At 41.3% G+C, this 72,089-nt stretch overlaps 1 protein-coding gene across 1 annotated transcript; it reads right to left on the minus strand.

Annotated features, from left to right (window-relative positions):
• Positions 1-1,585: 1,585 nt before the first annotated feature.
• tmtopsa (teleost multiple tissue opsin a) lies at positions 1,586-57,475 on the minus strand (the record flags this gene model as incomplete). The annotated part of the gene is made up of 4 exons (XM_084546863.1): positions 1,586-2,057; positions 17,036-17,269; positions 49,444-49,772; positions 57,103-57,475. The coding sequence occupies 4 exons, from the start codon at positions 57,473-57,475 to the stop codon at positions 1,776-1,778; spliced, it is 1,218 nt and encodes a 405-aa protein (XP_084402989.1). The 3' UTR covers positions 1,586-1,775.
• Positions 57,476-72,089: the final 14,614 nt, after the last annotated feature.

Raw genomic sequence — 72,089 nt, forward strand, 5'->3', positions numbered from 1 at the left:
AACTGAACATTTCATAAAAAAAAACAACAACTCTGCCTCACCAGAAACGGCACACAAATTAGATGTAGCATAAGAAGGTCATCTGCCATAAACTTGCGATGTATGTACCGAGATACCCGGCCCCAAACAGAGACTGACAAATCAGAGCTTAGCATATGTCACTCTTTAACCACTCCTCTCTTCAAACAAATAAAATGAAAACACTGCACACAAATTCAGATTTTTAAAAATTTTTTTATTGAAGAGCACCCCTCCAAAACTATTAAATGTCTTTTGCTTTGGTATCATGTACTCGTGTACATCAGGCGTATACAAGTCCTTGAAAGCACAAATAGAGAATGCTTTTGGTGCTAAAAGGGAATTGCAAAAGCAGACACTGCATGTTGTATGCAGTAGTGAAAAGTACCATGCCACTTACACCTTAGACATTCACTGACAACACGGCATCGGTGCACTGCTTTCACTAACTGTTGTCTTTGAGTTGTAAGAGGGGAGAAAGATCCAAATCAGTTATCAAAAAATTTGACAAGATGTTAACAAGTACATGGCAAATATATTTATATACATACCAAACTCATTCCGTCTAACAGATATTTGTCTTATGTGGAGACCTTTGTTATATTTTGGGAGACACAGAAGAGGAAGTCACTTTACTTAGCTTAGCTTACTATCAGATTCTCTAACATGATGTCTAAAGACTGTAAAACACTGGACTGACACAGAGAGCTAGTGAAGCAGTTGCTCACTGAGCAAAAATTTAGAATAGCATGTAAATAATGAGTACAAGTTCTGCCCACACAGCTGACAACATGTCATGGACAAGACGCTAGAACCATAAGACATTACATTTAAGGGCTACCTGCACCTTGGTTACATGAGTACACATAGAAGTGTCCAATAAACAAAATAAATTAATAAATTAAATAAATAAATAAATTCAGGATTTTTGCCACAATTAAGATCCTTTATCTTGATACGCTGTCTACTGTCTAATTTCTCCAAACCCATTACATTAAACCTAATGTTCCACATGCTTATTCGCTATTCGAGGACCTATACTGTGACTCTCCAACATGCACTTATTTCTGTGACTCTAAAGTCACTATTCCTGAAACGACTTGAATGTCGCTAGCATGCTAGCAGTGCGGTGTACAATAAACCACAAGTGAATCAAAGTGGTAGGGGATGAATTACTGAAATAAAAATGACTTGAAACTTTAAACTACAGTTACAGTTTCATTACTCTGCGCCCACTCTTTTTTTCTTTCTTTCTTTTTTATCTCATCTACTCGAAGAAAGACTTCAGTATTCTTGGAATAGTAACTTGTGTTCAGATTTAGTTTGTAACAAATCAATACAAAAATGCATCGGATCCTTCTTAACTTTAAACACATTTCTGTGAATTTATGAGGAGGAGTACTCTACCAAACCTGCACAAAAAAATCATCCCTACAATTCCTCTTTATTTCAATCACATTCCAACACTGCTTTCTTTGAAAATTTTGGACAACATCCCTTAAATGTTCTTTGCAGAGAAACACTCCCAGCTTCCTCAGATTTACTCCTGATTTTTCAGATTGTCCAGAGGCCGTCCGAGGATTCCCTTTCCTAATGGCCCATCATCTGTTCTAGCCAGGGCAGAGCTGATGCAAGAGCTGTGTTAAATCCACCTGGACAGGTAGGCTGCTGCTATCCAAGCCTTAGTAACACCACCACTCTTATTATTAATGACTTCCCTGCTGGAGACTTTGGGATTTTAGAGTTATAGCCAATCATCAGCCGTCAAAGTGGGCCACTAGTGACACTACAACAGGTTTGTTGTCTGAAGAAGGGGCTTTGGTGATGTCCATGGTGGGCTCACGGGAGGGTCCCAGCTGGGGCACTGTGGCAGCAGGTTCACCCAATGAGGCTACCATAAATAGGAAATCATTGCTGCGGCGGACACCGGTAACTGGTGCACCCCTCATTGCCTTGGTTGCAACCTTGGAGGAGCTCTTCATGCTGGAGCCCCGTCGAGGAGTATCACAGCGCAGCAGGGCATGGAAACATCTGTAAAACTGGGGCAAGCATATGACATGAACACATGATCAGAAATGTACTGAGCTGCAAAGTTACACAAGAGACCACGGAGGATGAGACTGGTAAGTAGCCATGGAGGGTCATATATTTTTATAAGTTTCTCTCTCTGAGATATCTGAGTTTTTGTTTTTTTGCTGAAAACTTTTGTATATTTATTTTCTCAATGCATTGCACAGATTTCGGGTCTAATATGAATATGATATATTTTGTGCAACATTGCTTCTTTTACCAACTTGCCTCATAATTATTTCCGTTTCTCTCCATGTGTGGTGAAAACTAATGCAAATGCCATTTAATTATCAATGATCAGACCCTTTCACTTTTTCCCCTACCCTCCTCTGCATCCCTGCATACTGCAGTGCTGCTCTGTCACTGGAGTTAACGTGTCGCTTGCCTTCTCTTACGGAACAATACACCAAGGGACACAAAATATCTATAAAGTTTCTAATCTGGCAAGGAAGTACAGCCTAACCTTTTTATTTTCTCATAATTTTGGGAAAACAAATATATTCATAGTCGATTGTGTATGTGTTTTGCGAGGCTAGGTTTAAAATCTTACCCTAATATATAGCAGTACAGTGTATAGGCTGCTGAATGTTGTAAAAGGCAGGAAGAGAAAACTAGCTCATTTGGCATGGTGCTTATCTGTGGTTATTTTCAATTTTCCCCATTAAAATATCCAAGTGTGTGGCGCAGGGCCACAATTCACTTCTTGCTAATAAGGTGTCAATCAAAACAGGAAGTGGACTACATGCCCGAATTGAAGCTGCTGAATTGCAGATAATGAAACCATTGAAAAAGAAAAAAAAAAGACACAATTTATTACACCAAAGCAGAGAAAGCAAGAAGTGTGAAAAGAATCCAAAGTTTTCGGGTAGACCGAAGATGTCCAACATTGTTCTCTGTCTCATCAAACTCGGCTGAGAAAAAATTTGTCGAAAGGTTGGAAAGTATACCTTGGAAATCTGTAGCTGGGTGTAAGGATTATTAAGTACGCACATACACACACACATTGGTTCAGATTCACACCTGGAAGTTGCCTAATGCACCTACAGTCACTTAGAGAACACACTTGGAGCTACTGCATTAATGAACCATTAGGTACAGTAGGGATTTAGGTTCTTAAAATAACCATATTTTAACTAGAGGAAAGTTTTCGGGGCCTTGCTTGAGGTGTTTTTTGTTTCTTTTTTGTCTCCATATCAGTGGTTAAGAAATTAAACCTGCCGACACCGGCCCTTTATGCTACCCTCACTCCAGCATCGGGCTCTGCTCTCAAGACACAGGCAAGGCAATTTAACTGGCACAACAGTGTTGATTCAGTGAGGACGTAATGCCAACAGGGACCACAGTGAAATTTTTAATCAAATTGGAATCATGTCATGAAAATAAACAAACTTGCTGTGAGGTTGACTTGAATTATTTACGTGATGCATTTACTTCATTTACGTTGGGAGTACATTCCCAGTTGTTAGTTGTAAGGCAGCAGTAGTAGGAGCTATCAAAGTCCCCATTGTTCTTCATGTTGGTAGGAGGCAGCTTTGGATAAACCTAAGAACTATTTGGAGAGGAGAATTGAGTCTCTGTATCACCAAAGAGGCAACAAAGGAAGAGAACAGTCCCACCCTGTCACTCTGGACTTTAATTATATTAACCTAATGAAACAAAAACAAAGACAGAGGCTCCTGCTGGATTTTAGCCAATCAAAGTGGGCCACTGGGGGGCTGCTGCACTTTAGTTTCAGGCTGAAGGCTGACTTGGGAGTAAGAATGCACAGTGCTTAGCAAACCGAGGTAATTTCTCACTGTTTGCAGCTTTAACAAAACAAAGACTTGGCCAAGCATTCCTTGTATCCAAACCCTCCTTGTACTTTCATACCAAAACACATACCCACCAATGGATTTCAGCTGTAGTAAAGGGTGTCGTGTTACACATTAAGCAGCAACAAAAGCAATACTTAAAAGCTGCAATTAAAAAAAATAAATAAAATAAATTCTAACAGACAATGTTTTGATCTAACTCTTTGGTCAAAATGTTTGCTCCTCAGCACTGTACACCAACTCTGTATATATGTACACTCAGGTACTTTTAGAGTAGATGTATATGTACACTAAATGGGAATGGGACTTCCTTGACCAGCCCAGCACTTCTGGCTAGCACTGTAAACAAATAAATGCAGATGCCTTGCATTAGTCAGCCACTTAGGGTTGTGGTCTGTGACATGTGTGCTCTGTCCACCAGGACACAGCTTCCTCACTGACCTGCTCATCGGTGTGACTGCTAGTTTCTGTTTGTTCATGTTCGCCTGAGAGATTTCTTCCTCCCATGAGTACACATCAGCACTATACTCCTCAATGTTTCATTCCACAGTCATTTCTCTTAAGTACTTGATTTTGTGTATTATTACTGCGCGTACTATATTGTTAGGCATTACCAGTTTTATTTATGATTCTGTGCTGACAGTTTTAGCTTATCTATAACCGTTATTTATGTGCCATAACCACCATCTCCCCTCACAGTTGTGTAGTCAGTTCAAAAACTCCATAAGAAATAATCCTCGGTTTTGTGGAATTGCCCGGTATTAACAATTGTGTTCTTTACAAGTCTACACCTGAGCTCACAGAACCAGGCTCCTGAGTTATCATCAATGTGTAATCCTTCAGCTTTCTGGCATCATTTACGCAGCTGAATCACTCCAGTACTTCTATCCTCCTGCTACCCTTGCACCACTGAGTTATAGTGGCTATTAACTATAGTTTGTACATATCCTGCTGTAGTATAGTTTCTGTTACCCATAGTTTCATACTTTTAATATCCTGCTGTAATATGTCCATCCGTTTTAATTTAATTTAGTTCCATATGTATATCTCTACATATGTGCATAACCTGCTTCTGGACTTCTGGTGAGAAACTAACTGCATTTTGTTGCCTTGTACTCAAAAATGCACAATGACGATAAAGTTGAATCTAATCTAATTTGAAATGAAGATGACAACCACTGCAGTGTGACAAGATGGATTTCTACACCTTTTATTATTAATGTGCTTCACAAGCTAAAAAGCAGTCATAAACTGGATTGCTTTCCACTCTCAATGAAAACATAAAAGGCTTAAAAAAAACATTTTAAAAAAAAAAGAGGCTTGTTGCTTTTGTGTGCACTGTGTTCATGTGAAGACAGTTAGAAATGGCTCTCTCACAAGCTTCTAAGTGGAAATTTTCAGTGATGCCCATATGGATGAGTTATATGTTTGCTGACGTTTTCAGGAATAGTTGAGATGGATGGTAATGTTGGAATTTAGTCACATTGACTTTTTCTTCATAATGTATATAATATGTTTATTGTCTTTTATTTTACCTTTGCATTTCCTACATTCATTTACCCAGCTTTCCAGGCCAACCAATGCCTAACAGCAGTGTTCCCTGTACAAAATCCCACAAGCTTGTTTGCATTCAGCATCGGTCTTTAAATGTTACTACCACTCATTTCATTTATTGTGTCCTCTTCATCAACAATAACATTTATCAAGTGAAAGGTCATCAAGTAAAATTTTGGATTATTCACAGGATCAATGATTAAAAACAAAAACAAAGGTTTCTTGTTAGAAATTGTCCAATGCTTCATGTTGGCAACAAACAAGAGATATTACCATAAACATATTGCCTCAAACACAAACTGTTACAGGTTTACCCCTCCAGAAATACTTTTTTCTAACCTGCATCAAGGTTCGGAACACAAGAAAATATTTCATCTAATGACTGTCTCAGAGGTACAGAGAAAGCCATTGAAATGTATACACTGTCCGTCAGAGTATAATAAATAATGAATGTACCCCTGGATGCATTTTCAATCCAGGGAATGGATCTGGAAGTCTCCAGATTATCATTTCATGCAGATTTTCTTGTTTCACACCAATCTTTACACTAAAGCGGCACAGCCCCTGTGTAACCCAGCTCAAATCCAGCTATCTTTGGCTGATGGACAGATAGGGAGATTATGAATAATTGAGGATCTCAGTAGCATGTTGAAAGCATAACAATGCATTCAGGATATTTGGCAATACTTAAAATTCTAGGCATTTCGATCCACACCCGTGACATATGCTCAATGCTGTGGCTTGCACTAAACCACAATATTTTTTAGTCCTCTTCCTGAGTTGCTGTTAATGTCAAGAAGCTTCTCTTGAGTAAACGTAGTATACTTAGTATACTTTCTGAGTTTCATGTATACTTATAGTCTACTACATTTTCTCATGAGTGCAAAACGTAATGGAACTCTCTCACACCATCTGCTTACATTGGAGATACTGAAGAAGTTCAGTACCCACAACTGGAAAAATTTCAGCTATGAACATAATGTATTATATATTGACAGATATTAATATATAAAGAAAAATGGTTGAAACTAGTTACTTAGTTCAAAGGGCATTTATTAAATTAGATGAATAAAGTAATAACTGTAAAATTTTTCAAAAGTGTTTCAAAGTAAATTACAGATCAAGATAAAAAGTACACATACTCAATGTAAAACATTTAAGAAAAGAAAGGGTGAGACCATAAAACAAGTAAAAATACAAACAAAAATACACTAGTAAAAGGTGATGCCATGTAGCGCTTCAAAATAATTAGTACATTTAAAATAAATTGTACGCCAAACAGCTAGCCAGTCTAGAGTAGCAGGGGCTGGACAGAGGATGGCATTATACTGTGGCCAGTAGTTCAAGCCTGATGAGATAAATGCATGGAGCTAAGAGCTAAAAGCTCAGTTTTTCTGCCCCCAGAATGCTTGACATAGGAGGACATGTTCCCAAGATTCTTATTCAAATTACAGGTATGGCATCCAGCATTTTATGTCAGAAAAATAAACCATTACATGAGAACATTTTCCTAAATCACTACTAAACACATTAAGTTGTGTGTCGTCAGCGTAATAGTAAAGATTGAGCTATGTCAGGAGATTATCTGACCCAATGGAAGCATATAAACAGAAAGTAAAACAGGACCCATAATTGGTCCCTGGAGAACACCAAAATCAAAGAGGGGCTGATGAAAATTACATACTGTTTATAAGTTGGCATGGGCTTTTGTCAGTGCTTAAAATGTTTGTCAAATAGAAAGATGAGGTTCAGAAAGTTTTTTTTAAAATCAAAATAATCTCTGCCTTTGTTATAGTCTAAGTATGACATAATGTAAATTAAGTCTGTTGGCCAACTTGTGATGAGTTGGAATGAAGATCATGAAAATGGTGTAATACAATTTGATAATTTTAACTTCATGCTCTCTAAACAGTCAAGTCAGGCTGGGTCAGTTCTGATGCAGAGGTACAAAATCATATCAGGATTAAAGATGATATTCTATTTTTTTCATAACATAAAATAAGCCCATTAAAGAAAGAAAACAGCTTGTAACAAGTTTTACTTGTGTATCCAAAGCTTGATAGCTTATTTCTCTGAGCTCTAGACCTTTACTGTTGTCAATGATTTAAAAGAACATAAATGAGCCATACTGTTGTACTCGGTTGCATATTTCTTCATCACTGTGAACATGAGCACAATGGTTTATTTATAATAAGTTTGTACCCCTTTCTGTTATGTTGAATTTGCTAACAACTATGCCGCTCAGTAGTTTTATGAGATTTTTTAAGAAATAAAAGTATACTTGTGATCTGGTATTATGGATCCTGGTAATTTAGAATCACCAATGAACCTAACGAGCATGTCTTTGGACGGTGGGAGGAAGCCGGAACCTTCTTGCTGTGAGGCATCAGCGCTAACCACCACCCCACTGTGCCACCTCAATTTCTACAATTTTGAGTTTAAAACATATCTCAGACAAAAAAGGTTCTACCACACGATGAGCTCATCTTTTGAGAATTTATCATTTGACACGACATTGAACTTCTGCTTCAAAAAACTGTAAGGGAGGGAAAGAGAGAAACGCCCAGGGATATAACCAAAAATTCTACTTGCACCATATCTATAAGCAACACACTAGTCCCTCTTGTGAGTCAGTTCATAACCTTCAGGTCAACTAAGAGTGAAGGCTGACGAGGAGATGTAAAGAAACAAGATGATCAGCTCCTCTCTGTGGTGTTGATGCTCTCTCTTCGCTTCCCTTAGCTGTCCAAACATCACAGTGAAGAGGGCTAGACAGATGGAAGAAAGAGGGCTGGAGACAACAGACAAATGGCAGAGGATGAAGTTAGTTAAGAACCATAGGCATCAAGTCTAAGGTCAAGAGAAAGGTGAACGCAATGACATGTAAATAGATAAAGCGTGACAGGAAGATGGAAGGAACGACATGCGCTGACAAGAGTATTTTGGAGGGAGAGGGTTGTAGATGACTCGTCATCTTTGGACTTAAGTCATCTCTTAGTGGTCACATCAGGTTTGGATGATGCTTTCTGTGAACTGGGCTGATGTAGAGGATGACAACTTACGGGGTCAAATGTCAGGCGCCATCTCAGACGTTGAGGAGTTCATCTATTTTTCAAAGCGTGTGACCCTACTTCTTTATGCAAGTTCTATGTGACACCTACCAAGGTCTGAGGAGCGTTCAAGTGCAGTCACTTCACTACTTTACGATAAATGCAGTTTAAGGATTCTAAATGAAATGGGGCAATGCCAAGAAGTGCTTAGCTTTGTGTATAGGCAGCAGCAGAGAACTCACTACTGCCTTTGACAATTGCACGACTTAATTTGATCTCATAAAGTCCCCTGTGTTACAAAGTTTTATGCTGATCATAGAATGTGACGAAAAAAGAATTAATAGATCTGAGGGCTCTGGCTTGAAAAATGATTGTCACACAGCAATGTGTGAAGAGAATAACAACCATCTGATTTTCTCTTGGGATTTCCAAGCACATTCTCAATTTAGCATAGGCGGCACAGTGTTTATATTGTAAATCAATCATTTCCTTGCACCAGAGTGTCTGGCTGGAACGAGTCTCACATTGTGGTTTTCCTGCATATTCTCATTTCTGTGATGGAAGAGCCACAGACTAACTAACAGATGGCTGGCTTGCCTTAAACATTTCTTTGCAAACAGATCTGTCTAATGTCGTGTACTTTTACTCAAAGGACACAAAGTTTTGACTCAAAACTGGATCTTGGTCTTGATCTTGAAAAATTGTTTATCTGAAGATGTGCCAACATGGGCCTAAAACTCTTAGGTAATAATAATAATAATGATAATAAAAATCACTAAATAAACATGGAGGATCCAGCAGTGTAGCTTGTGTGATTGTGGGGCTAAGATAAGCTGTTACATTTTATGTAAAAATCCCGCTTTTCCTTTTTTACAGTTATCTATGCTACGAGTTGTTTTTGGATAAAGATGGTTATGGACTGGATCAAACATTGCAGCTATAAAACTTTAGCAGTTGGCTCAGTTTGAGTTCATTTTGTTTCTTTTAAGTCAAAAATATATGCATCTGGCTGGAGAATGCTTACAAGTATGACGTGAAAATAGTGTGGCAGTGCAGGCAATAGTGCACACATGGCAATGGGTATGATGCCAAGAGGATAATTTAAGAATAGTTCTATTGAAATTTTTCAATTAAAAAGTTGATCATACTTTATAAAGAGAATGTATGGCATTAGAGCTTGGAGGTACGTCAGCCTAAAGGCTCTGAAAACAATCACAAATACATTTCTCATTTAGCTCAAAATGAGACTTAAGTTCTGAAAACTAGTTCTGCAGTTAAATCAGCATCTCTGTCATTAGTTTGCCACAAACACAAACTAGAAAGCGGTCATTCCTCTCAGAAGAGTAACAGTTCTCTGTGAAAGAATAGATATGTGATCTGTAAGACCTCATTTCATCTTACTTAGAAATCTGTTCACTCTCTAATCTTGAAATTGGAATATAATGAAGTAATAGCATAACAATGCAAAACAAATCGTGTTATGGATCCTCAATTCAGACTTAAATCTTGTTAGAGTATTAGTCAGGTAACAAAGTATTTGGATTTCATTATGGGTCATGTTTCAACTGATACACACTGGATAGTCCTAAAACTAATCAGACCCGGTTTGGCATAAAGGTGTTGACTTGGGCCCGTATTCCTAAAGATTCTGAGAATCCTCTCAGAGAGCTCCTAACTTAGCCTAAAAATTACTAGCAAGGAGTCTTAGCTTAGGAGTGATTCCAGAAAATTCTCAGAGAATTCTGAGCAAGGAATGGACAGAAACTCTTATCTTAGTGAAGAGGTGTGGTTGACCCCGTTGCTAGGTATGAGTCATCATTTCAAGAGGTGTGATTGGTTGATCCTAAAAGCTAGATAAAAATACACTTTTGGTGGTAATTGGCCTAGAATGGACCGTCAAATCAATAGACTTAATAATAGAATCTAATCTCTATGAAGACTGTGGAATTATAAATAATATTTTACATAAAAATAAATAAGTAGTAAGCTATACTTTAAAAATTATCCCACAAAATGTGTGAAAACTCCCACATGCATAGTATTCACACGCTGATGGTTCTATTTATTCGCTTCCATTCATTTACCATGCTGGTAATTTTTGCCCTTCATCCATTTGGTATTAACTAGGGTAAAGTGGCTCAGCTTTCATCCATTTCTGTGATTGCTAACCGGCCTAGAAGAAGCAGTGTTGGTTGGCGTTCAGATCTTCCACAAACCGAACAGCAATGGAGAAGAAAAGAAGTAGGAAACCCAACTGTACAGAGAAACAGTGTTTGCTTCTGGCTCAACTGGTCAATGAGAATAAAAGTGTTTAGAGACGTAGATTTGGCCCCAAGTCATCGCTGCTGCATTGTTGCATTTTTGCATTTTTCCTGTTGCTAAATACCTCAGTGTTGTGATGACTTTCATTTCCGGAGATATTGCGATTGTAACAAGCTTGGTTGTCATTCAGTGGAGAATATCTCTCCTGCCTCTTCTTTCAGCCATTTTCTCCTCTGCTTAAGAAACTCCTAAGCCTCCTAAAAGTCCTCCTCCCTGCTCTTAACAGATCTCACCTTAAGAGCTAAGATTCTTTAGGAATACCTTTTATCTTTACTAGGATCTACTCTTAACTTTGAGGGGAAATTCTTAGAAAACATCATGATTCTAAGAATTTTCTTGAATCTTTAGGAATACTGCCCCTGGCCTCCAAATTCACTAGATCCCAAACTGATCAAGTATCTGTGGAATGATCCACAGAGGCCCCTCCTCTCAACCCATAGGACCCAAAGGCCCCCACTAACAACACTCTGTTGCCAGACACCACAGGACACCCTCAGAAGGACCATGTCCATTCTCTGATGAGTCACAACTGTCTTGGAGGCACAAGGGCAACCTACACAATATTAGGGAAGGTGCTCATAATGTTATGTCTGATCGGTGTATATACAAGTTCAATATGTGTTATAAGACAATTTGACTGTGAGGGGTGTACGTTTGTTACCCTGCCAACACAATTTAAGGCTTCAGCTGAGAACAGTGTTTGCTGCTGCCTGACTGACAAGCTGTAAAGAGGCCAAGTAAAACAGAACAAAGTGTACCAGTCCAACAAAGTAAATGTTTACTGCAGTGTTTTGAGCCACTCCATTGCCTGACAAACTGTATATATTGAGAATGATCGATCAGCACATGTAGAGAGTTGAGAGACCATAGAAAGTTTGGTAGTCGGTTTTATTTATTTATTTATTTTTTATTTATTTATTCAAAGCAGTGAAGACTAGAACATTTATATCATAATTACCATGATGATGAACTGAGTGTGGAGTTTTTGAATCTGCTCTGAGCTCCTCATGAATGACAAACTAGATTTATTGCTGTTGTTATTACGTTATTTTATTACCTTTTATTGCTTTCTTATTTTACTGCTTCCATTTTATGTTTTTCGCAATAGTGGAAAAAAAAAAGATCAGTCAGAAATTTGCAGCGCCTGTCAAAATGTCAATCATGATGCAGTAATTCACAGGAGGACAAATTAAATCTGCTGAGATGAAACCACCAGTCAGTTTATTGAACATGTGGTCTGCCACTCACACACGGATAATATGAGCCCTAAAGTCATGGCTTTCCAAGACATGACTTGTACAACTGATTAATACATTACTTGATAGGCACTACTCTAACCGCAGGTTTGTCTGAGTGTTTTTAGACACTTTTTCAGAAACGCATTAATTCGCTTTCTTGGGAAAAAGTCAGATGAGAAAATTGGCACAACTCTCATGTCTATCCTCTAATCATAGAGCAGCATCCAGTTAGCCGAGCTCATAAAAGAGACTCGATTAAGGGGAAAGAATGAGATGAATTTGTGACAAAGACAGTACAAAGATGGACCGCGGAACTGCTCCTCTAAAGTGAAGCCAAAGCAAGTAGAGCTCCCCCTGGTGGCTGGCTGCAGTGTAGGTCATAAGCTCCACCCCGGCTTTGTTAGTGGATTGGACTTGGGCTGAACTAAAACAATGAAATATATGTTAAAAAAATATTGTTTTTTTCAAGGATGGTGTGTCATTTTAGGTAGTTAATATAATGTTGATGCTTGTTCAAGTGTTAATTTTTTTGGATAAGTTTCGTTTTAGTTGAGTTATTTGACCTTATACACAGGATATGACATCATGATGACTACTAGTTGCTATGCCAACCATCCCATAGGACCGTGACTGTTGGAAATCTAAATAAAAAATAAATAAATAAATACAGTTTATAATCCAACATTTCTTTGTAACTGATGGAGGTAGAGCAGAGCATAGTATTAATTAAACAACAACGCGAGTGAGTCTGGTGGAAGTGCAGTCGGGTCATTGATATTGCGGCTCCGCGGGTCACCGCCATACAGTCCATGGTCCACCACTCTGGGACCATACTGCACAGACTCTAATGTTCTTATTATATTAAGTTCTTGATTTCTTTGTTTTTATTTGTTACTGTATGCAACTGCGTTGGGCCCATACAAAAGTAATGAAGTCCCCCGACAAACTCTCTGCTCCATTAACTTTAAAATTCTCTTAAAATGTTGGGCTGTTTATTCACTTGACCCTGAGGTGTTTGCATGGAACTAATAAGCAGTAAACTGTTGTAGTAATGCTCTCAGAAGCTGCAAATGTGCTAAGGTTATGGTGCGACAATAAAACATTTAATATGTCCCCTGTTTGCCCTTTGAAGTTCCAGTTTTGCTACAGCTTTCACAGCGAGACTCTCTTATGCACAGTTTGTAAACACCACGATGCGTTCGCATAAAATAAAACAAAAAGACAATATTAGCGTAAACTCACCCATAATTCCTCGGTTGTTTGACAGCCACCTCAGGCTGCTTGGCCGTGAGCACCGCCGATGGTCGAAGGGACAAGCGCACACCAGCTGCTACTTGTATCTGTACAGCATTTTTAGTCTTCAACTCGCCTCAACTCACAGTTTCCATAGTAACGGGCTGGGAGGAATTGAAGACTGAAAATGACATACAGGACATTTGGTGTCCCTCTCTCCAACTTTTGCTCTCTCTCTCTCAGAGGGTCGACAGTGTGTTTGCTGAAAGGGTCAGTTAGTTGGTGGCGGTGGGAAGAAGAATGCAGTACCTTGACAAGAAAGCAACATCTGGAACCTGTGAGATTTTGCACTGCTTTCCAGCTCCACAATAAAATCATCCAAGACAGTAACTCTGTGAGAAATGTTTAAACTTCAAAGCCAAATATTAGACTCGAACAGCTTTGGAGGCAGAGATTAGATATACTCTCCAGTACACAGCACGATACTACACTTCTCTGTATAGTTCATGAAAAACTCCTGACGGAATCTAAAGGGAATATTTTCAAAAACCATACGCAGCATTTTGTGCCTCATTTAATAGACCAGAGTGAGATGATTAAGATAGCATTGAGGAAAATGATTTATCAGCCTGACCCAGTGGGGCAATCTTGGTTATCTTCTGTTATTTTTCTTAGCATGATGAAGTGTGTTTCAGAAAGGCACCAAACATCCCAAGTCTTGCGTGTAATTGTATTGTTTTGTACAAAGGGTCCTACTAGAGAGAGGAATTTGATTAGGAAGAAGAAACAAAGTGAACCAGAATTTCAAAGAAGCAACTCTGGGACCACTATCAAAAACTACATTGTAAATTCTAAATCAAAGTACATCATCTGTCGAACGAGGACAATAGTCACTTGTAGTCATATTCTTTTGATTTGTGTTGATAATAATGCTGTTATAGGTGTAAAATTCATAAAATCTAATTTAGAAAGCACATATATTTCATCTATCGACTCCTGTCTCCTTTTCAGTGGAGTCACACCTGAAGTGCTTAATGCATCAATGGGCAAATGTGGTTAGAAGCTCATGCCCTTTATACAGTAAGTTAGACATTAGAAATTTTAAATAATTTCCAACAAAGCCCTTGATCTGGATTCAGCTGACTTTCTGACTTCACTGCAGAGATTCAAGTGCAGCTCCTGCCTTCCACCTGCAAGACTGCTATACACAACACAACTAGAAACGCACGACAGTGTGCAGCTCTCTGGCTTTAACTCGTATATGTTGCAACATGAGGAAGGCGGCATGTAGACTATAGACTGCTAGTGTATGCTGCTGCCGTCATGTTATATAGAATGTTGTGTAAATACAATCTGTCACCCAAGAAGAACTTCCTTCGGGGGATTACAGGGAGGATATGAGCAGATTTTGGAGCTGCTGTTATCTCACTCACCTGGGAAATGATTTTGTGATTTTATGTTCAGAATTGGTAAATTGCTGAAGAAATAACTGTTTTAGAGAATTCCTGTATAGTATTCATTAGAGACAGTGGGTGTTTGTGGATTAAGGAGCTTCAGTGTTAAAGTAAAATGAGCCTGAACAGCGTGAGGATTAACCTGCAGAGGGACAAATAAAAGTGGTTGCTTCCTGTTGACTCCCTCCCTCTGTCCATTCTGTGTCCATTTGTTATCAATAACCAACTGGTTCGTTGCAATTTGAGATAGCGTCAAATTCGCACACGCTGAAGGATATTGAGATAATAGTGCAACACACGCTACTGCTGACAGATCATGGAGCATTTAATGCGTGTGGGATTTCACAGATGTAAACAACACACAGATTATGGTGCAACAGCTTGCTGTAGATTTACTGATCCACCCTCCAGTCCAACAGGTGGTGGCTATGCACCTGCAAGCTGGTTTGCCAACCATTAATCAAAACAAAAGAAGCAGGAGCAGCTTTGCATTTAACATTGTTTTTTTTGTTTTTTAAAAAAAGCACATGACTAAATGAGTATGGAAGAGAACCTCGGTACCGGTAATGGTGGAAGCTTGACATGGACAGATTTTAACACTTAATTATAAGCATAGAAAATTCCTGAAAATGAGGCCAAGCTCAAAGTAACTGGAATTATCCATTAAACAATACCTGCACTTTCATGGTATACTTCTGGGGCAAAATTGCATTAGTATTCCTACTGGTTGGGCATTGTGGCTCATTAAATCTGATTTAAATTCACCCAAAGACCTTTGCTGGAAATAGCTTAATCTAATTTTCAGAGAGGAGAATCTTGGATCAATTTCAACCATTGTTCTGGGCTCCGAGCTCTGTCTTGGCTGTATGTGGGCTTGCTAAATAAAAAGTTCCAACTGAATGATTCAACAAAAACATGCTTGTTTCTATGGGCCCGTGGATTTAATTAAATAACACAAGTGAGAGTTGCATGGCAAATGTGGCACCACTTTTAAGGTCTGCTGTGATTAATTATTTGGATACAAAGGCTTTGTGCCCTGTAGTCTTCAATGATTTATTATGTATGTACAGCTAGTTTATAATCAGACGCGGTTCTTCACATGTGTGCCACTGGAGTCATGATGCGAGGAGTGACTGATAAAACATGTCTGACGTGGGAGTGCACTGCCCAACGCTGGCTTTTATCCTGTCTCCTGTCTCTTTGGCCCTCCAGCCATGAAAGGACGAGTGGGGACCCTTGCTGTCTAGTTTTAGTCACTGAAGGCCCAAAAAGTTTGTCTTTTCCCTCCAACTTCTGACAGACATGAACTGCTCTGACCTTGAACTCCAATGTGACCACAAATTTAAAGAACCTGGACACGCATTTTCTCAGCCAACTTCTTGCTCTAAGTGAATTTAAGAGGAATTCTAGATAAAAACTCTCTATTCCACTTAGTAATGAAATGACTGCACCTCAAACCAGACCAGCTGTAAGTTGGCTGTTTGTTTGCTGTAAATCAAATGTGATCAGACCACGACAGCAGTTCTTTAGTGTCAAACTTTTGGTAAGTAGACCTTTAGTTTTGATTGTTACACTTTGAGTCTAATTATAATTTCATTAATTATTTATAGTTTAGACATTATGGTGATAGCACTGCTAGATAGTAGCCGGTTAGCTTAGCTAAACGGAATGCCTGACATCAATCTCTCCAAAGGCTGCCTGCCACCATCTCTTAAGGTCATTCATTAACATGTTTTCTCATTTGTATGATCAGCATAACACATTAAAATGTCAGTTTACCTTTTGTCTTGTGTAATGTACTGCCTAGAGCCGAGACTGGACCAAGGTTAATGAAATACACTTCCTTGTTTTCTAAGCAGCTACCAGGATTTGCTTGGGATCACACTATTCCATTACAAAATATATTAGGTTTGCTCACCATGACCCGAGATGCACCCAAATGACAAGATAGGCTGGAAGGATCAGGGTAATAACTCCTCTCGCTGCTCATTGTGTTGCTGATGCCATTAGCTGGCTGATTGTTGGACCCTGTGAAGCTGAGATTCATCTCATTCACCTTCCACATACAAGTACATAATTTAGATTATTTTGTGTCGGGAAGGCACTCGAAAACCACCTGAAAGCAATATAAACAGTAGACTCATTACCATTCTATCAAACCACCTTGAAAACAATCAAAGTGACTGGCCTCAGTGAGCACCATGACCTTGCCTTGCCATCTTATGACAGCAAAAGATAAAAGGCACTGACCCCAGCTGCAGTCCTCCACGCCCTCCCTTCCTCACCTGTTTATTCATGAAGACGTAGATGACTGGGTTGATAACTGTGCTCGTCTTGGCCAGGACCGACGGGATGATGCTCGCCTCCGGTGAGACCAGGCCCGGCGGCCCGAAGGTAGCCAGCAAGGCCATGACGCCGTACGGCAGCCAGCACAACAGGTAGCAGATCACCATGACCACCACCATGAATAACACACGCTGCTCACGTCTCCTGCTCATCGATGAATTGATCCCGCTCACCTGGAGACAGTGATGGACAAGAGGGGGAGGAAGATAAATAAAAGCTTAATGAGCCAGCAATCTCACACAATGACACAAGGTGTTCAGACACACTTTTTCAAAGCTGAATTTTCCGCCGTGGGCACTGTTAGAAGAGGAGATGAGTCTGGGAAATAAAAGACCTGAGTGACAAAGGAGCAGGTCAGGCAGGTTGAAGTGCAAGGCGGAGAGGTTCACGACGAGGTGGAGAGAGCGGGAACCAGACAGAAGAGGAGAGGCTTTTCACGGAGAAAGCCATCTCAACATCAGCAAAACGGCTCTGATCAGAGATGAGGCGGCAGTAGTAGAATCAGAGACCAGGCCGAGATAGTAAAGGAAGAAAATGACACAGAATCATTTGTTCTTCCAGATTATTGGATTTCCTTGAATGGTTTTCTGACAACAACACAAGAGCTTTGTCCAAAATTACCCACTTGTTCACTCCACCACAACTCCCTTTATGCTGGACTCTGGGTGTTTTTCACAATCGTGAGCAGTAAATGGAGATTTCAGGTACTAATCATTGTCATTTTCCATCGTCATTGACGGCTGAATGCAGCACATTTCATTTGCTGGGCTTGTTAGCAGTGAGTAGTGTATATGCCATGTTCACTGCCAAGTGTGCCATTTTTGACAGCGTTACATAGTCTTTACATTTGTTTGGGTTTTAATTTGTCATTGTGCCATTTAGTCCCATCTGTAATATGATTCTACTCAACCAGATACATCAATTGATTGACATTTCAGGGAAGAACTGTTTTATTTGCCACTGACTCTGTGTAAGTTACACTGTAACAGTGTGAATGGCTTGTGATTAAGGGTCCACTTGGTTTATCTTTGGCCATTTAATGTTTTTTATTATTATTATTGTAATGTCAGGTTGATGGAACAATAATCCTCTCGTTTTTTGCATCTTATGGAGCGTTACTTTACTATTCTCATGTCTCTTAGCTATTACATTAGTTAGATACGCTGTATTTACAGATAGTAGCCAGTTAGCTCAGCACAGAATAGAAGACCAGGACTCTTTGCATGAAAGCAAATTGCCATATTTTCCGAACATTGAAACCATTCCTTCAACTGTTAAGATGAGTCATCACTGAAACATTGCTAAATATCAAAGTAAACTTCTGGTTTAACTTCAGCCTTTCAGTTTTGTGAATACACATGTTTACGATAAATGGCTAGCTGGATAACCAGCTCATTTACAGTCCGTCCTGTCCACTGACTACTTCTGTTTTTGTGCCCTTGTCAATCTGCGGCAACAATGTTGCCATGTTCTTACATCCCAGGATTTTATTGGGTGAGTGAGTGTTCTCTTATGGTCAAAATTAAGGAAAATTATGGACATTAGATCAAAGTGATATTAATCTGGATAAAATGTACAAAATGTAGGGTTGAATCTCTAGTGTACATTACACAAAATGTTAATACATAGCCATTCACTGTCCACAAACTTAAACTGTCTCTTTGTGGCTCTGCCTGATAGCCACATGTCTGCTGCTGTCACTCAATTTCATCGCCATGGAGACACAAACACTGTCACTGCTTTCAGGAATGACTCCGACACCGGCAGGTTTTATTTTTCTGAGTAAGTTGGTAGCAAACAGTCAGAATGTCTGACTTAAATTAGATCCACTGTGCACATGTTTGCACATATTCGAGGAAAACACTGAAAGTAGAAACAGAAAACATTTAGAAAGAAACTTCATCGGTCCCAGTGGTTTGTCTCGTCTCATGGCAGCTCATCATGTGGAAGAAAATATGCTTCACTGAATCTCACTCTTCTTACTCCTTAACCAATCATCCATATTTGCAGACCTAATCTTATATATATATATTTGCACGACTGCACTTTCATAACCACTGATACATTCATTGCTACAGTGTATACATGTGTTTATGCATGATATGAGGGTTTAAACAGTATGGTGAAGTATGCTTAGGGGCTCTCCTCCTGCATTATTCAGTTCACATTACACTGACCATGGTGTAAACTCACACAATGTTTTATGCTGTCACTCACATTGTGGCATTTGCATGCATATACGCACCAATATGACACGTGGCAAATAAATGCTTTTCCATTGTGGCCAACTAATCAAACCATGGCCGTGATTGACAGCCTCTTTACATTTCGCTCATTTACCCCACTAGGACTCCACATGGGGAGACAGTGTTCACACAAACGTGTTTAGACCATAGACTGTATAAAGATGGATGGCGGGACAGCTCCTCAAAAGTGAAGCCAAAGCAAGTAGAGCTCCCCCTGGTGGCTGGCTGCTGTATAGGTCATAAGCTCCACCCCCTCCATGTTAGCGACTGGGACTTGGGCTGAACTAAAACATTAAAACACACAACAAATACACTTTTTTCAAGGATGGTTTCCTGTCATTTTAAGTAGTTAATAAAATACTGGTACTTGTTCAAGTGTCCATTTTTCTGGTAAGTTTTAGTTTAGTTTTTTGACCCTATATACACAGGATGTGACATCAGAATGACTACCATTTGCCATGCCAACCATCCCATGAGAGTAGGAAATCTAAAATAAATAAACAAAAATAATAAACAAATTATAATCCAACATTTCTTTGTAACTGGTGGAGGTAGAGCAGAGTGCAGTATTAATGAAATGAAAATGTAAGTGAGTCTAGCAGAAGTGTGGGCAGGTCAAGGCAGACTCTGGCTCCAAATTTGCAATATGGTATCGCTCATACCCCCGGGAAAATAGATTTGGCCAGTCCAAGGAAGTGGGGACATATTGTCCATATTTATATACAGTCTATTCTTTAGACCCTTTCATTCAAACTCTGAAGAGTTTACTCTCTCCCTGCAGATACTTTCAGGCAAGCTGTGTCACGATGTGTCTTCAGCTTCTGGCTTTGTGATTTTCTTTTTAAACAATGTGTCTATATTTTCAGACACAGTTAAACAAAAACAGGCTTCGCATTTTTTTGTTGACAGCTGTTTATGTTTGCGCGTAGCTTGTCAGCTGTAGCTAGCTTAGTGATGTCAGCTGCATGAGTCAGGGACATTTAAATGTTTTAAACTACAGTGACAAGACATAACTCTTAAATAATCATTTACAGCTATGGGGTATCAGATAAGACAAACACTAAAACCATGATGAGCCACATCAAAGTGTCACTTACTTCATGGACAAGCACATTAGGGGTGGACATGAAATATTTGCTTTAATGGTCACATTCTTTCAAACAGTGTCTTTCATTTTTAGTACATGACAGAGAATGATGACTAAACAGTGGCTGCGTGCTGTCTAGACAAACGACAACACCAGCTGATCAGTGTGCGGCATAAGGCTGTGTCTGTCTGATATTCATTGTCTCGAATGTATATTGTTATTTTTTTTATTTTTTTTTGTTTGACATGCCTTGTGGTGTGTGGTGGAACCAGAAAAGTCTGATCATTGTGCAATGTTTTCCACCAACATTCTGTTTGGGTTCCCTTCAAAACAACAAATGCTCTAGTGAGGTTTATCATTAAAATCAGTGTTTCTAGTAGGAGAGCTCAACTGTGTCCAGGCACTATACTGTGACAGCGAGGTATACAAGAACAGCATTGCAGAGAAACTAGAAACCCCTGGTGAATAACCTGCTGTCTAGATTCTTCTTGTACTGTAACACAGTTCACTCTTGTGAGAATAAGGCAAACATGTAAACAGTGAAACACAGGGAACAGCGACTTTCTGAGGTACAGGCAACTGATATGTGTTTAAACTTCTCTACATGCGATAAAGAGCGAACGATAGAGCAGCTATACTCATTCATTCATTCATCTTCTGTAACCGCTTGTTCCTGTTAAGGGTCGTGGGGTCTGCTGGAGCCTATCTCAGCTGTCATTGGGCGAGAGGCGGGGTACACCCTGGACTGGTCTCCAGTCTATCTCAGGGCTCACACAGAGAGACAGACAACCACTCACACTCACACTTACGGCCAATTTAGAATCACCAATTAACCTAATGAGCATGTCTTTGGATGGTGGGAGGAAGCTGGAGTACCCAGACACAGGAGACACAGGGAGAACATGCAAACTCCACACAGAAACCACCTCGCTACTGTGCCGCCCAGAGCAGCTATACGAAATTCTTAAATTAGTATAAATTCTATTATAGTCAGTCAGCTTCCAAACACAGAGGAAACAATACATAATGTATACATAATACAAACAATTCTAGACCTTTAACATTTAACATAACCTATAACCATACACATAATGAAGTAGTAGGAGTAGTAGTTGTCACCTACGAAATTGAATGCCTCTATTAATAATGCCAGTCTTTGCAGCTTACATTAGAGCTAGCAATTAATAAAAACACAGTCTAATCAGTTTCTTACACTTTCCTTGTGTTTCCCCTGATACACATCTGTTTTTTTGGGGGGGGTTTTGGGTTTGCAGAAAAGCAGCCAGTGCAACAACAAAAGGGGCCAAAATTTAGCTTTAGATACTTGCAACAAATGCGTCTATAAACTGCTCTAACCAGTATATCCTGCCAGAAAGTTCAGTGCCAATACAAAAAGAAATGTGGGTTTTTGTACTGTCTCCTCCTTTTTTACTAAAAAAAGTTCACCTGTCACTTTGACTCCGCAAAGTTTCCGCTTTACCTCCAGTTTGGCTCTGTTGCCACCCTGCAGACTTTCTCACATTGTCAGCTCTGGAGAATAGGTGGCTAATAGCTTCAGTCTTGGCTCTGATTAAATAAATGAAGTGCCAGAGATCACAGACGAATTGGGGAAATTGAGAGTAAGTGCAGAATGATTGCAATCAAAGAGTGCGTCGCTGGTGAAAGAAGCTAGCTTACTAATTGACTGCCCTCACAGAAAAAAAACAAAAAACTGTTTTATATGCTAAGCGGCAATCCACAAAGCTGTGTAATTAATATTTATGTGTTGTGGCCGTTCCAGTGGCGCACGTCAACACAGGCTTTTGTCAAAATGGTGAAGACTACAAGCTTGGTAATGAGCATCAAAATAATAGTAGGCTTTTGATGATGGACAACGTGATGTTGCACTAAGCAGACAGTCAGTGAACTGGGAACAGCAGCCCTTTTCTTTTGAGCTCCGCGTTGTGACAGTTTGAAATAGAGTTGTAGATTATGGTCCAACGTGGCATCTATACTCACAAAGTGTGGATTGACACGCGGGAAAGAATTTGTCAAGATGTGTTTGACAGGAAATGCTTGTCAGGCGAGAATATCTTTACAGTCTTTGTCGACTTAATTAAATATCCCATGGCTGATTTTTCTCTGCGACGACAGAAGGAGAATTGTCTTCCTTTGAGTCCCTGGCGGGCTGTCACTTACCCAGATAAATCATCTGGCCGGTGTGCTGCGATGGTAAAATTAGTTTTCAAACCAAACTAAAGCAATTACCTAGTGTGTAAAATGTCTTTTAGTTAGTCCATATTTGTAGTTTGCGTGTCCTGGTTCTGTCAAACATGCACATACTTTCAAATTTAAACCCAGATATACAGTTTGTGTATTCTTGTGAGTCTGAGTACTTACACCCACTGTAAGCAGCCCATGGTAATAAAAATAAAATATAAATTACTACTTGGAGCAAGACGAGGACACAGGCTTTCACTGTCTCTTGGAGCTTCTTGAGCCGAGGTACGAGCTACTCTCTTAACACTTCCTCTGAGCTACAGCTCTACCAGAATTTTACAACAGGAGTTTGGGTTAAGGCGTGATCATCTCATTAACTTTGACAGTCCAGTTTACTATTGTTGCACAGTACACAGGTAATCTAGGAGAATACAAGTGAGACGAGACTTTCTGAATCTCCAGGGGAGGACATTTTCATTATTTAAGATTGTATCAGGACTCAGATCGGCCGATACTCACTCCTAGAGCAGTAGTAACATTCCAACCTAATCAGACCATAAACGTAGGGAAGGCAGATCACAAAATACTCATTATTTTTCTAATGGCGGTTTGTTTTTGTGTTTTTTTGTCAGAAAAGTACATTAACAATGGGGGACCATGATTGTTGGTATTTTTCAGCCACCGTGGAGGACTTACAAGAGCCAGCATTGTATAGGATTCATTTTCCACTGATCGAGACTAATGTAAGCCGTTCACTTGGAAAGTCACTTTCAAGTCAGCAAGTGAACTTGTGCTCCTGATTGGCATGAAAGTAATACTGACCGGTGGCACAGCTGTTCCTCCTGTGCTCACGTCCAGTGCGTCATGTGCCCTGCGTTTAAGCCGATATGTCCGCATAGAAACAAATAAGCGTCTCGGCCCGTGTGAACAGCTGCGTATAAAAACAGCATGCCTAGAAGATGGACTTGACACGCTGCAGAGGTCAAGAAAACAGAAGCGTGGAGTACAGACGGTTGCGCCGCAGGCAATGTAAAGACAGTGGCATGTAGTCTATTGAAAAGCACACAAGTTCTCTTCAGGTCCAGAGGACCAAAACTGAGCAAAAAGAACAATGTTACCAGCTTACTGTTTACTCCTCTACACTGCTGCTTTCATACGCCTGTGGAAAAACAGTGTGCCGGCCTGAATAGGAAAGGTGGCTATGAACATCATTATCTTCATTATGAGACTTTATTGCCTTTATTTACTTTTCATTGCATTCCTGTAACGGTTGCTTTAATCTTCAGTTCATTTCACAGTGCCTGGTTTAGCACATGAAATGCCACCGCAATGGTTCAAATATGTATTTTAAACCTTATTGTGCAGTGTGAGACGAGAGCGGGAGTAAATACTCGACGTCTTCCTGTTTGGCCACTGTCAGGTTGTCACCGTCACAATGGCAGATAAACAAACGGTGAATGAAGATGCGCAGATAATAGGGTAGGGTATGCGTTTGTACAAAAAGTCCTAATGTTAGCAGAGCAACAAATCTGGATTTGATGTATTCTCCTGTGGTGCCTCAGCATTAGTTGCACAAGGGAAGCATGTGCCAGCGAACAATGACCAAGCACGTCGTTCAAAATGTTGTGAAATTTGAAAGTTGATGGATCGGAGCCACCTCCTTGTTTGAGATTTTTGGCCTTATGGTAAGGTTTATTTAGGGTTTTCTACCATGGCATGACTCACTCCACTGTATGTGTTGGGAAACTGGCACCTTCTCATCTGATTAATACAGACTTTCAGTATTTTTATGCTGTTTTTGATGCTAGTATGTTTATTTGTGTCATTACCAAATGACAAACCTATTTCTTCATCACTGCCAATGTTGTTTGTGTTTGTCTGCTATGTCACTTGGCTGTAGCTGCATCTGTTCATGCAGTTTAAGATGTACGCATGTAACATTCTGGTTCCTTTCGAAGTGCAACAGCGAGCTTTCTCAAAACCGGGATTCCGAAATTAACATATGATGGGGCAAATAGAAAATGATTGACTTCAAAAACATGATGCGTGTTTTCTACTTCTTTGTGCATGCCTGAATGCCGCCATGCGTGTTACTGACATTTTACTGTTGTCACTGAAGCTGACATTAAGAACCTGCTTTCACTGTGTGTCAGCCATGGTTTTCCTCTTCGGGGAAAGGCAGTCACTCTGTAGCCTTGTGCTGTCACACTGACATCCACTATAGAAATGTCCTGTCTGTAGGCAAAGCCATCTATTCTAATCGCAGCATGTCACATGTAAGAAGATGAATAACGGCGTCTGGAGTGAGGGAAACAGACAAACTGAGTCGTGTGTTGAGCCGCTTGAGATATTTGACAGTTACACTTTACTGCAGGCATTTAGCCATTCATGTCCAGAAGACGCTCTTACAACGAATGAATGGTAGAATATGTCCCTGCATAAATAAGCCTTCAATAATTATTTAGCAAAGAAGCGAGGTGTACACAGTGTGCCTTCTGATTCTTTAAAAAAAATGACATGTTTTGCCGTGTGAAGACAGAAGGTCATTCCACGCTGGGAAAAAAACAAAAACTAATGGAAACAAGCGAAAGAATTAATGATGAGGCTGTGTCACAGCAGACCAAATTGTTAGCCTTGTTCAAGGTGGAAATAACGGAAGGACATGCACAGCTTGGGGAACCCATAGCTGAATTTAAACCAGTATTTCAGCAGCCCGGTTGCAGGTGGTGTTGCAGTGGTGTTGGCTGGTGGTGATTAAACTTTGAGCAAAGGGCTGGGCCGAGGCTGGATGAGGGGAGGTCATAGTTGATGGATTTGAGAGAGAGAGAACCTCTCTACTCGAGGTTGTGGCTGCAGTGTGGGCTTTGTATGACAGTTGCTCGTCTAGGAGCAAGTCAGGACTCATGCAGGTTTCAGGCAGGAGTCATTATAGTGTTGTCAGTGGTGATGGAAGAGTTTGTCAGAGGGGGAAATAGCAGCACAGTCCTACCCTGCACTCTCTACATTTTTCAGTATTAGTTTTCAAGGAGATTCCTGGAATATTCGGTAGCCTGTCCATATTGAATTATTTGGGAAAGCTGTAAAAGGGAAATTAAATGCTTGGGATTGTTTCATAGCTCCTTGCTTCAGTCAGCAGTGCCCGGCTTACAAACATTCATCTTAATTTTAAAAGTAATTTCATTTCCTGCGTTCAGCAAAGGGACATATGAACGGAGAATGTACTCAAGTTATAGTAGTTCTAATTTGCCCGAAAAGCTAAATCAATAACAGAAAACAAGCATGAAGGAACAAGAAGCAAGATGTTGACTCAGTTGGATTGCTTCCCCCCTTGTTCTTTTCACCAGGAAAGCTGTTTGAAATTGAAAATGTGGCTCCTCAACTTGAACAATACTGCCTTCTCTAAATGAAGTAATAAGTCTACAATAACTGACACAGTCTTACCTTCATGTCCTAATCATCTTTGTTTCAGAGTCAAATCTTATGCTCATGTTTCCAGCGCTCTGCTTTCATTTTCCATCTATCATCTGTGCAGTCGTGTGAGGATTCATTCGACACAATCTGATTACCGCTGACCGGCATTTTCACTTCAGTGTCGTCTAAGGTCGCCATCATTTAAGTAGACACATCTGAAGCATCTTCCAGAGCATCCCTTTTTAACTGCCATTTCAACTCTTATCAGTTTTAGACGTTGATTGCAAGCTCCGCTACAACTTTACCGTTTTTTGTTTTTTTGTTTTTAAACGAGAAAAGTCTGAGCAAAGCGATGTTTAAAAGTTTCTGAACAAACTCCCGTTCTGCACCAAATGAACCTCCCGATCTGTATTTCTGTCACGATACCGTGTCATGGTTCAGAAATGAATTTTTTAGGTTTCAGCGCCAGACGGTTTTTATTATGAGGCATGTGGCACAAGGAAAACAGCGGCGGTTTATTTCAAAGCATGCGCGAAAAAACTCAAATTATGGCCTTGCATGTAATAAGGTGGGTGAAGCTTCGGGCCTGGGATCTATTTGTGTCTTCCTGTGCTTACGACACACTATTGGAATCAGCTGCTTTGCGCTGTATACCAGATAGTCTCCTCATAATATTAGTAATGTCTAATTAATATCTGTATCTATAATAATATCTATTAATACAGAGCTTGAAGAAGTAAAACTCTCCGGAGATTCAGTTGTATTAATGCTATTTAATAAAATGAAACACTCTTATCTGTCTTTCAGATATCAAAATCATTTTTTTAATACCCATAGCCTTCTGGTGCTTTGGTGCTTTGGTGATTTTTGGAGCAGAATTATTAGAGCGCATATCTATGTTTGATACCAGGCCAGCAAGCATGTGTGAGGTCCCCAGTGTACCTGATAAGTCCCCTCCAGCATGTTTCAGACACACACAAAATGGTCGGCAGGTGGATGTGGGGGGAGGTGGGGGAAGGGTTGGGCAGTGTTGACAGCCATGTTGACAGCGGTGCTTGGACAAGGCAGAAATAAATCAACACACAACTCTGTGTTTCAGAAACAAAAACTGTACAGTCACTACAAACCTTGTTTTAGTACACCCTGACCATTTTCTCTACATTTCTGCTTCATCAGCTCTCTACTTTCCTTAATTTCTCTCCTCAAGGCTTCATCAGTCCAAACCCAGATGTGCCTCGACTCCTCTGTTTCCTCTCAAAATAGCATTCTTTTCTCTCTCTGTCTCTCTCTCATTAAAGGATTTGGTCTGCCCGTTCATTCACTCATATATTTCTTGTGTCATGAAAAGTAGAGTTAAGAATAAACACAATCAAGTGCTTCACAGTCAACAAGTATCACTACACCAGTCATTCCAGATGCTCCCAACTCCTCCATGGTCCCAAACATGCAACCGTATTAACACACGATAATGGTTTTAAATTAAATCAGTCAGATTGAGTCTTCAAGCCGGCTAATTTGATCACAGGGTACGGGGGCAGGCTTGGCCAGACTTGGTCCTGGAGACGGTCAGCACACCTCCTGTGCCTTCTGGGCTGTTGCTTGCCCTCATACTCGCCTGCAGCGGCACCAGACCCTGGCCTATTAGACTGTGAGATTGGTGGTGGTGTCAGCCCGATCCAGACATCGGGGTGAGAAAAGACAGACGGAGTGGAGAGAGTGAGATGTAGCAAAAAGAGGTTATTTGAGACGTGCGACAGGGAGGAGTGGGACTGGCGCAGCAGAGGGAAACGAGAGGGAAGCAGTGGGAAAGTGAGTTTGCCAGAAGTGGGGAAGTGGAGGCATACAAGGAGGAGCTGGCTGCAGGTGGATGTATCACTGATTTCTCCTCGTGTGAGTCCAATTTTGATGTCAAATTAGCGGAGACTAAAGTGCTGTCGGCGGTGAGAGTTCCCCTCCTCCTGCCCTTGTCTTTCTGTCCTCATTATAGGCTGTCGTGGAAGTTTGCCCCACACCGAAACCAGCACGGGAGGCTTCCAGCTTGGCCAGCTCTGCTTGGCTAGAGAGAAGAGTGCGGCAGCTGCGGCCATGTTTGACTTCACAGTTACACAAACGTGTGCTCAACCTTACAAGACGGGGCTGTCACGTAGGCGCACTTCACTAGGCAAGCCTGTCGTCTTTAAGCGCACACACCCTTAGAGACCTTCTGGAAAACAGAGACCCGAGCCAAATCATTTGAAGCAATTAGAATCTACCACGCCGAGAGATTTTTCCTACAAGAATGCACTGTCAACATCCGTCAAAGTCCAAGGAGAGATGAGCTGGAACAGCTTTGGAAAGAAAGATTAGAGGCAATTTTCCGAGGTCCTTTACTGTAAGTTCAGACTCCACATCTCCATCTATCTTTTACAGAAGCCGTGTTTCCCATTTCCAAGTCTGTAAGTTAGCTGCATCTATCTTTGAAATGATGAGAGCCAAAAAGTTATCTTGTGACTGCTGCATGTGGTTAAACGTATGTGGGGAGGAACAAAATACGAGATGTATGTTCATCTCAGTTCGTTTAATGAGGAGGAATCTCTTGAACTCCTAATGTCACAGCTCTTAACTCTGGCATCTCGCCCTCGCTGACAGTCTTCTTGTCTGATCATTTATTTAACACAAGCGAATCATGCGTCAATATCAAAACACGACCACGGCTTCGCAGGACCCACCGTGCTGGGATCGGAAAAGTAATAAAAGCGTCTCTTTTCGTTTGAGGCGTTGTTGTAATTGCGTGAAATTTCGCAAGTTAAAAAGTACAACCTTGTTGGTGCTCCGTTCTCCCTGTGATTAGTCCCCCTCCCCTTAAGCAGGACTTTGACAGCTGAAACCGCGCGACCATATCAAAGCAAAGTCAAATCCTGGCACCAGAACGCGAGCGCCTCAGAACGCTACATCCTCACCAATCTAATCACACTTTTCGCCCTTCCATCATCCTTTCCCCACCCCTGCTCCGCCGGAGGGGGGGAAAGTGCAGCCGCTGAAGGAAGATGTTCAACTAATTCCGAGAGTCACATGAAAACGCGTCAGTGATTGTGACACTTCTCCTCTGGAAAACTTGGGAGTGGGTGAAAGAAGAGGGATGGGAGAGGCTTCTGCTGACGGTGCTTTGTGACTTGTGCACAGATGCTCGTATATATACACTGTACGGAAATATACACTCAACACTTGCAAATGTAGTCTGAAAAGCCTTCTTACATTAAAATAGACGCGTAGATGCACCCACGTCTGAAAACACAAACATTAGGCACACACATAATCTTATATTTAAAGACACACCTGGGCATCCAGACAAACATTCGGAAAGCACACACAAAGAAACACCCAAGAAGGAGGAAAAGACATGGGCGCAGCACTTTCGGCGGGCTTGTTTTGCCTCAGCATTCTCGCTCATGAGTCGGCCTGTGTGTTCTGCCAGCGCAATTGTTGGCTGCTAAACATGATTGATAGCAGGATTTGTGTCTGCTGCATTAGTCCTGTACACCACCAGCCTCCTGTGGCCTGCCAAACACTTCGCCTGCCTGTCGCCCATCAAAGGCCCGCTCTCAGCAAGAATCCTGAACGCTCCACCGACTTTACAAACACTCCCTGTCCCCCTCCTCCTCCCGGTCTTTCTGTTTCCTGCCTCCACCCCGCCCCTCCCCCTCGCCGCTACACCGAGGCGTCTGCAAGGTCTTGCGTAAAAAATAAAAAATGAAGGAGTATGATTGTAACTTTTATTGAATGAGGGAGAGTCGAGTAAATCTGTCGAGCGAGGAGGAATAACCGTCGCCACCTGCTTTCTATAGACAAACAACTTGTAAGGGAGGGAATCAGGAATCGAATTGAGGGTGAGGCTCTGTCGGGCTGCTCGGGGGAATTCAGGAGAAGATGTGGTGAATGGAAGTTTGGTACAGTTTCATTCGTGTATGCCGAGGTGGAGTGCTGGGACATTCATTTTCATTTGGAGTAATAACGCTCCGAGGGCTAAAAGGACATGGGAGCATTGTACCAGCGATGTGGAATTGAGTTGCTGAATTGAAGACCTAAAGGGCCTTTTTTTTTCACCGTTAGATTGCTTTTGGTAACGTCTGGAGATTCTGCCTCTTGTCCAACCTCTAAAGGGACTCTACACCCGGAATGGGGGGAGAAAAAAAATCAAGTGACTGAGGTTGTCTTCAGTGTCAACAGTCTTTATAGAGTTCACCAAATGCAGAGAACAAAATGAATCATATCCGCTGGCTGGGAGGAAGGTGTCAAAGATGAGTCCATAGCAGTCCTTGCACATGCCTCCTCTCAGCAAGCACAAGCGACATCTCTGACATCAGAAACGCCTCGAAACCTGAAATATTCCTTATGAACCCCTACCTGCATTAAAATGAAGAAAGGAACCCCATCAGGAAAAATAAATTGAATTTAAGGGGGAAATCTGCAGGGAAATTGTCACTTCGCTGAAAATTGGGCCACTGAAGGCCTTTATTTGTGTGACAGCTTTGTTGAAAAGGAGTGTTTCCTTCCAACTCATTTGACAGATGTGTCCTGTTTGTCGATAGCTGATTAGCTTCATCAAACTCACCGACACACTGAAGTAGTGACGCACGCACAAACCAGCACAGAGACATATTCGGAGTTGTATGTAGTTGTACACTACAGAAGACTGAGCACTGTAAACAGAGGAGGGGTTAATGGCCTCGGCGAGTTTTTAAGAGGGGGTTTTCAAGGAGATCAATTGAATAGTCACGCCCCTTAGCACCCAGTGAACAGTGTTTTCAGAATTGTGGCAGCAGAATTGAAATCGACTTATTTAGTGAGGATTTTACATGAATGCACACTTTTCCAGTGTGGTTGTAAAACAGAAAGTATCTTTCTTATGCTGAGGGGACTCATAAGAGAAAAAATATATAGTACGTGTATGTTAGTATGGATATTATCAGCACACTTCACATAATGCAAAAGCAGTTCCCATTATTTTATAATCACCACTGGGTCAGGAATCTTGGCAGTCCTCCCCCAATAAACATGACTTAAACAAGGATCTTTTGGCCTTTCACGGCTTTATTTTGATAAGCAGTAGTGGCAAGAGACAGGATGTGATGAGGGGAGAGGAAGGAGATGATGAGCTGGAAATACACAACGGAAAGATCACGTCGTTGGGAATATTTGACTCTGGCCTCTCTAAAAAATGTCAAAACATCTCACAATTATTGAACTTTTGCCAGATTTTTGGAAATTTTCCGCAAGGGATGGGAGTTGATTAAAAAAATAAATTATCTAATAATAATAATAATAATAATCTAATTAATTAGAGGCTTTGTAAATAATTAATCTTGATTAATCGCATTTTAATCGCAAAACAATAATTGCCCCAAAAAGCAACATTTTTTAATTTAAATGAAACAGTTTGGGCAGCTGACACATCTTGTCTGTACTCGGACGGGGACTGCTAGCGCTAACAGCTCCGGCGGTTTCTGTGCTCACTGCAACATGCTTTGCATTTAGATGGCACCGTAGGGTTAAGTGCTTCGTGGTATGCAAACTCTTTTTTGCACAATTTGCACAAAACCACACTTTTATCGAGGCTCCCATCAGGTAGTTTTTTGAAATAATATTTGTCTTCCATCAGTCCTGGCAACATGCTTTCTTCCGATTCCTCCATTTTGGTAGCCGTTAGTCGAGCTCTGACGTGTGCATCAGTGTAATCGGTGTACCAGGAAATCGTGCACATCCACGACCCTAGTTAAGGGCATCAACTGATTTTGCTCAGAACAGTTAAAAAATAGATCGCTAACCCTGTGGAGAACTAGATGGATATGGATAATAATGTTGGAACCAATTACAAGTGAGACATGACTCTGATATTAATAGAAACTACAGCAATTTGCTATCACATTTCAACCATTTCGTATGCTGGAAGGTTTTTCACCATATACCTCATTAGTACTTACAAACTGAAACTTGATCCAAAATGGACTGCATAACTACTCGCAGAAAGGTATTTTTAGATCATCTGGCTTAGGTAAAACACTCTGTGTCAGAGTTTTATAATGATATGAGTCAGATTAGAGTCAGGGGCTCCATGTGTCAGTTTGATTTAATGAAACTCCTGCTGACTTCCACGTAGCATATGCTGTTAAACGTTACTTCATCAAACACACACCCACAGACGTGGTCATAGAGAACAACTGTTTGTTATGTCCTTGTGTTTCATGAGTTAGCGGCAGGGGGCCAACAGCTAATCGCTCAGTGTGTCCTGGAACTGCCTGAAACACAAGCACACATAGCATTCACATCAACACCTTACCAGGAGGATTCTGCGCCGTATGGTTTTAAACACATTCAGTAGGAATATTATTGATTGCCTCAGTATGGCTCCAGCTTAATACATAAGGGAGGCATTAAATTCCAGCAGCAAATTAATTATCTACATGAATATTTCATTAGCCAAGGTGTACCACTACAGATGTGAACATTTTCATCTCTTCCAACCTCAGAACTACACTACAGATATTTCCTTTGTTTGTAAGAGGAATTTCATGCCCTCTTTATTGCAAATTGTCTTCTATGATTGTATCACACCAAGCCCTCCACTTACCATGTGTTGTCAACAATGAATGTGGTGCAACTTGAAATGAGTGAGAAAATAACAAGGTGGATAATCTGAATGAAGTTAGTCGGCCACATCACGGTATGGTGTTATTGAAAACATGGAAATGCTTTCACAAAAGATTTTAATTTATATTCTTTAATAGTGCTAAATGTTCCCAGCTAATTAGTTTATTTTTACAAGTGGAACTGAGCTCAAAGGCTAAGAAAAGAAGCAGGGGTTATGAATGAAGGAATGAATCAACAGTGATTGAAGAGCAGGTTTCTAAGCCGCCATCCAACCGAGTAGGCGGGTGACTGTAATCACTAGAAATGAATCAGATTCTGAAATTGATGCTGTCCCCTTTAACAGTTTCACATCTTCTGAAGATTCTTTTGCAGCATTACAGCAACAAACAGTGCAATATACACTGATAGATAATGTCCAGGTTCTTTAAGGATGACATAAAGTTTGAGGAGCCACTGCAAATCAACTAAAAGCCCTGTTGATGCAGGTCACCGTGCTGTAAACTCAACCTGAGGCCAAATGTTTCTACAGCTTCTCTTTAAACGTATGGGATCTTTCCCCTGACCGGCATTCAAATGTGAAACCTTAAAAGCTTCTTAAAGCTCAATGATGTGATCCCAATCACATGAGACACCTTGAAGCAAGGCAGGACATTCAAAAAGAAAAAAAAGAAAAATTGTGTAAGAAAAAAAGACACAAAAACTTAACACAGACTGAAGAGCTTCCAATTACAGAGCAGCATCCAAAAGCATTCTACCGTCAACATTTCCATAAGCATGCAGAAATTATAAAGGAAGGCCAGGAAAAGACTCAATACAAGAAAAAATAGGTCAGGAAGAACCCAAATCAAAGAGATAATACACTACCAAAAAAAAAAGAAAAAGTCACCACTTAGACTTTACTAAGCAAATAGGTACGAGTCTCCTATTGGATAATTACTGCATTATCTTTCAACAAGTTATTTAACCCCAACTGATGCAATGAGTAGCTTCTCATTTCTTAAACAACCATGGCGAAAGACACATCCAATGGTTGTGGAAAAGATGTTAGTCTGTTTGAGAAGGGTCAAATCATTGGCATGCATCAAGCAGAGAAAACATCTAAGGAGATTGAAGAAGCTACTAAAATTGGGTTAAGAACTGTCCAGTGCATTATTAAAAACTGGAAGGATAGAGGGGGACCATCGTCTTAGAGGAAGAAATGTGATCCTGATTGATGGTGATCGGCGATTACTTAAACGTTTGGTGAAATCAAATCGAAGAAAAACAGCAATAGAACTCAGGGCTATGTTTAATAGTGAAAGTAAGAGCATTTCCACAAGTACAACGAGAAGGGAACTCAAGGGATTGGGACTGAACAGCTGTGTAGCCTTAAGAAAACCACTAATCAGTGAGGCTAACTGGAAAAAAAAAAGCTTCAGTTTGCTAGGGAGCATAAAGATTGGACTCTGGAGCAATGGAAGAAGGTCATATGGCCTGGTGAGTCCAGATTTACCCTGTTCCAGAGTGACGGGGGCATCAGGGTAAGAAGAGAGGCAGATGAAGTGATGGACCCCATTGAGAATCTTTGGGATGTGCTGGAGAAGGCTTTGCTCAGTAGTCAGAGTCTCCCATCATCAATACAAGATCTTGGTGAAAAATGAATGTAACACTGGATGGAAATAAATCTGGTGACAATGCAGAAGCTTACTGAAACAATACCACGGCGAATGAGTGCTGTAATCAAAGATAAAGGCAGTCCAACGAAATATTAGAGTGTGTGACCTTTTTTTTTGGACCAGGCAGTGTATATCCGTGGCCACTGCTCTATTTCCAATGAGGTATTCTCAAGAGGTATCTTAGATTTATATCCTTAGGAAAAAGACAGACGGGGTGGAGGCGCGTTCAGCCAACCTCAGTAAACCTGGCCTATAAAATATGGCAAAGAAAGACCGCTATATTTCAAAGGAATGCATCACTGTTCCCCTGCTTTGCTGAAAGAATGAGTGTGAGTTTGTCTCAGCCAGCAATGAAATGCTACTACGCCCTACAGACAGATGGCTGGAGAAGCTGGCAATGCCAGACAAGAGGCTGTCTCACATTCAGATACTCCAATTAGGACATGGCTTCCTGGGTCAGGGCAGGAGAGGAGCCACGGATGTGAGGAATGAGTAAAACAGCAGCCATTCAAACACATCTGTCCTTTTTTTTTTTTCACAAACAAGTAAATGGCTAGGCTGAGGCTTCTCATTTTTTTGAGCTCTATTAGCTACTATCAGTTTTGTCAGATGATAACAATTGCCTGAGAGTTTTTATCATCTCTACTGAATGAATTCCTTCAGCTGGTCAAATTACATTTGTTTGTTGTCTGCATGCCAGTGTCTGTACCACTTAAGCTCAGCCAAAGTCCACTCTATAAGGAGACATGACACTCCGCCTTAACAAGGAGCACAAAGGCTAACAGAGTGGTGAGCTTTGACTGGGATGGGGAACTACGTGAGATAGCGACGCATGTTGTTTTGATTCAATCTGGTCCAGTCGTAATTAAACATTTAAGGCCAATGACGTATCTTCAGATGTTGCCAGTGGCCTTATTACAGACGCTCTTTTACTTTAGGGCACAAACCAAGCTGTCACTGGTTTTCATTCACGGAAATTCTTCAACGCTCCGTTTAGATGTGTGACCCAGCCAGAGATGGGATGGCTTGTGTAACTACCGGGGGCACAGTGGTGTAGTGGTTGGCACTGACGCCTCACAGCAAGAAGCTTCTGGGGTTGAAACCCAGCCAGCCGGCCAGCTGGCTGTGTGGAGGTTGCATGTTTGCCCTGTGCCTGCGTGGGCTTTCTCCAGGTGCTCTGGCCTCCTTCCACAGTCCAAAGACATGCCTTTTGGGTTAATGTGGTGAGTCTAAATAAACCATCGGCGTGCATGTGAGTGTGAAAAGTAGTTTGTCTTTCTGTGTTAGCTCTCTCGCCCAGTGACAGCTGGGATAGGCTCCAGCCCACCCACGCTAATATAAGGAGCTAATAGAGAATGAATGAATGACATTCATCTATGTCGCCTTGAGTTTGGTATGAAATCAAAAGCAACTCGATTAGCTCTGTGTGATGAAAAGTTAGTATTTTTTCCCCCACGGTTTACACTATTTCACTAACTTTGCTGCATGCGCTCTGCTCTCCTTTTGCGGATTCCAACATGAAAGCTTTAGCACGAGGAGAATCGGGGTTGATATTTTCAGATTTTTCTGTCCCAGTTTGCCTCGGAGGGTGGTGTGATGGGAATTACAGGACGCGCATTCAATGTATATGGCATTTTCATGACAGACATCCAAACTGTGCCTCCTAACAGGAGAAGGGCTGTGGCTCAAGTGTCAATAATTAATGCATCAATAATGAATAATTGAATCATTTTTTACCCATGTGGTCGATGTGGTTTGAGTTACTGGGTCAGTAATGCACACAGGAAGGCCTTTGTTATAGTTGAAATAATATGGACATTTGAGATTTGTGGGTCACTAAAATAACTGCTTCTGCTCTCTGAGTCAAAACTATCAAGTAAAGTTATACAGGATCACTTGGAACAACTTCACTATGCAGTAATCTTAAATATTACCATTATGCTAGATAACCTTTCATTATTAGGTTTCAATAGAGGCTCAATTAAAAGTTATAAGTGACTTCCTCATGGGAGCTGAGCTACAGAGGCCTTACAACTTCTACCAGCCACCCGAAATAACTTTCTCTTTCTCTATCAGCTTTTCTAATATACATTGTTATTCAATCAGCCGTAAAACACATTAGCTCTTTCAAATTGGGCTCTAATAACTGGAGTGACATAAATGGCTTTATCGTGCCGTCACATCACCACATTCCAATTATGAACTGAACTATCGATACATCCTCCTGCTGGCTGTAAAGCGGCTCTCGCGGCTCTGAGGAGGTTTCGAGGTACCTGCTCTTTTAAAGGCTTGCACATGCTTTCAGGGCAACAAATTTTGTTATCTGTAATTTGCCTGAGTAAATACAGGGCAAGGTTGAAATGTAATTACGTTGTTACTCACACACACAAACACACAGATTAGTAGGGGCCTGATATAAAGGCATGCAGATTTGGAAGCACTCTAAAAGGTTGACGCTGGTCATATGTGTCAATTAAAGGCTACTTTAAAATATATTAACTCCAAATATATCTGTAAAAATAGCATTAGAGCTTTGGAGGAATGTTAATTGCTTCATACCATATTCTAGCAAACAGATGCGTTCACGTTGTGGACGTTTTTTAGGACCTTCGTCAGTATTTTGCAAAAGGTCGTTTTACTTGTGTTCAGCTGTTTGTGCATGTTGTTGTTTGACTGTCTTTGTTAGGATCAGTTTGATGTGTAAGCCTTACGAGTGCAAAGCGAGGATATTTTGGCCTTCTCTCACTCTGGGACCGCTTCAATGGGCTGTTTGAGGATTAAACTTGATGAAGGCATTAGCAGAAGGGACTAGAGTTAATACAAACATTTAAGTGTCTTACCTTTAGTCTTATATGAGGCCGTACAGATGATGTACAGATACTCTTGTGTGGAGAGTGTAATTCAAAGTTTGAGGAATGTGCTCCCTCTGTGAAAGATCGTTTCTGAGATTAGATAAAAGCCCTAGGTGTATAATCCATGCCCATTAGTAATATACACGTAACACATCAATTGAACAAAGCTGGTGATTAAAAACAGCAAGTTAATGATCATTTATGACATCGTATTAAATTTCAACATGAGTCATGACTCCCTACAACCCTTCATGATTGAATCATGAGGCTTTCAGCCCGTTGTATCCCTGTCTAAATTCTAACACTTTTTCAAAAGCCCATTTGCCACGTAATGATCCGAGCGAAGACTTACAAAATGACCTTCCATATTAAATAAGAAATAGATTAAGTAGATTCTGCTGTGGTAAATGATGCAAAATACAGTGTTCCAAGGCTCGGTCCCTTGTGCTGAACATTAATATAAAATGTCAGGACGGCATGCGAACATCTCTGAGCAGTCTGTGCTCTCTAAACATACCCTGTGGACTTTAGTCCTGACTTCGGTGACCTCTTTGGAAGAGCTGGATTACCTGATGGCTGGCTCTGGTCTTATTCTGAGGCTGTTAACATCTCCAAGGACATGATAGCTGATCCTTTGTTTATGTGAGTGCTACTGTGACACTAAATGCCAGTTGATATCATGTAGAAAGGCTCCTTGTGGGTGTACTGCAAACACAGTACAAGAAAAACAAATACATAAAAAGAAATATGAATTGTCTTTATCAATGTTCCAAACTCCAAAAATCAGATTAAGGCTTCCCTCACAACAGATTTAGATTTATTTTTATAGTTCCCAAATGGATTTTAGGACTGGACTGCCCTTTTGGCCATATTTTAGAGGAGGCATTTCTCAATTAAACTGTCATTTACTGGGGTCCAGTTGATTGGCGTCTCACAGCTTGGTGGTACAGATAAGTGCATGCTGCACATGTTCTCCACATGTCCACAGACTGGCAATGAGGAGCAGACAGATGTCAGGGATCTCAAAGCTACGGTCCTTGTAATGGGCCCTTCTGTACCTGCTGGTACAGTCGCTGCTATTACTGCAGCGTTCATTAAGGCCAAGTAGTTCTATAGGGAGCATAACACTATACTTTATCGAATTTTATTTTATGTTGACTACTTAAAAAACGACTGTTAGGGTGGTTTAGTACATTTATTATCTTTGCCGATCTACAAGTCTGTAAGACAGAACATAAGAAATCAATCTGATGAAGGCTAGATGAAAACAATTAAACCAATACCCAATCGTGACCAAGAACTGAGATGTAACAACAATGGATAGCTTTTTGATATTTAGTTTTTTAAACTCTCTCTCTTTTTTTTTTTTTTTTTTTTTAGACATACTAATAAGCCAGCCATTAGTATAGTTCTACGACATTACAACTGTGATCAGGTATTTAAACAGCATTGTCTGTGTTTTCACTTCATCACAGATTATATTAGTAAAGACTGTAATATGTTTAAATGTCCGGAACTCTAAAAAACAAAACAAAAGGAGGTTTGGGATTCATTTGGTGATGTTTGTCGTACAGTACAGCTGGTTCTTCACATTCACAGACCTTTACATACTATATACCTTAAGGAGACTTAAGTTGTTTCCTAGGCAGGATTCCAAAGGATGACAACATTAAAACCACTGACAGGAGAAGTAAATAACATTGACCATCTTGTGAATATTCAATGTTCTGCTGGGAAATTTTTGAACCTAGCATTCATGTGGATGTTACTAAGACATGTACCACCCACCTAGACCAGACCAGGCACCCCCACCCCATAGCAATGACACTCCTTGATGGCAGCAGCCATCCCCAGCAGGATGCAGCCTGACACAGACACACACACAAAAATGTGTCCCATAGGACCCAAAGGCCCCCGACTAACATCATTCTGTTGCCAGACACCACAGGACACCCTTAGAAGGGTCCATTCTCTGATGAGTCACAACTGTTTTGGAGACCATAATGTTATGCCTGATCGGTATAATCTTTTCAGTGGAAGACCAATGTGTCCTCTTACTAAACTGAATCCATTGTCAGGCTGCAAAATAAGTGCTACTGACTCATCATCACAATGGTTTCCTTCAAAGGATACTCCTTGAATTAATTTACCATTTATTCATAAAATCTTTGGAGTTCTAAATAAATTTTGATATTTCTAAGACTGCAACTCACAATTATCCTCAGGCAGATATACTGTATACATTTTTTATCTTTCTGTTAATTGTTGACATGACAAGCTGCTTCACTGTGGATCGATGGTCACTCTGACGTATTCGGAAAATGCAATATTCCCCAAAGAACCAATTGTTTGTTTGTGGTTCGTTTTCTCTGGATGTAAAAAAAAAAAAAAAAGAAAAGAGAAAAAAAGAAGCATATGCATATCATAAAAAAATTAGGCTTAACACCTTGTTTTGTTTTAGTCCTCTTTCTGCAGAGGTGATGAGGGGTGGAGATGGAATGGAAATGATAATGGCAGCTAAGACAACCAAGGTGATAAAGATGGATGGTAATGGCAAAGTGAAAGGGAAAGAATGTGTGAACAGGGACACAGAGAGCTTGGAGATGGAGAGAATAAAAGTAAGGTGGCTTAGAGGAGAGTTAAAACAGCGAGTGCGGAAGCCAAGATTGAAGCAGTCACTGCGGAAAATGCAATGAGCCGTTGTTTGACTGTGTGTGTGCGCACGGAGATTCAGACAGCCACTCGCAGGGACAATCAGAGTGTGAATGTGTGTAGATGTGAGAGTAAGAATGAGAAACACACACATGTACGATAACCATAACGGCCCGGAGATGTTTCAGAGGAACGGAAACAGAGTTGGAAATGGATGCTAAGAGGGTAGAGGGAATACAGAGGAAACAAGTAAACAGATCAAGGACCCGGCAATGAGACACTTGAGCTCAAATGCAAACAACAAGGGCTTCATCCTGGTACCCATCTGTCAGAGAACTAATTTGTGCTATAATCTCCCAGCCAGGTCTCAACCCCCTCACCTCGCCCTCCACAAAGCTCATCTCCGGCAGAAGTGCTAGTCATTCTCATCCCATGTGTTCCCTCTCTCTAGCTAGCTGTGCCTATGTTTGAGTGTACGGTGTGTGTACGCGTGTGCGGCAAGGTTTTAGTCACCGCTGGTTTGAAGAACATCAGAGGTCATTATGTGAACCAGTAAATAAACACGGGCGTGAGTCTGTAGCAGCAGTGTGCTTGGATGTGACCAGCAGGTTTTTTATGCTACGTGACCAGGAATCCAGAGCAGATATTATACTGGACAGTCTACTGATCCTGGAGTTCTGATGAGCACTACATTGGACCCTTTCTATTCACAATACAAAAAAATAAACTGAAACAAGGGCAACCGCACTTGAAGAGTTTCTTGAAGATGTTTCACCACCTGTCTAAGTAGCTTCTTCAGTTCTAAAAGACTGGAGAGGAGTCTGTGGGTGGTGCCCACCTGACACGCAGATGACTAGGGTCTCTAACATTCTCAACTGTTTTCTTTCCCCAATGAATCGTTATCTAACTCCAGTTTTAAATAGTGAAAGAGTTGTTGGGGATTCACTGCAACTGATTTCTGTTTGTTTTTCTTGGACTTTTTTTCCAGCTGTTCCCCTGGGGGGAGTGTAAGTTAAGCCCCAGCCCAAAGGGTTTGACTACTGCCGCTAAGCATTTGCTTCCTTCTGGTGAAAAGAGTTACAGCCCCCACAGGATCCCAAAACAACTGAAATGGAACAGTCTGAGTAATGAGCATCACTTGAGTCGAGGGTCTCAGGACAGATGCCGTACAGATGTTGTACATCTGCACGGCATCTGCCTCTCGGGGCAAATTAGTAATTTGTGATCTCGGACTGTATGAAAAACATGTGATCGGGATTCACGAGAGGGCATTGCTGCAAGGTTTGGGAACCAGGGGTGTAAGTAGGCACGATTTGTTGTCTCATTGTGTCAGCTCCGCCTCCGATACACATGCAGCATGTGCAGCATTTCTTTTCTGCACTCTAGGCCCTCTCAAATGTGAAATAAGGTCAGACTCTGAAAAAATAACAACGGGCGGAAAATAAAACAACTAATAGCATGTCTGCAGTTAATGTCTGCATCATTGTTTCAGTATTGGGACGACAACGAAAATGTAATTCTATTAGTATCAAGTAATGTGTTGATCATTGCCTCAGTGAACTAACTGAATATCAAGTCTGTAATTTTATATATATATAATTTTGCCCGACTGGCTAACCAAAATCAAAATTTACAATGAAACCAAATCCTTTTATTTGAGAAGCTCAAATCAGGGAATGCCTGAAATGATGAATTATTTATAAAAGCTAATTAGTTTTCTGTCAAGTGAGCTCAAGCTCTTGTCGCCGTTATGTTGTCATATCTGTAAAAAAATTGAACTACAACAGAGACCTGTTAATCCCACAAAAGCTGCTGCCCTCTTCCAAGGTGCGTTATTTCCATTAACGCCATGGTTAAATACGCATATGCTCAAATAGTACTGGGAACTGACGCAGTAAAACGTCACTGGAGTCAGTTCCCAGTACTGTAGTAACACTCTTAATAACACTATTAGTGGAAAATGTTTAGGCTGCCCAACTGTGATTAGATGCATGTCATGTAATGGAAAGAGTTTGCATCAGTCTGTAGCCTCATATGGCCAGCTTCCATGTAGCCGTGAATTTGTCAGCCATAGTCTGAACACACAAGTATGATTAATTCACTCTTTGTTTAAACACTAGAGTAAATAGCAGTAGGTGCTGCTGGCTTAATGTCAGTTGTTTAAAAGGAGAAGAAATAAATGTGGTATTTTAATAGGATGCTGCATTAAAAATAGAATCTCATGATCCCTTACCCTCTTCCAATGTAACCGTGTATATCCTAGTGTCTTAATGGATGTCTTAAAGGTGGGTGGAGGCTCAAGCGTAGATTATGAATCCAAACTCCTCTGGCTGTTTTGCATTGAAATCCCCCCTCTGTTGCACTGTCGGTCTATTTTTGTGAAATATGAAGCAGGTCACAGAATTACCAAACGGACTAAGGCGGCGGACAAAAACAATCAACTCGTAGCTAAGGACATTAGCACTTGATCGGCACAAGGTCGCTACATATCCGATGTAGGCCAGCACAAAATTAGGACCCCGGCAGTGACAGTCTCTCACTCACACCCTCCCACCCTCCTCCTCCTCTTCCTTGTCGCTCTTTCATCTGCCTCCTTCGCTTCTTCTTGATATCTCCATCGCCCCGCCTGTCTCCATGTCTGCCTTTGTGTCCGTTGCCTACAGGGTGTTGGAGAAATGTCGTAGCACTTGAGAGAGTACGACTAGATGCCCGCAAGGGACATATGAGTCACCTAATGAATTCAGACCAAGGGTAAAGATGCTAAGGCGAGGGAGGGAGCCGCCTGTTATCTCACCAAAGACCACTCCATGTTCGCGTATGTGTGCGTCCGCATATTTGGTCCTACTTTTCTGTTTTCAGCCAGGTTATTTCAAGTGTCACGCTTCTATGGCTGTGATGGAGCAATAATGAGATGCTGCTTTCAGCTGTTATGATAATAACACCTGGTGTTGTTGAGGAAAAGTTCTATTGGAGGGTCTTTGGGCCAGGAAATCTTACAGCTATGTTGAACTGGACTGGTTGAATCATCAGGCTTTTGTAAACATAGTTTATTTAATATCTTGAAGTCAGATATTAGATTTTGCATAAAGGGCGTCATAACTGATGATGAGCCTGTATAGTGTATACCCTTTTGTGGTAGTTTTATTTTTACAGTCTTTATCGCTCCTCATGTTTGAGGTTTGTACCAGAATTCCTATGTGCCTGGATTATGTGTGCGTGTACAAACGGCAAAATAAAGTTCTTGAATCTTGAAACTTCTACAAGGTTTTTGCCTTATCTTGTGTATTTCTTAGACATGTAATGCACTGGAGCAAGAAAACAAGCTCAGTAGAATGTTGAGCACACTAAGCCTTATTATGCTCAGTATATTGCCCTCACCTCTCAGCTCTTTATTTTGCAGCACTTCGGCTTCGGTGGTGGAGATACTGATGGAAAATTCGAGTCTTACAGAATTATTGAGGTCACATACATAAACGTTTACATTGTGATTATGGTCTAATTGGGTGTGAAGAATTGAACAGCACACGCTGCTGTTGCTGGTGAAGTGGCAGTGACCTGGCCCTGTTGCAGAGAGCTCTCAATTGAAATGGAAAGGTCTAGAGAGCATACAGGTCATTCCTCCTAATCTCAACACAAGTCATTTCCATTTCCTTTCCTTTGGACGTGATGATAGCAGAAACTGTCACCATTCCACACACGGTCCTTCGTGTTCCTTCACTCTGTGAACCAGTCCCCGAAAACTAGAAACAGCATTCAAGGTTTAACCAGATAAGCATATCCTGAACTGGAGTCCAGCAGTAACACAACCACTGATTAATTAATTAACTGTTAATTAACAGTATAGCATGTGGGGCCAACAAACTGTTTCAAAGACGTTTGCGGTTGTTGAAAATACTACTCCGTCAGTCGCTGTTGGTCAGTCCTGTCTTCATGCTTTATTTGCATATTGCTGTTTAAGGAATATTCCCAAGTGTCCATGCCTGACATATTTAGGCAAATGGAGTCATTGGGGATTTCGGCTAAGCGGGGCTGTGTTTCTCACCCCCTATTTATACCGTGCACTCATTTTAGAGACCTATTTTTGCACTGTTAATATTAATCTGCGCAGCTATTGAAAAAAGACGGAAGAACTAAATATCCGTTTCTATATGTTCTTATTTTAATGGTAGGAAATACTACAAAAAAAAATGCTGATGCATAATGTTCTTTCTGAGGTTGTGGGGACAGTAACACATTACATCTTCTGTTCTATTTTTCATACTTATTCTGCAAACAAAACTTGAAGACAAGGAAATAAAGTGCTTGCTTAACTGTCCAGTGTTCTCAATTTAGTCCCTGTAGAAATATACTGAAAGGCTTTTTGAATATGATCTGTGACAGAGGCATATGTTTTCGGCACTGATGAAGACCTTAGTTTCCCATTACAGGGAGAGAAGAAAGATGGCAAAACTGGCGGAGCAAGCAAGCAGAGAGAGGCTCTTTGAGTCTGTCTGCCTGCCTGTCTTCTTCCCTTTTTTGTTTCTTTTCTTAAAATCCAGAGAGCGTTTGATGGATAGAGTGATGCTTAGTTTAATGTTGAACAAGAAGCGCATTTTCACACCGTGGCGAGGTAAAACATTCAAGTCATGCCTGGAAACAGTTTTTGAATAACACAATGTCCTACTCTCCCCTCATGTCTTCCTTTATTCCTGACAGTTGGCTAGACTGTGCGTGGGGATGAAAGCTGCCTAGACTAAACCCAAACTTGATTCAGTCTTTTCCACGTGGACTGCTCCAGTGAGCCTCGCATTATTAGATGGGGGAGTTCAGCTCTTTTAACTTTTACCGGCCAAGTTGCCCAACTTCCTTTATCTGTCCCAGCTGGTGTTACAGTACTCCACGTGACCTGACAGGGAGAACTATAGCTTCTGTTTTACATATACCATTGTCGATGGGAGAAGCTATTAAAACAAAGATTAGGAATACACGCGTGACCCTGCACAAAGAAGGGACAAAATGTAAAAAAAAGAAACAAAGAAGCTAAAGCTGAAGCAGAGTAGATATATGAGAGAGAAAGGAAAGTAGGGAAAGGCCAAGACAAAGACAAATAGAGAAAGCGAACTAAACACTATTACTTTCCCTAGCTGCCTCCTTCTTCATCAATACAAAGAACTGGGTGCAATTTATAGTGAGGAATGACAGCAAATAGATAAGGTGTGGAAAAGAGAAAGAACACAGCAGAAGAAAAAAAAACACGGAAAAGTTTGTGTAAACACAAAATTGTAACAGGAGAGGAAGGAAAACGTACATAGAGGAGGACCAGGTGGTTGTTATTAGATTATTATTCAGCTCTGTTTAGGGTGGTGTCAGTGTCACACACCAGGCTGCTGAGCAATTTGTCAGGGCAGACACTGCACAAGCAAACACACACACACACCTCTGTGTTTATCTGAGGAAAGATGATTCAGATTCTGAGTGAGATATAATCCTGACAAAAATAAATAAATAAATGGCTCAGGGACCAAACCATGTTTCTGTTGTTTCTCTGTGTGTGTCTGCACATGTGTACCTTCCCTGGAGAGAGAGAGAGAGAGAGAGAGAGAGAGAGACAAGGGCAGCCTTCCACACTGCCTCCCCTCATATTTTTCCAGTCGGTCAGAGGGGGACAGTGTGAGGAAAAACCAAACACGGTTTACCTCATGCCATAGTTCACAGCCAAGGGGTGGAAAGGAGCAAATCCAAGCAAACTCAGTCTCCTGTCCTCCTCATCCCACAGCAGGCAGCCACTGCTGAATATTTATTATCATGATCAGGGCCAATATTCATCCAGCGTCTCAGGATCATTCCTAGAATTGGTGTTGAAAGTTAACCCTGCATTAAAAACACTACCTCACAGTAGGTCTGGTTAGATATTTTAGTTTTTTTGAGACAGGTTATAGTGTGTAAAAATTGCCCCGTCATAAAGGGAGTTCCCCAAGGGTCTGTCCTTGGTCCAGTTGTATTTACTGTTTACATAAACAGTATTACTTCTCAATTTTTCAATTGCAATTTTCCTCTGTAAATTAAATGGACCTCTACTCCTGCCAGAGATTGTATTGCTAATCAAAATGTACAGCTATAATGTAAGCTTCTTCAGAAATAAGTTCACAATCCTAAAATTGATTTTTAGAAACTTACTTTCTGGTATTTATAACAAAAAGAATTGTTGGAGCAGCTCCTCCGTGTACTGGACAAGGGGGACATTATTAATGGGGCAGACAGCCAGCTCCACTCTCAAACCTTCGGATGCAGTTCATCACTTTGAATAGACCATTTATTTTTATTTACTTATGAAGGAATTATACAAAAGCTCCCTTGATTTCACAGCCCTGTTCTCCTGGAATGTTGGCAGCCATTGTCCTCGATCTCGGACAAGACTCACGAATCAGAATCAGACTATGTTATTGACTTTAATTTTCATTCTTCTTTTCATGCTTCTTCTTTTAATTGTTCTATATTTATTTATTTTTTTAAATTTAACAATTGTTCCTATTTGTATAATGCCTATTGGTTTATGTATTAGTTTCGTTTTCTGGCTCATTTTAAGGAACTAACTGATTGCATTTGCATTTAGTGTATTGTATTGTATTGTATCAGTGCTGCATCTTGCATGAAACCTAGTAACAAAAGACCAAGAGTGATTCTGTGCCACAGATCACTGTTGCTGTCCAAAAATGCTATTAAAAATGCAGTCGGAAAAATGTATCTTCATTACAAAGGACTGTAATTTATCCCTAGACCAGCGTTTCCTTTAATTATTAGTTTTTGAACGGTAAGACTTATAAGAAACAAATAAATTATAAAAGTATCTGTCTCATAATTATCCTCATATAATGTAGCTAAATTGAACACTGTCCCTAGAGGTAACAGCAGTGACGGTGGCCCTTCTTTGTTGTGCACACACCAAGTACCCAACTCTGTGAATTCATCTGCAGCATGGTCGGCAGTGCAGAACTAAGGAAGAAGTCAGACTTCTGAGATTAATTAAAGTGAAAAAAGTCATAACCCCAAATGGTTTTTACAGTGGTCCTCATCTTTTTCCATAGAGAACTTTGCGAGAGCATGTTAACGGTCTGATGCGCAAGAAGAAAAAGTCAAATGTGGTGGATTCGTAGAACAGTACTTAGGGGAACATGCTGTACAATGACCTACTGACTAAAAAACACTAGCACTGGACCATATGGATTTACAGTAACTGCACCGATGGTAATTTCAGTGTATTACACCCACAGTTTATGGTTTGGAACCATAATTAGCTCTGCTTTGAAACTGCTGCTTCATGGCAAAATAAGCGTTCATAAACCATCTGTAGGTTTTGCTTCACTGGTTTGGGAGAAAGTAGTTTGAACTTGATTTAACTTCCAGAAAACAGTTGTGGGCAAGTCACTGTACTGTACACTTTTAGGGTATGGATGTTGATGCTCATCTGACCTGACTCACTTTAAAGATGATGCAGCAGCTTTAAGACAAGCTGAGGCATTAAATGATCAATGGCATTACACAATACATAAAGGGCTTCCTGTATAGTGTAATCATTACGGTAAATGGTCTGCACTTACACTTTATATCGCTCTTTAAAACTTTAAAAGAGCACAGAGTGTTTCGTAAATGTTTTTCATTTACATTCGCACATAATGGTACAATATCTTTTTCCATTTCATTGCATTTTTTATTTTATTTTTTTAACATGGGTACAAAACCGTTTTTATGTTCTCTATCTAATTTGAACCTAGGATAGATACACGTTCTGCTCCGTTTAAGTGACAGCCTGAAACTCCTGTCCTAATAGAAAAGACAAAGGGACTGTCTCTTGTGGTGCTTTCATTGCAGGAGTCAATATTGGAGTTTTTACTTGTTTTTTAATATTGGGTATTTAATATATAGCTGTGGCAAGCGTCTAGAGGCTTTTGACATAATTACGTTTTGCCGTTCCTCTGTGAGTTTCCCAACATCTGCTGAATCAGCAGGCATTGAAGTAATGATGCCGTTATATTAAAAATACTTTTTGTGTGTGATAGAAGTTATTGAACTTTCATTAACTCTTATGTGACCACTTAGGGGTTACAGTAGCAAACTGTTAACACACATATATTTAACATTTGCCTACACATCCAGGAGATATGTAACAGCGTTAGTGTACATTTGTAGTTTCTGGTTATCTGATGATGTAAGAACAACTTTCACTCTAGTATTTTCACTCTAGTTTTAGCTCCGTTTTGGTCTTCACCATCCCCCAGAAATAGAAATATCAGTATTTGTAGCTGCTAAATGACCCACAGCATTCATCAGCTAGCTGCAAACTCTGTTTGAATTTTGATGCTGAGCAGGTGGTGTACAGTTAGAGTTCTCCAAGCTTTTCTACAAAAAAAAAGGTTGACTTTCTTGTTGAGAGGAGAGAGGGTACATCAGGACTGTAAAACTGTGGGCTTCAAAACCAAAAACATTAGCCCAAAAAAGGCAAAAATACTCTACAATGTTGGGTAATAAATGTGACCAACATTTACATTCATACAAATGTCTTTTAAGTCACAGTTGAACTGCTGCACCTTAACATTAGAAGCATTTAAAGGTGCATTGCCATTTTTTTACAACCTGGACCTCATTTCTGGTATAAAATGCAATTGTTTACTCACCCATATAACTTTGTTGTCATTTGGAGTCGCTTGGAAGATATTTACATCCAGCGGAATAGCACATATATCCATATAGTGGGAGTGACTGGGGCACCGAAATGCAGTTTCTAAATAACACATTATCTGCCGCAAAATTCGTTCATTTCACCAATATTTTGTTGTGATACGCTAGTGCAGCAGAGCGCCGCATATATGGATATACGCTGCGCTCCGCTGGATCTCACTATCTTCTGAACGATTCCAAATGACGCCAAAGTTATATGGGTGAGTAAACTATTGTATTTTATGCCAGAAATAAGGTCCAGGTTGTAAAAAACGGTAATTCCCCTTTAACTGGCAAAACAATCAATTTTTATTGTGAAAGAGTTGCATTATTATTATTATTGTCTTGAGACTGTGACTTGAGGACTATTAATTTCTGGCATTTTTTTGACTATCGATAATTTTGAATTTTTGCAGGGAGTAATGGAACTGGAAGGAGCAGCCACAGTGAGCTGTTAGATGAAGAGCTGCAGACGACAGCACTGAACAACTCCAACTTCTCTGCAAGGTAATCAACTTCTTTCAGAGTGTCCCTTGATGATGAGCATCAAATCAGAACACAGTTGCTCACGGAATAAAAAAAAAAAAAAAAAGGCCAATTATTGCCCAACTTCTTTATAAAAACAACAATAAATGGTTTGTTTGAATTCTGTTACTTGTAGTGTTAAACCACACTTGCCGTTACCACCTTTAACTGTAGGTGTCACCAGATCAATCAGGAATGAAACCCCTGAGATTGCCATGTACAGCAATACAGCTTTTAAAAAACAATGGTGCACTCTATCACAGTGTAACCTCAATAAATTACTAAGTGTGTCACGTGAATAATTATGTCATGTGACCATGACCTTTAACAAATCAGCTAATGTGGAAGGGTGGACTCCCCAGGCTCCCCTGTGTCTTCCGCATCCCCACACTGACTCACCTGTCTGATGGCACACAGCAGCTTCCCATAGCAGAACACGATCACCAGGAAGGGCACAATGAGGCAGAAGACAAACAGGCAGATGATGTAAGATATGTTATTCGCTGTTTTGGCCTTCCAGTCAACGGAGCAGGTGGTCCCAGGACCTTCTGGGCCATAGTGGCTCCAGCCAAAGAGTGGTGGCATGGTCCAGATTAGTGAGTACACCCAGGACAGGATGATGCCCAGGGAGATCTTGCAGTAGTTGGAGGAGTCTGCCTCAGTGGGGGTCATCATGGTGCTGTAGCGTTCATAGGAGAGTACAGCCAGAGAGATCAGGGACACAATGCCTACAGGACGGACAGGACACACACACGTAGGAAACCATTATCTGTGAGCTTGTGGTGTAGACACAGGCACAAAATGTGGATTAATATGCAGCGTCAACAGTTTACTCAAGGAATTAAATACACTATGCGAGCAAACATATTACTTTAGTCAGCATGTGCATGTGTGTTCTTCCATTTGTGATGTCTGACTATGTTATTTCACATTTAATTGGACCATAAAAGAGAGACGGGAGAGGAGTGCGCTCTGCCCCAGTGTTTATCTTCTCCAGTGAGGAAAACACGCACAGTCACCGTGATGAAAAGCCTCACGTCTTATTCTGAAATCAGAAGTGCAGCTAAAAGGAGCTTTACGGTTTATCAGTTCACAGGGACGGCGTGATTTAAAACATAATTGCCAGCGAGAAGTGTGCAGCATAGTAAAACTGTAGCAAACGGAATCATCTAATATTTCAGATCACATTCCGGAACCTGCGGCAGATCCACACTGCGGTAAATTATTAACGGCGGCGTGTCACGGGGACAATAAAATGAAATTCAATGCAGATATTTTGAGAAGCTTTCTTTCCTTTCCGTAACCTCTCTGCGAACATCTCTCTGTATATATGAGAGGCTGGGCAGGAGGAAGCTGGAGATAAGTGTTTGTGCTGACCCCCTGTTTATCCTGTTTGCTCTTTGTTTGAAAGCCATCATGACCCCTGAGGCCCTCCTTCACACCCATTTGTTTACAGAGGCCATGAAGGGACCTGAACTGGAAGCTTCTTAAAGAAGACGGTCCTTACCTTTCACTGACTACTCTGCATGATGAATGAATGCAGGTAAAAGGTGAGGAAGGCAAACAAAAAAATGAGAGGCATTAGAAGGAGATACACTCTGCAACGGTTTTGCAGAAGAGTTTTGTGTCTGTTGTGCGCTTATGTTGCGCAAATACATTGACCACGCTGTGTACACCCCTGACTGCTGAACCCATTTGCTTCCAGATATTAGACTCATTTTGCTTTTCCCGCACAGAATCCTAAGCTCCAGGCTTTTATTATTGTGTTACTGCAAAAAATATAGTCAACACAGTTTCATAACAGTGTGGTTCTGTTTGATCTGGGCTGACTCAGAGCAGCCAGTCCCCAAATACTGTATGTTTCCAGTAGATTTTTGACAGAAGATGCCCAACTCTGCTTATCTGTGCTGCGTTTCTATCCTGTGTTATTCTCCGTCTGCGGTCTGTGAGGTTTGAAATGAACCACTGGGCTAATTGACGTCAGCCAGGAGGTTCTGTAAAGCGTCTTGGGACTATTTTAATTTTTATTGAAGTGAGCTGAAATGTCGTCTTTATAATATCTGGGTGTCAGTGGTAAACACTGGTGTAGTGCTGTGCAGGATTATGTAATGACACTGGAAACACATGCACCCAAGAAATATATTAATAATGTATGGATTGTTAAATGAGAGAAGCACTTTTGTCATATGCTTAAGAAAAACTATATCTGACACAAATTATTATTTAAAGCAGAATTTTTTCATTCGGCAGTGGTCTTTTACTAGTATCTTTAATAACAGAGGATGAAGTTTTCTTTGTGTTTGTTCGTATTGTAAGCGATTGGTTAATGAATAACAACGGATATCGACTGGGTGTTTTACCATTACAGCGAACACATTTCGAACACGGCTGCATCATTTTGCAATTATATTAAGCCACAGAAAATCACAGCGGCAGTTCTTCGGTTGCTGCCCACCGAAGGTTAATCCGACTCTCTGAAAAGAAAACTGCAGCCTTTCTTGCTGATTGACTAATGTGTTGTGAATGGTCACACTTGTCTGATGGAAGAGCTGAAGTTTTACATCAGTGTCAGGGAGGAGAAATGTGCCAGGAAAGAGTTTGATTCGGACACCAGAAACCGCTGTCTCTCTCTGTCTGATTACTTCTGACCGTTAATCTAATTCTTATATTAGGTTTTCTTTTCAACCACGGCTGTCATCACTTCTACACCAAGGACAGTAAAATATGATCATTTGTGAACTTACTAGCATCAGTGGACATAAAGTTTTTACCCCAAAACAACAACTGGGGACTAAGCCTTACCAAAGGTTAGGTGCGGAACCTTTGTCTCCCCCTACTGGCGGGAGGAACTACACAGCTGTCGCTGATCCCAATGTATGATGTATGTCTTTCTCATTTTTCAGCACTCCCCAATGATTGAAAACCACACCACTGGTGATCAGAGTGTGTGTTTACCGTCATCCTTTGTTTTTTAGGCTCTAATTGTGCCAGACATAATGTTTTATATTGGAGTTCCCCTGTCAGTTTCCTTCCTTCATTAACATGAGGGATTGTTTACGCCACCTAAAACTACAGCTGGCTCTTTCATTTATTCAGTGTTTCATCCCGCAGCACTAACAACTGATTTGGCAACCTGATGTGAATGCAACACAAAGAAAAGTCTTTTAAAATGACACAAATAAATTGTAATTAATGCAGATCAGTCACATCTGGTTAATACCCAAATGTGCATGTGTAAATGCCGCAGGCTGTGAACAAGACAATATATTGTTAGTTTCCCTGATGCACTGTATAAAATAACAGAGGGAACGAATGCTTCAGTGCAAAGAAGAGACATTCTGAACTAAACAGCGTGAGATCATGCATGTCGAGTGAGGTTGAAAGCATGTGTCGTAGTAAATCTATCAGATGAGAGAGACACCAACAAAGGTTTCCTGTGACTACCAAAATAAATCCTACTTTAAATTTGATAAAGCTAATTGGCTTTCGTCTATGACACACATACAGAGGCGTCCAATTTTAATACTGCTTACTGAAACCTTCCATCCTCAGGCTAACTTCCACTGGTTGCACATACTATAGGCGACGATTTGACTCCATGTAATGGCGTTCCGCAAAATTTGGAACATAACTTCCTACTGTCTGAATTAAAACATCACCCTCTCTCTGTTTTCTAGTCCTCCGGCAGGGTGAAACGCACCGTCTAAATTTAATATTCCAAGATGAAACATCTCCTGATGTGATGTCTGAAAAGCTCAATCTTTGTTCTGCTGTCTCTATGATGTTCCCTCACTGGTACAATGTCGCTCCTCTGATACAGTATATCCAGGAAAAGACGGTTTGAATGAAAAACATAGGACCGAGCAGAGCCGCGTGTTTGTTCCTAAAGTCAGTATCATCCCAGTGACTTTTCCTCATTTATCACTGGTGCTCAAAGCTACTGTGATTGCGCCAGAATGAAGAGGGTCTGTCTCCCCGTAAGGTAGACCGGTCTAGGTAGAAAGTGCAGATATGATTCACACAAATATATAGCTAGGTCCGGATGGCTATCATCCTCCCCCAAAACATATTTTTATCTCTGCTTTATTCACTATTTATCACCAGGGCTCATTAGCTGGTTCGCTCACTCTGACCTTTATCGTGGAGCGGCATTGTTCTGCTTTCCTTCTCCCCGCTGAGACTTCTTCGTACCGTCGTAACAAATTAACTTCACTCAGGTCAGGTGTTGCCTGTGCAGGCGTGATGCGCATTTCATCTCCTTAGTGCGTGATCATCTGTTTCTTTGCCCACATCTGTGTTGTCTGTGAGTGTGTGTCTGTGCAGGAGGTTAATCTGACTTCAGTATGCGGTGAGTGGGCCCAGCAATGCAGTGTTAATCCACTGACTTTGTGCCACTTGAGGCAGAGGAGGCAGGCGGTGGTATGCAGGGACATGCAGACAAGAAACTAAATGAAAAAAAATGAATAAAAAAACAGACTGTGTCCCATTCCTCCGCAGTATAATGGAAAACAATAAAAGAGAGACGGGAAAATGCAAGGAAGTGGGAGAGAAGAGGTGAAGTGGCTAAGTGAGTGCCAGGAGGCTGATGGCAAAGGAGAAAGTACAAAGTTTGAGTTTGCAGATGGGAGCACACGCGTCTCCACAAATTGTCTTCAGTTGGTGCTCTTGGCGTAAAGTCAAAGTAGTGGGTCTTGAACTGTTCAGTCAGTCACAAATCTGAGGCACGACAAACTAAAAGCAGGGGTCTCTGAGCGAAAAGTAGAAATCAATGATGAAGAAGGAGCAGGAATACGACGTCTTAACACCAAGCTAACAATGTCTTTTGTCACTGACAGTGATGTCCCCTAATTTGAAGGAACATCGATCGCTGGGAATGGCTTTATAGAGGGTTTGGTGAAGACAGACACTGTCGCTTTGTCAGAGCTGCGTCCAGCATTATTCATCTGAACAATCAATTTGACTTTTCCTGTCTCTGATCCTCCCTCACTCTTTCTTTCTCTCTGTTTTCACGAGTCCATTGTGAAATTACTCATCCATAACCAATGGAGGCACTAATGATGTCTGTGAGCCCTCTCTCCCTCTCTCCCCCTCTCTCTCCCTCTCTCTCTCTCTTTCGTACACACTCTGTCAGTCTTCCAGCAATGTTTTAGTTCACAGAAGCCACAGTCCTGTCAGACAGGTTTTAATAAATTGGCTCCTTGTGGATGTCAGTGTTACACATCTTCAGACGCCCCTTAATCTCACTATAACACTCGAGTTAGCGAGGCAGCGGATATATATACAGACAGAGTACATCCAGATTCTGAGGGATGACAGAGGCTTGCTTTTTTTCACATGAAATGAAGTAATCCTGTTTTGGAAATTGCCAACTTATCTCAGACTGCGTTTTGAATTTAAAACTTTGTCAGTTTCCAGTAGTTTTTAAGGAAAGCAAATTTCAGTTTAGTTAAGTTGACCATACTTTGTGAAGATTGTAGAAACAGATCAAGGAAAAAAACGTGGTGGGAAAAACATATATACACATGTGTAACATGTGTATATCTGTAGTTCCTTCATCTGTTGGGGCCCAAAGGGTTAGGAACCCACCTACAAAATGTCACCTACAGACTAAAGGAGAGACAAAGCTACCACAAAGAAATGCAGATTTGATCACAAGGGGATACAAAACCACCAAATGACTGTGAAGATATGTCATTAAATGTTGAAAATTACTACAAAGTGACTACAAATGAATCAAACTGTCCACGGAGACACTGTTTTAGGCAGCAAACACAAGATTAGCCTTTTCCACATGTACTTAAAAGCAGTTAGATGTATAAACAGGTGGCTAAGTCAGCCATAACCTTGCTCTGGAAAATACCTGAAATCTTTAGTTCCATCGGGTATCAGAAGCCTTGATGTTTGGGCTGTGTGTTGCTATAAGATCGTGGGTGGTTACCAGTGGCTGCCCCACTTAGAGCAATGCTTTAAGCATCAGGAGATAAGCTGTATTGAACTGAATGTGAGGGAACCCTTTGGAAAGGATTTATAAGCCCTTTATCCAAACTTAGCAACGGATTACCAGTGTTTAGCCAATTTTCAGCTTTAAAGAGAGGACGAGGTCTCTCTCTCTCAGCAATATCTCCTAATATTTCATCAAATGTACTTTTTTTTTTAATCTTGTAAAAAGCAATAGTTTCACTTGATCACCAGTGAACAGAGCTACACTGCTCGAAACAAAGCTGCTAAGTAATATAACCACTTCAGCGCAGCAAATGTTACATGACATGTTGCAAGCATCTAGGAGCCACGTCCAGCCAGCGTAACCGAAAAGGAACTCTGAGGGCTTTTCAGTCTGACTGCAAACAAAAATGACACCACTTTGAGTGACTATAATGCCAACTGCATTTTCTCTCCTGTATCAGTCAGTCTAAGGGCTCGGTTTCAAATCACAACCTGCCAGACATCCTTTGACTGGACTGCCAGAGAGAACTCCTTTAACATATGCCACTGAAAATGTTGTAACATCAGAGACGGACAAAATGAATGTGTTAAAATCCAAGCATCCCGAGCTCTGTGATCTTCAAAGGTTGTTAATGCTTTTAAAGCAATTACTTGGGCCGATAGCAAGAAAGCATGTTCATTAAAAACACTTCAAATCAGGCCGAAGACTCCTGATGACAGAAGAACATTTTTTGTTTAGTTTTTTTATCTTTGAAGCACAAATGAGTTTTTTTCTTAAATTTCATTCCAAACTAATTACATCCCAATGACTGAAACGCATTCAATGAAGTTTGATTAATATAATGATTAGACTTCATGATGTTATATATCACCCCTGGTTCTTACAAAATGGGCTCTGGCTTTTAACAGCATTCGAGCCTGGCCCAGTTCCAGGTGAGTGAGTGTGCACCTTAATCTCAGTTGCATCATTTTGAACACATTTGCATCGATATCAGCACTCCCGAGCAAAGGTAAAACCACCGTCCCCTTTCTCATTACACAATTTCCCCTGGGTGATTTTATTCTGCAACGACCGCTGCTGATGCATCGGTAGCCTGGACCTAGACTGCGTCCCTGCAGCCCACAGAGATGCACTACTAAATGAACAGTGAGGAGACTTCCTTCGCCTCAGGCAACCACTCAACTATATAACAAGCATTTATCGGCCATTTAATAGCAGGCTGCACACTGCTGCCTATACAGTACGTGCGGCACCCAAATCACCAGCTCACAGTCCTGTGACACTCTTTTGGAGTTCATAATGACATTTGAACAAATGACTGAGCGTCTGCGCCAGCACGCCAAGCACACCAGATGCTCCCATAAATACCCCCGGAGATCTTATGGTATGAATATACACATGCAGCTTCAGACATTTGTGGAAGTGATTCAACACTCTATTACGCATCCCCATCCGGAGATGATGACCAGTGCCGCACCACCAAGAGCTACACAAGACTATTTTTTGAGCCTCACCTGGACAAAAACCTGCGCATCTGCACGGGAAGGCATCACCAGGACCACGGATGTGTACTCTATGCGTTAATGAGCAGCAACATGGGGATTCTGGCTCTGAGTTAGTCTGCTACTGGCAAACCGTAAGATATAATAAGATCTGCACTTTTAACAAGACGTTTACGATCTCTGTGATCCGCCACTGCTGGGTGACTGCACCCAAAATGAATGAAAAGAAATGCATTGACCGGGATGAGAAATGGGACATGCAAACGAAAGAATAAAATGTTTTGCGGTTTCACATTTTGCGCAGAAGCAACGTGATTATCTCCTGCATTTCATGTGTGCTGCCACGATTTTCAGGTTCCCCCCCTGGAAGTTTGATGTGGCTGTAAAAGACGCACAGTGCGGAGAAAGTATAATATTTTGTCTCATTTTTCAAAACCTTCTCTTCGACCGCAGCAGTGAAGCTTAACACCTTAAAATCTCGTTGATTTGGAAAGGACCCTTACACGCCGCGCACAAGCGTTCACAGCCACATCTGAAATGAACCAACGCATACACACAGCAGATTATAGATAGAAAAAGACAAATACCGTCACGTCCCGCATTTCTACTCACCAAAGAGGGAGTTGGCGAAGCCGTACCACACGCATCCTCTATCTCCTATGAGCCACCTTCCCTGCGTGCTGGCCGCAAAGCTGAACGGAGTCCCCAGTACGCACACGAGCAGGTCGCTGATGGAAATGTTAATCAGGAGCAGGTTGATGGGGGACCGCAGCATCTTGTAGCGGCAGAAGAGAACAATCACTGTCAGGTTGTTCATAAGTCCGAAAGTGCCGATGAAGCCGAGGCACACGGCCACGATCAGGTTCCCTGTCGGGGTAAGGGTCGTCCGGTATGATCCGCCCCCCAGGTGCCCTTCCCCGGCGCCGGCACATAGAGCGCTGTTGACCTCCGCGCAGCCGCTCAGGCTCACGTTGGACACGATCATGGCAATCCGGTGTCACTGCGGTGGCACACTGAGCGGCATTTGTGTACTGTTTTTTTTTTTTTTTTTTAATATATATATTTTTTTGTTTGTTTGTTTCCCGTGTGGAAAAAGAATAAAAAGACAAGATGTGTCTTGTAGCCAGCAACACTTGTTGCTTAGAAAATGTCAATGTAGAAAAGGTACAGCCAGTCAGAAATGTGGGATACTAAATAGTTTGTTGGGGTTGTCAAAACTTTGTGTCTCAGTTCAGAGGGAGTGGGGTGTTCGAGATCTGGCAGAAAAAGAAAGAAAAAAAGAAATGTTTGGTTGGGCTTTGCTCCACCGTGTGGCTGTCTACAATGCACACTGTCTCTCAGACAGACAGCTTCCCTTTCTGTCCGTGTTTAAATCGCTGTTGCGCGCTCTCCAGCAGCTGACGTTCAGTGCGGAGCGTGGCGGGGTGGGCTGGGGGGAGGAGGTGGAGCGCATCACGCCGGCGGTCTGGTAGGGAAAGTGGTAGTGCCGCGTAAAAAATCCAGCGGCGATCGGACGATAATCGCGCGTCTCAAAGAGAATACCAAAAAAGCTGCACTAACGCCAGCCCGCTGCGCTCAGAGCGTGATCCTCCTGAAGTCCGCCTTGAACTCCGAGGGGCTGCTCTCCCTCCTGTGGTGCCGCGCCACCGTCCGCTGAGCACGTATGGATGCGCGGCGCTGTCCGGGGTCCTGAACGCGATCTCAGGAGCAGAGCAACTCTTCCTCAGTCCTCACTTTAAAAGTGGATAAAATAATGAACTAGAACAAATCTATCGTTTAATGTGATTTTTTTTTTAATTTATTCTAATTATTTGATTTGGGACATAAAAACAACTCTTTTATGCATGAGCCTAGAACCATTTACCACTGGATAAAGGTTTTGAGGTAGTGATGGGTATTTCAAAGCATTTCATTTTCTAGATTTAGCCACACACAATAGAGTGAATCACTCCCATGTTATTTCCAGGCGACTTAATTTGGTTCTTCTCAAGACTATAATTTTATAACAAGGTCACAGTGTAACAATGGGTAAAATATAGAAGTAGTCAGTGACACTGCTTTGCCATCGATATCCATTCTACACAGAGGAAATCAATTTAAGTACATTTTCCAGAGTTCAATAGTGCTTTTACTTTTTGAGAAAGATATACTTTTCCATCTGTCAAGCCCTGAAATCATAGAGCCTACTTCAGGGATTGCGGTTTGAGGATGGAATAATGAGGAGCAGCGAAATGCTTAAGCATGATGTGTGTCAGGCATCCTCCCTCCTGGTGTCCATGCATTCTCCCGCAGGCTGAGAGAAGCTGTAGTCTTTGTTTGCAGATAGCAAACCCTGTGAACCTTGGCTCCCCTCTCAGTCAAACAAGCATTATCTTGTCCTCCGCAGTGCTAAGCTAACCTCTCAGGTGTTACCTGCCTGGCAGATAAAGTGCCACAAAATACGGTTGCTTTTTTTCTTCTTCTTCTTCTTTGCGGAGGGAACAGCATGTCCTGTTTTAATTAGTTCCAAATGAGTATCATGTTCAAGTAACAGCGAGCAGATACAAAAGCGCTCTAATGACTTCCTAAGAGAACAGTTTGCATCTGGCTGCAGGGTCCGCAGAAGCTGGTTTCTGTGTGCGGATCTGCTAAGAAAGCAACTTGCAACCTGCTCCTGATTTCCATCAATATGAGCCACGGGAAAAGTCAAGCACTGGTTAAAAATGTCAGCAATTGGTTGGTAATTAAAAGCCAGTCCTTGCAGTCAAACGCTGGCATTTGGTAAAAGCAAGGTGATAGAAGTGCGCCCTCTGCAACTCCTGGCTTTGCATGAGGATGGAAAGTTTGAGAATCAGATGGGGAAACTTATTCTTCCCCTTCATGGTCTGTTCTAACCCCATCCTGCCAAATAGGCCCCCTGTCACACTGGAGCAAGGTAATTACCCATGAAAACTGTACAGCGACATTTATTCTGACAACATCTTCCCCACACACAGGCCTAATTGACTTGAATTAAGACACTTGGGCTCCTTTGTGAATACCACCCTCGTTTAATCGGCGCAGTGGGAACGGGCAGTTGGTATTTAGTCGTATTCCTGGGTCAACTTGGTGGCTGCACTCCGAGGAGATGTCCAGGAAGATAAAGTGCAAATGAGGTTAGAAGGTCATAACGCAGCATCTATGTTATGTGTAAATCAGAGGGAAGGTGCCCCCAGGAAGCAGTTTTATGGCTGTTTCCCCATTTATCTGATCTTTTATGGTCTCCTGTTATCGTATTATCACATTAACACTGTCTTGCCCTAAACAATTGCACAATCTTATCCGTTCACCCCAATGTGAGACTGATAAAGTGTGGCATACAGTAATAACAAGTATTAAATTAAAATAGTTCATTTAACCATGCACCAAAATGTCACCATGTGCACAGATACGGTCCCTTCTAGACCAACTTATTCTTACTATTTGGAGTTAGATTTAAACGGTGACAAAATAAATTGGCACCCAAAGCTGGTCAGTCAGCTGTGTTATTAAATTGCATTATGTTTCTGCATTTATTACCAGTTTATTGTGATTATGTTCTCTCCTGTGCTTCCCCACGAGCCAAATGTACAAATTACACAACGAAATTTGAACCTAAAATTAGGTTAGAAGGTAGTCACGGATTCAGCAGTCGACTGAGGCTCCCGGAAGACCGACACCAATGAAGCTCATTGTTTCTCATTTAGGGAATATCACAAATGATCCTGTGGCAGATTATGTTGTCTCACAGCAGAATTGTGACCAATTTTGTTCCGTTTCTGCCTTTAACAGCATTAACAAGACTATACAGCTGTGCCAGTGGCTTTGTGAGGCTGTTTTCCCACAGTGGGCCTTTGTGCTTAATTCCAGTGTCTGCATGGTAACATACCCTCAATGATAATGCTAACAATGCTGAGCAGGCCCAGTATGCCTTGGATACCAACTTTGTTGTGCACCTTGGCATGCTAACAGTTGCTAATTATCACTACAAACAAAGCAAAGCTGAAGCTGATATTGTTGGAATATGGCCGTACACCAAAGCACCAGACACATACAACTTGTTATGTGATCGTGGTGGTAGATGAATAGTCAGGGTATCAACCTGAAGAGGGCACAAATGCACGCCAAACCACTGTGGCGGTGCTGGAAGTCACCGGATCCTGGAGTCAGTTGGATTCATACTCTCAGAAAAAGTTGTGCCTACCTAGCTAGAGAAATACATTTACTGGATGAGTGTAATTCTGCCCTGCTGGTGGTACTGGAAGAAATATCAAGCTATCCCCAAAGACAGAAGGATTCTCAGAGCAGCCCATGCGACGAGCAGCATTCTCTGGGACTAGAGGAATGCCAAGAACTGCAGTTCTTTGAATGGGCACGCTCAGAAAACGACTTAGTCCCCATAGTACAGCCTGGAGAGAAGCCAGTTTGGGTCTCTGTAGTTGATATACTGTTACAGGCGGCTAGCTGTTTGCCTGGTTGTCATTCACCTGCCACCACTCCATTCATACTCCACCTCTCCGCTCATTTTTTATTTATCTGGAGTTAGGTGGAGTCAGACACCGGCAGGAAGGAGCTTCAGGACTGCTTGTCAGGAAACCTATGGGTGAACTCACAGTGGGTTCGTGCACTTTCATATGCAATCACTAAGTCTTGAGCAAACTGGTGCATTTATTGACTGATCAGTCAGAAGTGCCATTCCTGCAGGGCGCAGGGAGTTATCACCCTGCCTTACTGCACAGGTTAGTTGTGTTATAGCAGTATTTGCAGTTATAGCTTGTTTTTGATGGTTAGTTTAGTTTAGTAGGAATGGACTCTTCGGTTTGGTTTCACATATTTGTATGTTTTTATACATTTTTGTATGTCATCCTCTCCGACCGGCACAGTTTCTCTGTGGGCCTGGCTGGAACCAGTGCGTTTGATTTGTTTATTCTGACGGAAAGATGATGGGAGCCTTGTTTTTTTGTTTGTGCTGATATCATACCGGCTCCAAAGAGCACACAGCTCAAGGTAAAAGTGTCACAGTTTGAAATGCAGCGACTTGCTGCTGTGCATTTAACTAATCCACAGGTAGATTGTGTAGAGTAGCTCTTTGCATGCAAGTGGTCCAAGCACGGCCGTAAAGTCAGATAGATACAGAAAACACAGTGACATCTCACAGAATCAAAACGCAAAACGAGTACCACAGAGAGCGGGTTGAAAGAGTGTGCTCGAGCGATACACGTAGTGTTGCACAAGATTTTTCTTCAGTGGAGCAGTGTTTTAAAAGCCAAACCCACTGACATTTTGTCCTATCTCTTCTCAGCTCTGTCCCTCTTGCTCGCACTATCTTCCCATCCCTCTCCTTGCTACTCCTTCTACACCACTGCTGCCCTCCCCTCTGACATTGACCTTGGCAGAGTGGCCGGTGTTGGCAAGCAATTTAATATACCCGAGGCTTTAAAGAAAGCTCAGATGAGGTGCGATGCCGTGGATCACATAAATTTATTGTCCTCCGGTCTAATACATGAGTCCGCCCCTAGTTTATCTGGACACGTGTGTCACATGAGCCCCATGCTTTAAATGCTGGACACACAGCCTGTCAGGACATGATACAGGAGTGGGGAATATATCTTGGCTGATGGGTGGGGAGAGGTGAGGTGGGAAGGAAACGCTGTCTGAGAATAGGCTGTGAGAGGCAATTCATGATGCAGCAGGGCATCGTGTGGCAGACTGACAGGTGTCAAATCAAGTGCATGTCCATGCAGCTGTTCCCAACTACAGCTTTGGGACACTGAACTATTGTGAAGCAAGAGACGATGATGATGATGATGATGTGTCTTTAAATGAACACTGTGGAGCTTTGTACCTCTGGTTTTAATTTCATTCTAAATCTCTTAAACAACTGAGCTAACAACATCCCCTAAGAAAAAGTATGACACGGAAATGAAAAGTCCCACAAAATATTAGGTAGTGGACATTACGTTTTAGCGTTTCGAGTCAAATGCAGTCTTATGATAGTTGTCAGCTGTGATTGTTGTCTTGAAAACTACTACCATGTGTATGTTGCTCATTCACTCAAATTTTAATTATTATAGTTATCAATAATTCAACATATTGATTAGTGCATAATTAGGAATTGACACAGTTGTGTGGTCACAGTTAAACCCTCAGGGTGATTTTCCTTTTTGCATTCAGAGAGGTCAACTGCCCAGTCAGTCAAGAAAGACAAGGACATAGAACATGCAGTATAGGCTTTGACGATGTTGGTTTTCCTTGTGGATTCATAGATTTTCTAATCAATGAATCAATCGAACCACACAGAGAGGATTACGAGAATGTGACGTCAAAATATGGGGAAAATAGATGTTAAACAGAATGACTCTTTGTTCCTGCTGTTCAAGAATTCCTCAGATCGCATAAGACTGAATTCATTTTGAATAAATTAGCTGGGTTTATCTTTATAGAGTGACAATTCAGTGTCCCAGGGTTGCCCTGTCTCTGATTTACAACACAGCAGCCAGCCAGAGGACTGGCTTTAGTGCAAGTTGTGTAAGAAAGTGGGAAGTTGGATTTCAGCAAACCCGTGCTCAATATTTGTACAAACCGTGCATTATAATGAGAGATTAGTCTTAGCTGGCCATGGAGACGGTCTCATTAAACAGGCTTTAATGACTGTTTAATGTGACTTGTGACTCTAATTGCTGTTAAGTTATTCTTTTAGTAATCCCATGATAATAAAATCCATACGTGCAAATTCTCGTTTATATTCACAAAAGCCTCTGGTTTTATTGTGTCTACTTCACTGAACACATGTTCTTGGACATTAAGGAAGTGGTGGACTGGATGCACACACAGTCACAGCAGAATTGTACACCAGGGACCAGGTTGTCTTGAGATGTCTTGAGCGCCCCTTCATTGTAATAATGAGATGAAATGTTCAGTTTCTACTGCACATCAGGGTGTTATTGCAATATCTAGTGGGCCCAAGACTGAGCCAAGTGTCAAAGGCTCATAACAAAGCCAAGCATTTCCAAGGCAGCTTCTTATTGAAAAATGATGAGCTCTTTTATTTTAAATCAGCTTGACTGAAGGAAAAGGGAGGGCAGCATGTGAACACCCCTCTGGCTAATGAAACCTGGACCTGGGGGACAGATGAATATAAATGCTCTGCAAAAACGTTCTCAGTATATAAAACCAGACACCTTAATAGTTATTCTGATCATTATTTCTACAGCTGCAAGGACACAAACAAGAGTTAAAGATACACTTGTAACCCAGTCTGAGAAAGGATCTGTCAGGTTATTGGTCAGATAATTAAAGGCACACTGACACCATAATTTCAGTTATGAAAAGTTTAATGCAATGCTGGAATAAAAGTGCTGGCGTGGACATTGTTTGTGACGTTACGTGCAATTGATTGCTTGTCTTTACTCAGACTTTTTACTGTCATGACATGGTGGTGGTATCAAGGGGACATGAACCTGGGTCACTTATTGAACAGTGATTGTTAAAAGCCAAATCCTCTTGAGCCTCTTTCTGTATGTTCACACCGAAATGAATTATCCTGATTATTTCTAACTGCTTCTGTGGTAGGAAATCTTCAGAGTCACTCAGGTTTTATGTGGAAGTGGGTTTTAAGCTGTTCAACATCCCAAATTATGCTTCTCAGCAATCAGAACACGTTTGAAGATATAAACATAAAAGAGCACATTTCAGTTTCCTTTCACTTCCCCTCATCTCTGCTTTTAGGGAGCTTACGTACAGTCTTCTCACCTTTTACCACAAGAAATGTTTCCGGTCAGTCCGCTGACCATTAAAACCTTTTGAGAGATCACACTTATAAAGTGTTTTGTAAATCTTTGTCAGCTGAACCTTTTTTCAGGTCAGCAACAGCCAAATGAAGAAAGACAATGCGCTGTGGCGTGTGAAAGGGGGAGGGTGCTGATGGCATTAAATGCTGAGACGTGCCACTTTGGATTGATAAATAGGGGAAATACTCTGTTCAAGCTGGATTTAAGAAAAAATCCATGTTCTTTTCTGTGTGTTTTCAAGTGCCACCATCGCATAACACAGTGTGGCACCATGTCAATACCAAACCGTTTTCATTCCTTTATGTAATCACTGCTTAGGCGGAGGTAACGTTTCGGGCTTCGTTTTCTTCCAGAGCAGTGTTCATTCTCCTGCGCCGCCTTTCTATTACGGCTCTTTTAGTGATCTTTTTGGCAGAAGTTTTTGCACACACACACCGTTAAACTATGCGGCTACGCATCTCTCCTCGAGGATGCTGACATAAATAAACTGGATTTAAAATCATCCCTTAACATGAAGACCCCTCCGACGTGGTCATTCACCTGCCGCTTGAAGTCAGCTCGCCAATAGTGCGCTCTTGCGTTAACACGAGGCAATTTCTCTCAATTTCCCCGTTAACAGTGAGGATGTTTCATTAGTTGAGGTTCTGGGTCATTCTGTCAATCAGCAACGCTAAATAACAACAGCGCACATTAAACTTTAATGTGTTGTTTTGAGTGTTGTTTCTACCTTACTACTGTCATTTTGAAACGTTAATAAGGATAAAGCAGGATTTATTAAACGGTGGGCAGCGCAATTTGTCTTTGCTGGCTGATGTGTTCCGATGTGTAGTATCACTTGGGAGAAAAAACTATTTGCTGAAAGTTTGCCAACATCACCATAACCTACCGGTCATCGATGGTTTATACAGTGTACTGGAATGAAAAACAGTTTGCTTCACTTTTCAGTAGTTGAGAATAATTAATTTCTCCTCCCAGAAGCTAACTTGTCTTCTTTTAAAATCAGAGTAAAATAAAGGACAGTAGTTTCCTTGGCTAAAACTGTGCTAAAACACAAATAATAGGTCATGTGTTTTCACACAATACGTGACATTTAAAGATAAAGCTGAGCAGTGTAAGCATCCTCCACTCACCCACTGTTGTCTCCATGCAAAAGAGAAGCATAATTCCAGTTGTTGCCTTATCTCTGTGTTTTCAAAGCATCCATACCTCATATATTTAGCTCCGCTAGTCCATCTTTGCACAGTCCTAGGCAGCACTTGCTTATCAAGACTCAGGGCTGTCTCTGTGGAGGTAAGAAGCATAGTCTCAGCAGTGATAATGCCAGTGGTACTGCACAGGGGTCCCGAGTCTTTCTCTGTTGTAATGTTTTACACTGTGATATTCCTATAGCTACCACATTATGGTCTGCGTGTAAAGCCTTATCAAAGTGAACCAAAGTGTTTCGAAACAAAGCCTCTATTTGCATCAAGCTCATTTAAAAAAAGAACTTGGTTGTAATGTTTCCACATCTCTTTTCTTCTATCTCGGCCCTATATTGAAGTGTGATGCTGCAGCCACTTTATCTGAAGCTATTAGATGTTCAGTTTAGAATTAACTTAATGTTTATGAGTTGGAAAAAAAAAAAAGAATAAATGAAGCAGAATTTCAGACTAGAGGGATTGTTTTGTTGTCTTTTTAAGAACAAGAAAATCAGATGATTTATTACAACCTCCCTGCAGCAGTAATGGTATTGCATTGTAAAAGTGTGTTGCTGCACAATGCGTACGCACATTCAATACAACTTCTGCTTGCTGCAGAATCCTCTCAACATGCAAGACGGGTCAGGAGCTTGCACTGCATAAAGCTGATGACACTTGATGTAAACAACTGTTAATATACGTCCAGGATGTCCTTTCTGCCCCATATCCTATCATCACTATTCAGTTCACAACTTTGTGGCTTCCTGGATAATGATAATGTCCTTCAGCTGCAGGAGCCAGGGTTTATGCCTGCTCTTAGCACGTTCGGGAGATATTGTTAGCACTCATAAATAAAAAGCAACACTATGCTTCACTCTTCACAGACCTATCCAATGGCTTTCATGCTGTTGAACACAACATTTTGTTGAATACTCTGCTTTTTGTAGGGCTCTATAGTTCTCCTTACAAGTGGTCCACATTATAGTTTTATGTTAAAGATCCCACCGTGGATGGTGGTGGTGCATGTTTCAGTTAAATCACTGTGAGGTTTTGTCTCGTTCCCTTCCCTCATGTGTCACCTGTCTGATTGTCTTCCCTGGTTTCTGATTGTTTCCATCTGTTCCCCATTTAACCATATCTATAGTCTGCGTCTCCTTTTGTCCTGTGCCAGAGTGTTTTGTCCTATTGTGCACCTCAGCCATTTATCCAAGTCTGTGTCTCAAGCCACAGCTAAGTCTATTCCCGCTGTCTTAGACACATTCCTTTTGCCTCTTGGTGAGGGAGTTTTTGTTTGTGAGTTTTGTTATCTAGTTTTTGAATCAAAGTTAACATTAATTTCCACAGCTGTTTTAGTTTGCCTGCTCCAGGACTGATTTTGATTTCTCTTTGTTGCCTGTTTATTTTCTCTCTTCGGCAAAAGGCTTATTTTGGTCCTGTTCATTAAAGTCGGCATCTGCTGTTAATCTTTCTCTGCGTCTGAGTCTTGTTCTGAGTCCCGGCCTGATGGATAGCTAATAAAGGTGCTATTTATTATACCCTAACATAAAATCAGCAGTAGTAATGCCTGTTTTTATGCTGATACTCGCAGTACTTATGTGTCATCAGTCCGACAAAAGAGGCCTCCCAGTGCAGGTGGCTTTCAGTAAATTTTAAACTAAGCTCCAAAAAGACGTTAATATTAAATAGAACATTTACTGATGCCTATCTGCGCTTTCTGGTCAGGCTAAATTCATTCATTATATAAGAACTGAGAATTATATGAAAAAGATGGCTGGTTATCACTGGCATCTGGAAGGCAGTATCGTCATTTATCACATATTTTACATGACCTTAGTTGAGTTTTCAAAGCTGATAACAACACAGGATCACTCAGGACAGCTTGGGGTTTCACGCTGCAACAAAGCTCGATGGTGGAAACACTCATTCCTTGAGATAACTTAGAGCTTTACAGCATTCTATTTGTATTTGAGATCCAGTGCGTGTGCAGTGGTTGCTCTGAATGGATGCCTTTCAGTATTGTGATGTTGCTCAGTGAGATTTCCTCAATAAATAAAAGTGTGCAATAACTAGATGAGACATTTGCTGAATAAATATGTGACAGGTTAAGAAATGCTGTCTTCCTGATTAGCGCCAGCCACTGAGGAAAGGCTTAGCATGTGAATGTCAGATAAGAGCAGAACAAAGAAAAAGGAATTAAAAAAGCGATGACCACCAGACCCCCTGTTCTTCACAAACTGTAACACAGTCTTCCAATATGATAAGGCTTTTAAATGAAGGCAGGGCACAGAAACTTGGATTGTGCCAACCGCCTACACCTTCCCCACAGCAGATAAGTGATGAAAGAACTTGATGGATTATATCTGTCATTGTGGTATTTAGCAGGCTGTTACATTATCAGGCCATCTGATTTAACACACTGATCATTAAAATAATACAGCTCTATGAAGCGGCATCTCCTCTTAACGTCATCTAGGGATTCAGATCTTAAGAGATGTTTTGCCAGTAGAGGAAAATGTGTAATAGTTCTTAAAATTATTAAAACATAGAGATGGACAGACAAAAAGTGAAAGTTGGAGACTACAGAACATATAAACAACACAATGAGTAGGATTTGTGTACTTGTCTGACATTACTTTTTGAATAAAAATTAATACAAATTAACAGAAAAATAAGTAAAAATAAATAGGCAAAGACACCAGTCCCCTGTAGTCCTCACTTAGAAACTGGATGGCTAAATGAAACGCACACAGTTCACTTTTTCACAATTAAGCTGAGTAAATGCCCCATTTATAGCTGTGATCGAAGGACAGAAAACTCTGATAGGTTATTAATGCCCCAACTAAGTGCTTTAACGTGGCACAAAAATATTGCTTTGTCATTTGCCTTTATTGCTTGAGGACAAAAGGCCTTGTGATCCCGGTTGCTCCCTGGCTGCTCTGCCTATTGTCGAGTAGCAGAAAATGCAATTAGAAAATTGGTGGAAGCCAGAAATCTCTCACATCCAGCAATGTGCAGTGGTCAGTTTACAGTCCAATTTAAATTTAGCAGGCAGCTGACACAGAGTTAAAACCGAAGCAATATGGTCACAGGATGTGGTGTTTTGCGCCGTCAATAAGCAGGGCTGCAGGAGGGCTCCATGCCTCAGAGGCTCTGCCATGTCAGCACTGATCGCATGACACAATCATACTTTCCATTTAAATGAAGTGTTGCGATTACGAAAGCCGGGAATCGATGAAAGCGCTGCACAGCTCTCAATTTCTCATCAGAGATGCAATGTTTGCGTGTGCGCTCGCTCAAGTGTTCCTACTGGCATGCGGGGAGACTTGTCTTTCAGTTACACCCTCGCGGGAGCGTTGTCCCTCCTGAAAGCATCAGTTTTTCATTTGACGGTCATTACTCTTTGTCACTGGCAATACGAGGAGAGAAGCGAGCGAAAGAGTAAATGTGTGGTGGGGCCCGTTTCTCGGTTTGTGGCCGCACACACACCGCAAATCAACATCAGTTTTCAAAGCAACAAGCTGAGGAAGCAGAAATCTGCGATGTATCGCCGCGGTGCAATTATTTATCATCTTTACCTGAGGGAGCTCCTTTGCCATTTAATAGACACGACAGTTATTGGGGCGTGTGACATTACAGAGGAAGTACTGTCATTTGGCAGCGGAGGTATGAAGTGATTTGTCAGAGCAGGTGTGATTCCATCTGTGAGCTGAGATTCATTATGATAAGATAAAGTAGTAGCATGCAGAGTTTATGAAAAGCAGCCCTTTTAATGAAGCAAAGCATTTTATTGTTAGTCTGGTTTTAGTGTAGTGGTTTTGACAAGAGATTAAGTTTTCGTCCCTTTGCCTGGATCAGACAGTTTCACAGTAACAGAAAACACTGGAAGGCAAAAACAAAGGTCAACAGATTTGAACCAACTTTTCATGCATATAATGTCTCATCCCCTTGTAATTGATCCATTAAACCCCGCCCCCGAAACTGAAAATGGTCATGATCGACGTGTCAGTCTTTGGATTCCAAGTATGAATCTGTGTCCATGGGGTCAGCATTGAAACGTCAAACAGTCTTTAGCCTCAGTCTTTTTGTATATGATCATCAGTAGCCATCACATTGTTTTAAAGTCAGCTGGAGCCACCCAGTAAGCCTCCCAGTGAGCCAGTGCTAGCTTCACTATTCTGTTAGTTGTCACTTCAGTCACCAAAATTGATTGATCACAGTCCTGTAGAACCAGCACCTTAACACAAAAATCTTAATGCTTTTACTGCTTAGCGTGTTTTAATGCATTACATGGCAGTCTCTTCTCCATGAATAGTATGGAAATATCCTTACATATCGCATGAGTTCTGCCCTCCCCTCACCAGTGAACATCCAGGGAATGGACATTGAGCAAGTGGACTCTTATAAGTACCTGGGTGTTCACCTCAACACCAAACTGGACTGGACTCACCACACTGACGCACTCTACAGGAAGGGACAGAGCAGGCTCTACCTTCTGAGGAGACTGAGGTCTTTTGGAGTGAAAGGGGCACTCCTGAAGACCTTCTTTGACTCTGTAGTGGCATCAGCCATCCTGTACGGAGTGGTCTGCTGGAACAGTGGCATCGCAGAGAAGGAGAGGAAGAAGCTGGATAAGATCATCAGGAAATCCAGCTCTGTCCTGGGCTGCCCTCTGGACTCAGTGGGGGAGGTGGGTGACAGGAGAGTTCTGGCTAAACTGTCATCCATGCTGAACAATGAGTCCCACCCTCTGCACGGTGACCTGACAGGACTGAGGAGCAGCTTTAGTGACAGACTTCCTTACCCTCGATGTGTGAAGGAAAGATACAGAAGGTCTTTCCTTCCTGCTGCTGTTAGGCTCCACAACGTACAACCTTAATATGTGCAATATTACTACATCATATGTGCAACAGTATTACACCATAAGTGTAAAAACATTTTTACAATTCAACCCGTGCAATATTACAACTCAATCTGTGCAATATTTCTACCTGATTCTGTTCCACTATTTATCTTTTATAGCTACCCTTTTTTGCTCTTGCTATTTTTTTATTCTGCATCTTTCTGTAAGCTGTTGTGAACTGCAATTTCCCCATTGCGGGACTAATAAAGGTTTTTCTTATTCTTATTCTTATTCTTATGAGTACTAGTATAGCATCTATGGAGATTTCGAAGACTGCGTCTTTCCGAATATGGCATCGTCCAGTTAAGACATGGTGTATGCCCATATTGGGAGCATGCTTTGGACATGTTTACAGTGTATTCAGTGCATTATTCTCAACTGGTGCTTTTTGAACATAGCCTCTTACCTATTTACAGTTAGCTCTGTGTGTGTTGCACAAAAAAAACGAACTAGCCAACAGTCTGTGAGAACCAGGTTGAGCTTGGGGTAGAAAGGAGAAACATGGCAACTTTTAAACTTTTTGAGAGACTTGGATATCAACAGATTTTGTTTGCGCAGATATTTCAGCGTTGACCTTTTCCAGAAGATGGTTGAAGGAGAGAACAAGAGAGGCAAGTCCACCACAAAAATCCTATGTGAACAGGATCAACGGCTTATTACGAATGTTTCTGCTTCGGAAAAATAGTTTGTGCATGTGAACGTAATGAGTGTGTGTGCAGGCTCTGAGAGCTTTCTCCGTCTTTTTTCTCCTTTGTCTCCTTCTTTCATTTATCATCTCATTTTACCCTTCCTCTCTGTTTCTTTTTATGGTCATCTTGCTTCTCTCCTCATCCCCATCCATGACTCCACATCTATTCATTGATATCTCTGTCTCATTCTCTCCCTCATCTTTCATCACCCCCCCCCCCCCCGCCTTCTTTGCCATCCCTTGTTGCTTTTCATTTCCACATTTATCAAGTATGCTTAACTGGACACCTCTTGTGCCTTCTCCTTCTGCTCTTGGTTCCCATCTGTCTCTGTTTCCTCCTTGTTCATCTCCCCTTTTCCATGGAGCCGGTCAGCTCTGTGGAGTAATTTAGCAACTAGTGAGTCCTGGGCCTAATCTGTCACTACAGACATACCAGCAGCAACACGAGTGATTTCCCATCGGGACTGGAGACACATCTAATCACATCCTCAGGGACACGAGGAGAAAGAGGCCTAGGGTGAAGAATAATAGACAGGTGGTGAAAAAGAGAACGAAGAAGCTCTTTGAGTAAACAGGTGAGGACACAACCCCTAATAGAACTACATATCATTCCGGTGAATCAATTACTGGCAGGAGTCAACCAAGCAGGAAGTAAAATGACCTCATAAGAGGGACTTCCATAGTGTTGACGTTTGATTGGTTGAAAGGGTTTCTTCTGGGTTATTCGCTGCTAATTTTAGAGCGGTAATACAAAATAGTTTAAAATCTCACAAATGTGTTCAGACTTGAAAACTAGGGCAATGTGTGAGTTTGAAAATCCCACTATACCCCTACATAGTTAGGACCGCACTGAGTTATTCAGTGTACTTAGCATGAATGCAAAATAACACACCTAAATGCATTTAAATTGCCTTGTTCCTGGCAGGTTCCCACCAGATTCACCTGTACAAAATGCATTTTATGTCAATGCGCTTTGCTAGTAGCAGCCTTCGATTCTGCTCAGCACTGTAGTCACTCTGAATTCAACGTTGTCTGAGGGTTGGCAG

The sequence above is a fragment of the Chelon labrosus genome (genome assembly GCF_963514085.1).
Source record: "Chelon labrosus genome assembly, chromosome: 6".
In the NCBI taxonomy this organism is placed as follows: domain Eukaryota; kingdom Metazoa; phylum Chordata; class Actinopteri; order Mugiliformes; family Mugilidae; genus Chelon; species Chelon labrosus.